Source organism: Physcomitrium patens, chromosome 11, assembly GCF_059467195.1.
Source record: "Physcomitrium patens ecotype Gransden chromosome 11, ASM5946719v1, whole genome shotgun sequence".
NCBI classification, from domain to species: domain Eukaryota; kingdom Viridiplantae; phylum Streptophyta; class Bryopsida; order Funariales; family Funariaceae; genus Physcomitrium; species Physcomitrium patens.
In genome coordinates this window covers 10447391-10519479 of record NC_143420.1, presented here as the reverse complement: position 1 = coordinate 10519479, position 72089 = coordinate 10447391, and the positions used below count along the sequence as shown (strand labels likewise).

General features: G+C 31.6%; 4 protein-coding genes across 6 annotated transcripts; 2 read left to right on the top strand and 2 right to left on the bottom strand.

Moving 5' to 3' along the window:
* Positions 1 to 19492: 19492 nt before the first annotated feature.
* Positions 19493 to 24670, top strand: LOC112288717 (hyperosmolality-gated Ca2+ permeable channel 3.1). Of its 2 annotated transcripts, XM_090254290.1 has the most exons (10): positions 19734 to 20442; positions 20568 to 20861; positions 21013 to 21443; positions 21686 to 21834; positions 21931 to 22206; positions 22347 to 22640; positions 22756 to 23019; positions 23127 to 23434; positions 23634 to 23889; positions 23996 to 24670. In XM_090254290.1, exons 3-10 carry the CDS (start codon positions 21173 to 21175, stop codon positions 24431 to 24433), a joined length of 2256 nt encoding a protein of 751 aa, XP_090110416.1. In that variant the 5' UTR covers positions 19734 to 20442; positions 20568 to 20861; positions 21013 to 21172; the 3' UTR covers positions 24434 to 24670. The 2 variants fall into 2 exon arrangements, with proteins under 2 accessions (XP_024388983.1, XP_090110416.1); XM_024533215.3 differs by having other exon boundaries at positions 19493 to 20861.
* Positions 24671 to 24677: 7 nt separating this feature from the next.
* Positions 24678 to 25780, bottom strand: LOC112288718 (uncharacterized). Its single transcript, XM_024533217.3, has 2 exons — positions 25587 to 25780; positions 24678 to 25459 (listed from the first exon to the last, which is right to left on the bottom strand). The coding sequence occupies exons 1-2, from the start codon at positions 25689 to 25691 to the stop codon at positions 24857 to 24859; spliced, it is 708 nt and encodes a 235-aa protein (XP_024388985.1). The 5' UTR covers positions 25692 to 25780; the 3' UTR covers positions 24678 to 24856.
* Positions 25781 to 40687: 14907 nt separating this feature from the next.
* Positions 40688 to 43180, bottom strand: LOC112288162 (uncharacterized). The gene is made up of 2 exons (XM_024532052.3): positions 42540 to 43180; positions 40688 to 42394 (listed from the first exon to the last, which is right to left on the bottom strand). Exons 1-2 carry the CDS (start codon positions 42566 to 42568, stop codon positions 41128 to 41130), a joined length of 1296 nt encoding a protein of 431 aa, XP_024387820.1. The 5' UTR covers positions 42569 to 43180; the 3' UTR covers positions 40688 to 41127.
* Positions 43181 to 63002: 19822 nt separating this feature from the next.
* LOC112288205 (uncharacterized) lies at positions 63003 to 66470 on the top strand. Of its 2 annotated transcripts, XM_024532170.3 has the most exons (3): positions 63007 to 63842; positions 64133 to 65278; positions 65386 to 66470. In XM_024532170.3, the coding sequence occupies exons 2-3, from the start codon at positions 64153 to 64155 to the stop codon at positions 66138 to 66140; spliced, it is 1881 nt and encodes a 626-aa protein (XP_024387938.1). In that variant the 5' UTR covers positions 63007 to 63842; positions 64133 to 64152; the 3' UTR covers positions 66141 to 66470. The 2 variants fall into 2 exon arrangements, with proteins under 2 accessions (XP_024387939.1, XP_024387938.1); XM_024532171.3 differs by having other exon boundaries at positions 63003 to 65278; positions 65440 to 66470.
* The last annotated feature ends 5619 nt before the right edge of the window (positions 66471 to 72089 follow it).

Here is a 72089-nt window from a genome sequence, read left to right as displayed (position 1 = left end):
TACGTGTGGGCTACATAGTTAGCTTGATCTTCAAGCTAACAACATGTGTGGCACATGGCCAACTTGTTGACCACGTTTCTAATCCAAAAAGTCAATTAAAGACACCTATGAAGTCAAAGCAGCGTCTAGGAAGTTTTTAAGAAACTTCTATATTAAATATTATAGAATTAACTTACTTTTATCTACTTTTACTTACTTCTACCTATTTCTATATGTAATTATTAGCTTATATGATTATGGTCGCGACACATACTCCACCGAGCTTGACATTGATTTAGAACTCGTGTCGATATGAAATACTCCAAATTCTTGTAATCTGTGTATACGGTCACCGGTTGTGCAGCTCCATGAAGAAAATGATGCCATTCTTGGAAAGAATCCACTATAGTAAGAAGTTCCTTATCGTGGATCTCATAATTGATTTCAACAGCAAAGAACTTTCGAGAATAGAATGCAACTGGATGGAGCTTCTTGTCTTCTCCTATTTGTGAAAGTACAGCTCCCAAAGCAAAATCCGAAGCATCAGTTTCTAAATAAAAGGCCTTTATAAAGTCTGGATGTACCAAGATTGGAGCTGTAGTAAATGCGGTCTTTAGGTCTTGAAACGCCTTCTTTGCTAGAGGTCCCTATTCCAGCTTATCCTTGCATGTCAACCGAGTGAGAGGAGAAGCAACTTGAGAGTAATTCTTGATGAAGATCTGATAGAAGTTGACAAAGCCAAGAAAGCATTGTATGTCTCTAACTATCTTTGGAACCTCCTAGGACATGATTGCTTCCACCTTCTTAGCATCCATCTTCAAGCCTTCTGTAGTCGCAATGAACCTCAGAAACTCCATCTCTATTTGGTGAAATAAACACTTCTCCAACTTGGCATATAGTCCTCGCTCGCCTAATTTCTCCAAGACCAAATGAACGTGCTTTTTATGCTCTTCCTCATTTTGGAGAATATCAGAATATCATCCAAATAGATGACAACAAAATCGTCAAGGTACTCTCGAAAAATATCATTCATCATATGTTGAAAGACCGCTAGAGCATTGGTAAGACCAAAGGACATGACATAATACTCAAAATGGCCATACCTTGTACAGAACGTTGTCTTCCACTCATCTCCTTCTTTGATTCGTATGAGGTTGTAAGCTCCTCTTAGATCAATTTTAGTAAAGATCTTTGCACGTCCAAGTTGTTCTAAGAGACCAGAAATCAAGGGTAACGGGTAACGATTCTTCTTTGTTACCTTGTTGAGGCCTCGATAGTCCATGCACATCTGCAACGAGCCATCTTTCTTCGTCACAAATAAGATGGGTGCTCCAGCTGACGATTTTGAATGATGGATGAAGTTCTTGGCTAGATTCTCATCGATGTACTTCCGCAAGTCCGCCAACTCCATCTACGATAGATTGTAGATTAGGCCAAAAGGTGGTTGTGCTCCTTCTTGTAAGTCTATGGCGCAATCATATGGTCTGTGTTCCAGTAGCATGTCGGCATTCTTCTTTTGAAACACGTCTTTAAAATCCTTATATTGGTCTGGTATACTTGCTGTCGAGATCTTCTCTCCGATAGTTGGAGCCGCATAAATGACAAACGGTGTACTTTTCTTGGACGATCTTATAAACGCTCTTGCTCCAATAAATATGGATTTTTCTATTTGGGATTTTCTATTAGGCTTGCTCTTGGGTGGTTTTGTGGGAAAGATCATCTTTCGCAACTTCCAATCTATTAATGGGTTATACTTTTCCAACCAGGAAAGACCAAGAATAACAGAATTTGATAGGATTCTAATAATATTGAAAATAATATAACTATTGTGGCCCTTAAACGTCACTTCTATAGGTTTTGATTCATGGGTGACACTACCAGACAATAAAGGTTGCCCATCTATGACATCAACGTGAACAGGTTTGGATTTTTGTACTAAAGGGATCTTATAATGCTTCGTAAATTCTTTGTCTAAGAAACAAGCAGATGCTCTTGAATCTAATAATGCTAAGGTTCTCAATTTCTGAGGGCCAATAAGCAAAGGGATTGTAAAGCAAAGGGCAGGTTGAGCGGAAAGAAAGGAACCTGGTTGTTGTTGCGATATTTTATTGTCCAGTCGCACGGTTCCTATTATGGCTGGGCATCCTCGTTTTCCTAAATAAACACACTCCTAGTCTTGACAATACGTCAATTTTGCTTCTTGGGGCAGTTTCCAACTTTGTGGCCTTCTTCACCTCAATACAAGCATAGACCTTCCTCCATATGCCGCTTTTTTTTCTTCTAGAGTAAGAGATTTGACACATACCACATCAATTTGCTTGTCTTCTACCTCTGAATGTGAATTCTCACTGCTTGCCGACATAGTTGGGGCGTGGCGAACCATATGTTGTCTTGAACATTGGTCTTAGAGGCATTGAAATAGGCAGATATCGCACTTCATAGCTTGGCTAAAAGCTTCATTGAGCATTTGTGGATCAGGAAGAGTTAACAGCAAATCCTTCATATCATCCCTTAAACCCCAATAGAGTTGACTCATCAACGCTTCTTCATCCCAATTGATGTCGCATACTAATTGCCTGAAGTCCGATGCATAGACTGATGTAGAGCGCATCCCTTGTCGTACTGACCGGATCTTTATTGTAGCCCATCGAACCTTGTTGTGTTCACCAAATGCTTCTGCAAATGCCTCTAAAAAGGTTTCAAAGTTATTTAGTATGGACGATCGTTTCTCAAATAAAGGAGCAAACCATGATAGAGCTTGTCCTGTAAGTAATGTTCCAACAAGCCCAACACGTGATTCCTCCGTTGGATAGCATTCGGGCTGTAAAACTGTTATCAACTTGATTTAGTTGACGAATCCTCGAAACTTGGAATACGTACCATCGAACTTATCCGGAAGGCTAACTCGGGGCTCCTTATATTGTAGAACCAATGGTGCTTGTCGAACCTGAGGCAAAGTTGCTTCTCCAAGTGCAGAAGTTTGAGGCTGGTGCAACCTAGATTGTGCCATCTCAGATACTCCATCATTATGAAGCCTTGCCACGACTCCTTCAATCTCTGCAGTTCTTTGCGATAACGTAGCGAGGGCATTCATGATAGCATCTAACTTGGACTCCAAACTTTCCGTCATACTAATGTCTTGGCCCCCGGCCATTCTAAGAGAAGGACAGAAATGATTCTACAAGAAGACAATATTGGTTTAGATGAGGGTACTCCGCAACCTCTAAAATGCCTTAAGAGCTTCAAGAAAAGGGGTAATCCACTCTCTCCAAGAAGAATAAGACTCGAATATTGTAACAAAAGAAGTATCAGTTTAGAGGAGGGTAATCCACAACCTCTGAAATGCTAGTACACTTTCCAGCAGAGGGGTAATCCACACTCTAATAAAGAAGAAACTAGCTCTGATATCTGAAGTGAGTGAAGTCTCGACAAACTGTCATGGATACAGGAATACATGCTCGAGATCTAACAAGAAGTTCAAGAAGAACTAGTAAGAACTAGATTAATCAGATGAAAATAATACTAGAGAGGTGAGCTAGAGCTCCAAGAGATGTGTTGTCGAGATTGAAGAACTCTTCAGCCTCGATTCCAATATATACTCCTATTTAGGAAGCTTCTTAACCAACTTCTATCAACTAAGAAGCTTCTAGAAGGTTCCAGAGATTTGCTTCTAGAAGGTTCTAGAAACTCATCTCTAGAAGGTTCTAAGGACTATGTCCCTAACATCTTCTACCAACTAAGAAGCTTCTAGAAGGTTCCAGAGACTTGCTTCGAGAAGGTTCTAGAAACTTGTCTCTAGAAGGTTCTAAGGATTATGTCCCTAATATAGGATCTTCAAAACATGTTGACTTTGTAAGACATGTATCTTAACTTCCAAAGCAAGTTTTCTATATGTGTGCCACATAGTTAGCTTATCGTACAAGCTATCAACATGTGGTTAACTTATTGACTAAGTTCTAACCAACTAATCAGCTATAAATATATGTAAAGTCAAAGCAGCATTTATGAAGCTTCTAGAAAGCTACTCTAGAAGGTATTATGAAATTAACCTACTTTTATTTATTTTTACCTATTCCTATCTAATCAAATAGATATTTATTATCATACCTATGTATATCTATGACATTACCTCCCCTTTAAGGAATAAGTTTTACAAGGAGCAATCTTCATATGTTGAAAAAATCTAAGATGCAACAAATTATATTTGCTACATACTCTAATCTTTATTCTTTTATGAAGATGATTGATAGGTCCTCTCAACCATTGATAGTATCTCATATCAAGGTGAGAAGACTACCATGTTATTTGATTGTTGTTGAAGCCTTTACAACTTCCTTCAAATAAAATATTTGTACCACTATTAGGAATTCTTCTTACCTCTAATAAAATTATCAGATATTAGAAATCTCTTCTAAAGTTATGATACCTAACATTTTGTATCTCACCATCTATTTGAAGAAAGACATGTTGTTCTTAAAGATCTTTATCTCCATATCATCGTCTTGAAGGTTGTCATAATCGCAATGTCTCATCTAATAAGTCCACAAATAAAAGCTCTTGAGTTAAATCTATTGATTGTTGGTTATCCATCTCCTTAGCATTACAAATATATAAAAGCTACAAAAAAAGATAAAAAGTAGAATGTTATCTTCCTTTGATCTTATTTCTTTTATAACAAAGATTTGTCATTCTTCAACTTGGTTTTAATGGATGTTTTCAATGAAAAACTTCAACTCTCTTTTTTGCATTTACAAGATTCTTTGCTTGCTCCCATGTGTGTTCACTAATATCATATCTATACCAATGAACAAGATATTTTAACCTATTTTGACACCACTTTAAATCTAAGACTTCTTCTACCTCAAATTCTTGATTATTATTGAATTCTATAGAAAAGAGTAGCATTTATCTTCTTCTCGAGATATTCACTGTGTTATATGGCTCAAGAAGAGATATGTGAAATATAGGGTGGATCTTCATAAACTCCAGTGTCGTAATACGTGTTGTCTTGCTTGAGAATGCACCAAGCACCTAGTTGTGGAAGGTGAGGTTGTATTTCATAAACATCCAAGAAATCCTAATAAATTGCACTCATATGAGAAGAATATAATTCAAATTTTAATTCAAAAGTGCTAAAAAATACTCTTCTTAGGTTCCTCAATTACCTTATTACTTTCATATTTAAGCAATTTAGATTTTTCTTGTAAGCTCCAACTCTAATTAGTGAGCTTTGACAAATTTTAACTTCTAATTTTATTCTCCACTTGATGTGAAATTTTGCATGTAATTTTCAATGTAAGTCTTCTATTCGCTTAAGAATTTTCAGTCCAATCTAACTTACAAATTGTGAAAAAACCTCCAAAAACTACACTAATATCACTCAACCACCAACTTGAAAGGTGAAGCAAAAATTCCAGCAGTGATTTTTCTTTTTTCAACAATTAACTTTGACTCAAAATTGATATGTAACTTGATCTTCAAGTCCTCAATACCATGCTAAATTTCACCTTGATCTGATTACTAGATCTCTAGATATCACAAAAATCCTAGTCAACACCAAACTACCAACTTTTGATATATTTTTGTACCAAAACCTTGATATCTTTTAATTTTACTATTAGAATATTACAAAATTTTACATACACTTAGAAAATCTAATTATCTAAAAATTGTAAAAATTTGAATTGTCAATGTGACACCAATTTTATAAACTAGGAGATAGTGTTAGCTCTAATTTCATTTCATAAATTCCAAGTTGCCAACACAAATCTTGACTTCCAACAACAATTGTTAACTCTCTCCAAATCCTATTAAAACCAACCTTACGTCTTTAAAATAAGCTCTACCCTAGCTCTCAAATTCTAATCTTTAATATTTGAATGAAATACTATTTTGCCCTAGGCAATCATTTTAGTAGCCAAAGGTTTGATTTCGTCTCTGTCCCACAAACGGTCAATCCCCAAGTATCAATCTAATCTATCCTAAGGATTTTTTAGTCCAACTCTATCTTCAACTTAACCCTAGTATCAACTATACCAATTATTTACCTCTTCTAATGTGATTTTATCAATTTATGGTCTTTCTAAGGTAGTAAAAGAATCTCTATAGCTAGAAGGTAAAATTACTAATTAACTTTCAACCTACTAACTATTAAGATAAAAAAATAACCTAAGAGGCTTTTATAAAAGCCATATTTAGATACCTTGAATTATTATTAAACCAAGATAATTAGATATTAATTAAAAATTTAATTTTGATTATACTTTCACTATTATATCACGATACCAATAGATGTAATCATTAAACAACAAGATTGACTTATTCACAAATAAGAAAAGTCTTAGTCTACAATAGTCCAACTTATCACAAAAATGAATAATCTTGATATTGAAATGAGATAACTATACTTTGTTACCTACATTGAATTGTAGTTGCTCCTTGTAATAGGCATCTGTATTGATCTTTTGTCATTCTTAAGCTTCCTTTAATTGTATCTTGATTGTTATATGTAGCTCTAACAAATGATTTACTAAACCTTTTGCCATAGTATTATCAACTTTTGAAAAGTTAAAAGTATCGAGTCATAGATGATAACCATAATTAGCAAAAAAAAGGTGTTTATTGAGTAATAGAATGTACCAAATTATTTTATACAAACTTTGCCAATGGAAAAAGAGTTGTCCAATCATCTTGATGATAGTTGATGAAACACCTCAAATACTACTCCAGAACTTGATTTATCTATTTCAGTTGCCCATTAGTTTGATGATGAAAAGCCAAAGGGAGTTTTATATCCACTTTTAAAATCTTGAATAGGATTCTCTAAAATCTTAATACAAATTGAGTCCTCCTATTTAATATAATATGCTTTGACAATCCATGATAGCAATAGATATTATCGATGGAAAGCTTAATTGTTTCTTCACCTAAAATCAATTTTGTATATGCTAAAAAATATGTCATTTTGGTGAAGTGATTTACAATTACAAATATAGAATCATATGAACTTGAACTTGAAAGATCTATAATAAAATCCATAAAAATGGAAGACCATGATTGTTTGGATATAGGCAATGGTTAGAAAAGTCCATAGAATCAATGATAAGAAGTTTTTTATCTTAAATAAATGTCACATCATTGGACAAAGTCTTTTACCGCCTTCTACATTTGCAACCACCAAAAATTTCTAAATATAATCTCTAAAATCTTATTGTATCCAAAATGTCCTACTATTAGAAAGTTGTGACGTGCATAAAGAACACGTAAATGTACTTCTCTTTTTGGAACATATAGGCATTCTTTGAAATAGAATAGGTTGTTTTTGAACTCAAACTTTGAAACATCATGAGATTTAGAAGAAAGATTCTTGACATCATCAATAAGAAGATCAGAGAATATATTTGATTGAATTTGTTTGACAAAGGTCAAATCAATAGTCAATATTGATTTCATTTCTTGAAGATGAAAATGCTTTGGCTTCAAGAGGATTGTTCTTTGTTAATCAAAAGATACGTCTCTTTTTTTTGGTACAAAATAAGAGTATTTAGAAAGAGGATCTAATAAACCTTATTATTTTTCAAGTCAATATGTGATCTTAAAATCAAATCTTTATAATGACATGCTTCAACGAGCTTAGCAACAATTTAAAACATGTACCAATATAAAATACTCAAGGTTCTTATAATCTGTATATACTGTGACTAAACTTGAAGTACCTTCTGAATAATGATGCTATTCTTGAAATGAATCTATAATTGTAAGAAGTTCTTTGTTGTAGATGTCATATGTAATCTCGACTACTTAAAATAAAAAGTTAATAGATGGAATTTGTCATTTTTTCCCATTTGTGACAATATTACATCTAAGGCAAAGTTTGATGCATGTATTTCTATAAAGAATACCTTAGAAAAATTGACATGATATAAAGTTGGTGCAGAAGTAAATTCCTTCTTCAAAACAACAAACAATGCTTTGGCTACTTTATTCCACTCAAGTTTGTCTTCATAAGTCAAAGGTGTAAGTGGAGCTACAACTTCAAAAAGTTCTTAATAAAGACTTGGTAATAATTGGCAAAGTCCAAAAAACATTGCATATTTCTTATTGTTTTTAAAATCTTCCAATCTATGATAATTTGGACCTTCTTTGGATCCATCATAAGGCCTTTATTGGAAATGATGTACTCCAGGTTTTCAACTTGAGTAGTATGGAATATACACTTTTCCATCTTCATGTATAATCATATATTTCTTAGTTTTTGTAATATACAATGAACCTGAACTTTATACTCTTTTATGTTCTTAGAATAGATTAAAATATCATTTAAATAATAGATAATAAAATCATCAAGAAACTCATAAAAGACATCATTCATTAGATGCTAAAAAGCAACTGGTGCATTTGTGAGTCCAAAAGGCATGACATTATATTCAAAATATCCATACCTAGTTTGAAAAGTAATCTTCCGTTCATCTCCTTTTTTGATGTGGATCAGATTATATACTCTTAATAGATCTATTTTTATATAGATCTTTGCTTGATTTAGTTAATCAAGAAGTCTTGAAATCAAAAGTAGATGATACTTATTATTGATGGTGATATTATTAAGTCATCGATAATCCACATACATCCACAATGATTTATCTTTTTTCTTCACAAATTAGATAGGAGCACCTACTAGAGATTTATAATTGCATATAAAGTTCTTAGCCAAGTTTTTATCAATATATTCTTTAAGTACAACCAACTCATTTTTTAATAGGTTGTAGATTAGTTCAAATGGTGGTTGAGTTCTTTCTTGAAGATTGATGGAAAAATTATAAAAATAATACTTCAAAAGAATATTTCCATTCTTCTTTTCAAAAATGATCTGAAAATCTTGATACTGGCTAGAAATACCACTTAACATTTTCTCACTATCAGTAATGGGTATGGCATATATAACAAAAGATGGCTCTTCATTTGAGGCATGCATGAAAGCTCTCGCACCTATCAATAGGGATTTGGATGTACTAGACTTACATGTTTTTACTTGCCTAATAAGACCTTCAGCTAAACTATGGAAAAAATAAAGATTGCAAGAAAACTGATCTATTTGAGGGTTATATCTTTCTAACTATAATAATTCTAAAATAATTGGGTTAAAAAGAGATTTGATCACATTAAATATTACTAAATTATTGTGACCACTACTTCTTACTTCTATATGAATAGTTTCATGTGTAACATCCCTAAAAGACAATGAACGTCCCTCTATTACTTTTATATGCATAAGTTTGATTTTCTTAACTAAAAATATATCTTATTTTTTGACAAAGTCTTCATTTATAAAAGAAGGATAAGACTTTGTGATTTTTTGGTCCTAAACAAACTTCTATTGTGAAACAAGGTAAGGGATCTGAGGAGAGAATAGGACCTTTATTAAATGTTCTACATGATTTCAATATTACGATTCCTATTATAGCTGGAGCAACTTGTTTTCAAACATATTATTTTCTTTGGTAATTGTGCTTCTCATTTTGTAATTGCGTTGTTTCTTTGGACAATGTTGAGTAGTATATTTAGTTTTTCTATAATATAAGCATGAGCTCTTTTCATGTCGTCAACTCTTTTTCTATTATGTGAGAGATTTAAAACATATTGTATTAATTTGTATTGGTTTTGGCCTTGATAAATAAGTTTTTGAAAACTTAAGAGCTCTCATTATTATTTGATTTGTTCTTCTTAATCCATATCTTTGTTCTTGATGTCTTCTAAATAATCAATTGTTATATGCAATGGCTTGAGCAATAAATTTTTCCAAAGGTTTTGTCTTTGGCATTGTTAGTAAGTAGTCTTTGATATTATCTTTCAATCCATATTAAAATTGATTGATAAGGGCTTTATCATTCCAATCCACATCGCAAGCAAAATTTTGTTAGGAACATAGTCTTTAGAACCATCTAGAGATAAGTTTCTAGAACCTTCTAGACACAAGTTTCTAGAATCTTCTAGAAGCAAGTCTCTGGAACCTTCTAGAAGCTTCTTAGTTAGTAGAAGATGTTAGGGACATAGTCCTTAGAACCTTCTAGAGATAAGTTTCTACAACCTCTAGAAGCAAGTCTCTGGAACCTTCTAGAAGCTTCTTAGTTGATAGAAGTTGCTTAAGAAGCTTCCTAAATAGGAGTATATATAAGAATCGAGGCTGAAGAGTTCTTCAGTCTTGACAACACATCTCTTGGAGCTCTAGCTCACCTCTCTGGTGTTGTTCATGTATTCATCTGATTAATTTAGTTCTTGTTAGTTCTTCTTGAACTTCTTGTTAGATCTCGAGTCTGTATTTTGGTGTCCGTAACGATTTGTCGAGACTTCACTCAACTCAGATATCAGAGTTAGTTTCTTCCTCGTTAGAGTGCGGATTACTCCTCTGCTGGGAAGTGTACTAGCATTTCAGAGGTTGCGGATTACCCTCCTCTAAACTGATACTTCTTTTGTTATAATATTCGAGTCTTATTCTTCTTGGAGAGAGTGGATTACCTCTTTTCTTGAAGCTCTTAAGGCATTTTAGAGGTTGCGGAGTACCCTCCTCTAAACTAATATTGTCTTCTTGTAGAATTATTTCTGTCCTTCTCTTAGAATGGCCGGAGGCCAAGACATTAGTATGATGAAAAGTTCGGAGTCCAAGTTGGATGCTTTCATGAATGCCCTCGCTACGTTATCGCAAAGAACTGCAGAGATTGAAGGAGTCGTGGCAAGGCTTCATAATGATGGAGTATCTGAGATGGCACAATCTAGGTTGCACCAGCCTCAAACTTCTGCACTTGGAGAAGCAACTTTGTCTCAGGTTCGACAAACACCACTGGTTCTACAACATAAGGAGCCCCAAGTTATCCTTCCGGACAAGTTCGATGGTATGCGTTCCAAGTTTCGAGGATTCGTCAACCAAATCAAGTTGATAACAGTTTTACAGCCCGAACGCTATCCAACGGAGGAGTCACGTGTTGGGCTTATTGGAACCTTACTTACAGGACAAGCTCTATCATGGTTTCCTCCTTTATTTGAGAAACGATTGTCCATACTAAACAACTTTGAAACCTTTTTGGATGCGTTTGCGAAAGCATTTGGTGAATACAACAAGGTTCGATGGGCTGCAACAAAGATCCGGTGACTACGACAAGGGATGCGCTCTACATCAGTCTATGCATCAGACTTCAGGCAATTAGCATGCAACATCAATTGGGATGAAGAAGCATTGATGAGTCAAGTCTATTGGGATTTAAGGGATCATGTGAAGGATTTGCTGTTAACTCTTCCTAATCCACAAATGCTCAATGAAGCTATTAGCCAAGCTGTGAAGTGCAATAATCACCTATTCCAACGCCGCCAAGACCAACGTTCAAGATAACATATGGTTCGCCATGCCCCAATTATATCGGCAAGCAGCTTGAATTCACATTCAGAGGTAGAAGACATGCAAATTGATGTGGTACGTGTCAAATCCCTTACCCTAGAAGAAAAAAAGTGGCATATGGAGGAAGGTCTATACTTATATTGTGGTGAAGAAGGCCACAAAGTTGGAAACTGCCCCAAGAAGCAAAATCGACGTATTGTCATGACTGTAGATGCGTTTGTTCAGGAAAATGAGGATGTCCAACCACAATAGGAACCATGCGACTAGACAATGAAATATCGCAACAACAACCAGGTTCTTTTCTTTCCACTCAACCTGCCCTTTGCTTTACAATCCCTTTGCTTATTGGCCCTCAGAAATTGAGAACCTTAGCATTATTAGATTCAGGAGCATCTGCTTGTTTCTTAGACGAAGAATTTGTAAAGCATCATAAGATCCCTTTAGTACAAAAATCCAAACTTGTTCACGTTGAGGTCATAGATGGGCAACCTTTATTGTCTGGTAGTGTCATCCATGAATCAAAACCTATAGAAGTAACGTTTAAGGGCCATAGTAGTCATATTATTTTCAATATTATTAGAATCCCATCAAATCCTGTTATTCTTGGTCTTTCCTGGTTGAAAAAGCATAATCCATCCATAGATTGGAGGTTGCGGAAGATGACCTTTCCCACAAAACCACCCAAGAGCAAGCTTAGTAGAAAACCCCGAATAGAGAAATCCTTTTTCATTGAAGCAAGAGCGTTTATAAGATCGTCCAAAGAAGGTACATCGTTTGTCATTTATGCGGCTCCAACTACCGGGGAGAAGATCTCGACAGCAAGTATACCGGACCAATATAAGGATTTTAAAGACGTGTTTCAAAAGAAGAATGCCGACATGCTACCGGAATACCGACCATATGATTGCGCTATAGACTTGCAGGAAGGAACACAACCACCTTTTGGCCCAATCTACAATCTATCGCAGATGGAATTGGCGGACTTGCGGAAGTACATCGATGAGAATCTAGCCAAGAACTTCATCCGTCATTTAAAATCGTCAATTAGAGCACCCATCTTATTTGTGAAGAAGAAAGATGGCTCGTTGCGGATGTGTGTGGACTATCGAGGCCTCAACAAGGTAACAAAGAAGAATCGTTACCCATTACCCTTGTTTTCTGGTCTCTTAGAACAACTTGGATGTGCAAGGATCTTTACTAAAATTGATCTAAGAGGAGCTTATAACCTCGTACGAATCAAAGAAGGAGATGAGTGGAAGACAACGTTCTGTACAAGGTATGGCCATTTTGAGTATTATGTCATGTCCTTTGGTCTTACCAATGCTCTAGCGGTCTTTCAACATATGATGAATGATATTTTTCGAGAGTACCTTGACGATTTTGTTGTCATCTATTTGGATGATATTCTGATATTCTCCAAAATGAGGAAGAGCATAAAAAGCACGTTCATTTAGTCTTGGAGAAATTAGGCGAGCGAGGACTATATGCCAAGTTGGAGAAGTATTTATTTCACCAAATAGAGATGGAGTTTCTGGGGTTCATTGCGACTACAGAAGGCTTGAAGATGGAGGCTAAGAAGGTGGAAGCAATCATGTCCTAGGAGGTTCCAAAGATGGTTAGAGACATACAATGCTTTCTTGGCTTTGTCAACTTCTATCAGATCTTCATCAAGAATTACTCTCAAGTTGCTTCTCCTCTCACTCGGTTGACATGCAAGGATAAGCTGGAATAGGGACCTCTAGCAAAGAAGGCGTTTCAAGACCTAAAGACCGCATTTACTACGGCTCCAATCTTGGTACATCCAGACTTTATAAAGGCCTTTTATTTAGAAACTGATGCTTCGGATTTTGCTTTGGGAGCTGTACTTTCACAAATGGGAGAAGACAAGAAGCTCCATCCAGTTGCATTCTATTCTCGAAAGTTCTTTGCTGTTGAAATCAATTATGAGATCCACGATAAGGAACTTCTTACTATAGTGGATTCTTTCCAAGAATGGCATCATTTTCTTCATGGAGCTGCACAACCGGTGACCGTATATACAGATTATAAGAATTTGGAGTATTTCATATCGACTCGAGTTCTAAATCGACGTCAAGCTCGATGGAATATGTTGCTATCTAGGTTCAATTTTGTTATTACTTATCGACCTCAAAAGTAGCAAGGACTATCTGATGCCTTATCGAGGAGATCGTATCTTCTGCCAAAGGCTAGAGAAGGAGCCTTTGCTCAACAATGTACAACATTGCTGAAGCTAGAGCAATTTCAGCTTTGCGCTACTATTGTGCCAATTGATGCTAACTTCCTGAATCAGATACGTGTCCTGACCATTGAAGATTCAGTAGCCATTGATATTAAGCAGCGTGCCAATGACGACAAGTTCAAGGTGGAGGGAGATCTTTTATACTTTGAGGAGCGGTTATATATCCCAAAAGGACCAGCACGACTCCGAGTTCTTCAATCTTGCCACGATTTTCCAGCTGCTGGACATTTTGGATTCAATAAGACCTTGGAGCTTATTTCTTGAGATTTTTGGTGGCCCCAAATGTGGAAGCATGTGAAAGATTTTGTCCTCTCCTACGACATTTGTTCAAGATCCAAGAATCCTCGATATCGCCCTTATGGACTCCTACAACCATTGCCGATTCCACGTCGACCCTGGTCTTCAATTTCCATGGACTTCATCATAGACCTACCATCATTGAACTCATTTGCCAGCATCTTTGTTGTAGTAGATCGGCTTACAAAGATGGCACACTTTGTCCCTTGCAAGAAGACATCGTCCAGTGAAGTCACAGCAAGCTTCTTTCTCGATAATGTGTATTGATATCATAGACTTCCAAATGATATCATATCAGATCGATGAACCCAGTTCGTATCAAAGTTTTCGAGATCTCTCTTTGAGATACTGAAGGTGGATATCAAGCTTTCTTCGGCTTTTCATCCTCAAACTGATGGCCAAACGGAACGGATGAACCAAGTCTTGGAACAATACTTACGATGCAGCATCAACTATCAGCAAGACGATTGGACCATATATCTACCACCAGCCGAGTTTGCATATAACAACACCTTTCATGCATCGACTCAATACACACCATTCTTTTTCAACTATGGGTATCATCCAAAGCTTGATTTATTGAGTCCGTCAACAAATAACAATCCAGCAGTTGAAGGATTTGCGAAACAACTATCAGAGCTTCAAAATATGTTGAAGCTTCAATTATAATCCGCTCAAGAATCCTACAAGGCATCTGCAGATAGATTTCGAAATCAAGTACCTACTTTCAAAATTGGAGATAAAACATGGCTTCTTCAACGGAACATCAAGACCAAGCGACCATGTGATAAGTTGGACTATCGAAGATTGGAACCATTTATCATCCAAAAGCAAATCAATCCAATGGCATACCATCTGGAATTACCGGCTTCTATGAAGGTACATCCAGTCTTTCATGTTTCTCTATTGGAGCCTTATCGAGAGTCGTCTTTTTCTGGAAGTGTGCAATGTCTGCCACCTAGTATTGAGATCGAGAATCATGAGGAATACGAGGTTGAAAAGATACTGGATTCACGGCGAAGGTGGGACAAGTTGGAGTATCTTGTTCATTGGTGCGGCTACGACATTAATGAGCGAACGTGGGAGCTAGCTAAAAATCTCGCCAATGCGCCGCAAAAGGTACAGGAGTTTCATCAACAACATCCTCATAAACCTAAGCTGGTTCGACGATAGCTTCCTTCTGAAGTTTGCTCATCCAAGAATATAAAAAAAGGAGAGAGCACCACCAAAATTCGTAGTTGATGTAGTTATTTTCTCCAAGATAAAATAGAATTTTTTCAGTAGCCATAGTTTGGTCTTCTGATATGGATAGCCAAGAGATAGATACTATGCCAGTTAGATTATCTCAACCGACTAGCTCACAAAGGCGACCCCGAGATGAAGAACCACCTACACCATGATGATGACGAAAGATACCGAGTAACCGATCACTAGTGATTGTATTTGAGTCTGAGCCTACTTACGATGGTCAGCCAAAAGGCGTGTTTGCAGGACAATTTCACAATGAGGACACGGAAGTTCATGCTTGGTCAGAAGTTGAAGGAGTGGGCCACTACCGTTGGCTTTAAGGGCCGATGAACCACTTACCTCGTGAACAACAGTTGGAGTTCATAGCAGACGTTATGCGACAGATCTTCATTTTCTTGTGTTGGTACTGATTAACAACAACATTGCTTCTCAGAGACCTCGAAGCTAAAGGAGGAGGTGATATTAGGGACATAGTCCTTAGAACCTTCTAGAGACAAGTTTCTAGAACCTTCTAGAAGCAAGTCTCCGGAACCTTCTAGAAGCTTCTTAGTTGGTAGAAGATGTTAGGGACATAGTCCTTAGAACCTTCTAGAGATAAGTTTCTAGAACCTTATAGAAGCAAGTCTCTGAAACCTTCTAGAAGCTTCTTAGTTGATAGAAGTTGCTTGAAAAGCTTCCTAAATAGGAGTATATATTAGAATCGAGGCTGAAGAGTTCTTCAGTCTCGACAACACATCTCTTGGAGCTCTAGCTCACCTCTCTGGTGTTGTTCTTGTATTCATTTGATTAATCTAGTTCTTGCTAGTTCTTCTTGAACTTCTTGTTAGATCTCGAGTCTGTATTTTGGTGTCTATGACAGGTTTTAGAATTCAACAACATATATGATAGTTGACTATGATCTTTGCTATAAAGATAAGAACTTGGTCTCTGCTACTCTTTCTTAATTATTTTTTCCAAATGTGGTCGTAAATACTTTTGAGAATGAATTCAAATCATAAAAGAGTCACAATTCTTTTTTCCTTAAAGGTACAAATTAAGAGAGAGCACTTCTTGAAGAGGGATAATCCACTCTCTTTGAAGAAAAAATCAATGTTAGAAAATAAGATTTTTTGTTTAAAGGTGAGTAGTCCACAACCTTCAAAATACAACAATAGAAGTGAGATAATCCACGTACTTCTAAAATAAGATAGAAACAATAGGTTAGCATTCTTACCTAATTGTCAAGGATATGAATCTCAAAGAAAGAAAATCCTCAATATACTCTTATGTCACTAAAGAGAACTAGAAAGTCATTCAAAGATGATAATATATTAATCTAAAATGGCTATTGCCAAAAACAAGACTAGAAAGTCTTGAAACAAGACTAAGGACTAAAAAGACATTGATAAGAGTGAAAAAGGCTTCTTTCTTGCCTCCATATATATTCTTAATTAAGAGCTATGTGGCAATGTTCTATAGGACCTCCAAAACGTATTGACTTTGCAAGACATGTATCTTAACTTGCAAAGCAAGTTTTCTATATTTACGCCACATAATTAGCTTGTTGTACAAGCTACCAATATGTAGTTAACTTGTTGATCAAGTTTCTAACCAACCAATCAACTACAAACATATGTATAGTCAAAGTATCGTCTATGAAGCTTTTAAGAAGCTTCTTTAGAAGGTGTAATGAAATTAACCTACTTTTATCTAGTTTTATCTACTCCTACCTAATCATATAGGTATTTATTAGAATACCTATATATGTCCATGTCAAAAATTTATTTAGGGTTTTCAAGGTTGCTAAAAGATGTTTCTAAACACCTTATATATTATTTTGGATTGTAAATCAAACTTCAAGGTAAGTTCAAATTCTTCTACAACCAAATGACTAAAGCATTCTCAATTTTTATTTTCACATAACACAACAATGTATCAAATCAAGCATTTACATATATTCTTAGATAAATAAACATTAAATTTTGAGGTTTTAAAAATAGATAAATATAAAGATTTTTTATTGTAATTATGAAAGTTTATTCAAAACTATTTACTTGTTAGTTGGAAGTTTGTAGTGAGTGGAGTAAGTCTTATTTATGTAAAAAAACATTAAGGTAATTTTGTACATACTTGTCTTGAAAGATTTAAAGATTATTATTATTATTATTATTATTATTATAATTATTTATTATATGATCTCTTTAAGATATAGATTATAGACCTAGTTGAAATTATATAATGTACAAGGCATACTTTAATAACTTATAATATATGTAATTTATTTCTAAAATTAATTGGAATTAATAGATTAAATAATAAATAAACTAAAATATAGATAAATTTCAATGATTTAAAAAAATTGATAAAAAAAGAGAATTTCCTTTAATGATAATAATAATGGATTTTATAGTATTGCAAAATGTAGAAATAAGTTATCAAGGTTGTATTACATATTGAGAAATTTTTATTGTATTGTAAAGAAAATAAATTAAATAGAATAGATAAATTTAAAGGATTTTTAAAGAATATAGATGTTACATGTATTAATAAATAGTAAAGTATAGATTTAAAAATAATATATATGAAATCATTGAAAATAATAAAAATATATAGTTACCAAAAGGTTTTTTTGAATAATAGTAAGAACATTTCTTTTAAAATGCAATCTACATTGTATGATTTTGCTATATTTTTATTTCACACCTAAATATAATAACCAATGGAAAAAATTGTGTTATATATATTTATTGTTTCATAATTTCCACCATATTAAAAATTAAATTATATTAATTTCATTAAACTATAAAATATTGAATTTTTAAAATTTACTTATTTCATTGCAATGTAAAATGTAATAGAAAACAATTTGAAGACTTTCTGCACAATGTTTTGATTTCTTATCTTCAATGTTAAAAAATACATAAAGCTATAGAATATGCTTGACTTGTTATTCTTAAATATATCCAAGTTGGAATATTAAAACATAATATCAGAAAATTATAAAATAGAATAAAAAATTGTGAGAAAATTTAGAAAATTAATTTGATAGTTATTGGAAATATAAATGAAAATGAAAAATAAAAAATTGTAGTTCATTATTGTAATTTCTTGATTTTAGATTTTTAAAAATATCTATTAACTGTTTTTATACAAAAACATAATGTAATAAAAAATCAAAAAATAAATAAAAAAATCTGATTTGGTCTTGTAAAATCTGCTATATACAAAATATAACATTGAATTGTTGAAAGAATTCACATGTTAAATTGTCAAAATTTAGATACAATCTACACTTTATTTCTCCAAAAAAACAAAATATATGTACATATATAATTTTAAAATTCCGTAATATGTTTTTATTTTTAAAAGTGACAATAACTCAACAATAAATATCAAGATTTAGGTTACTATTACTAAATCTATATAATATTTAAATTTTAATAATTTCATATATTATTAGTACTTTATGTGTGAATATATATATATATATTCATAAATATATATATATATATATATATTCATAAATATATAACAAAACTATGCATAGAATTTTTTAAAGTAGAATTTTTTAAAGTAGCATTACATAAATACTGCTTTTGTATCAATTATTTTTAAAATATGTATACAAATAATTTTTATTTTTTTATTTTATCTTTAAAAAATAAAAGGTCCAGCAACTTATTTGTATAAAATCAATAATTATCATACATATTAGTATTGTGTGATTTAGAAATTTATTTTTTAGAGTATTTATTTATTAAGACTTCAAAATTTTATAACATTTCAAACAAAATTTATGAAATTCTAAGTAAACTAAACATAGCTCCTTAATAAATGTCTTGATTAAATTTTAATGCTAGGTGGTATTTGTGTAATTTCTGACTGTTAAAACCCTAAAATAATTGAATCCATCTACTACCCACTAAAACATCAAAAAGGAGGAGAAGAAAGAAATTCATTATATTAATATAAAATTGAAGTATTAGATCGACTTTGAAATTAGTAAGACCATACATAGAATACACATGGTGAAAGTAAACCATACATGCACAATGTGAATTTGTTAAAGTTTCAAGACAACATACAAACCAACAACAAGTCCAATTTGGATGAACTTTGATCACATACATAGAAAAAACTTCACAACAATAAACCATTAAACCAAAATTAGGAAAAAAACAAGAGAAATATCGCACTAGTTGGGGGTGAAAGTCACTAAACCCCGTTGAAGAAGGGAAAGGGGCGTCCCCTCCAAGAGATGCCATATGGCTTATGCCGAGATGGAGCGGCGGAGGCAGATATGAAGCTATGGCTAACCGGCCCAGCCCGCGCCTGCCCCCGCATGGGCACTGCCAGAGTGTTCAAATGGGGCTCACCACAAGCCTGCCTTTTTCTGCCATCTTGTGCCTTTTTAATGTCGAATTTCGGAATGAGACTTGCTATTCACTTTCGTTGAAGAATCTCCGAGAAGATTCGGTCGCGGGGATTGGATCGAGGCTGATGACTGAGAATAACTTTACATGGGTGGGTGTGTAGATTGACACAAAATGGTGTGGGAAGTAAATACATTGCGTGGCGACAAGCGGAGAATGTAGACATCCCTGACAATTACACCGACTCAGGCCAACGCCGCCCGAGACAACGTCGCACTGTGTGTGTTTATATGTGGGTCAGTGCTTGCGAGTGTACGTCGATCAATCGCGTTTCCACCTGGCAATTGTTGAAGTCAACTTGGTTTCCGCTTCTTCTTGTCGCTGGAAAGGAGCTGCAAGTGTGATGGGAGGTCAGGAGGAACTCATGCGTCGCTTATTAGGGGCGACAGATGTGCCGACGATGTTGGGGCGGCAGTGGCGTCGCGTGAATCAGCAACCTCTGCTTGATCCGCATCCCTCTCCTTCTCTTGCGCGACTTGAAGGGTCATTGGTATGTGACTGATCTCGTTCTCCTCCTCTCTCTAGCACTTCTTGGGTGTCGAGCAAGAGCCAGGGAATGACAGTAAATGGTATCCGCCAGAAAGGATCGTTTGGCTTGTGGGTGGTTTTGCTCCTCCGGATTTTGCGATCCGAACCCTGTAGACCCTGTCCTGCGGTGGGTGTGTTGGCCAATGTTTGGAGTCATCCCTCTCCGGGATGAATATGTGCATGTTGCCTCTTACGGACGGCCATCCTGGTCCGCTTCGGCAAGTGTAGCTTGCATTCCTCCCAGTTGAGTTTAGAATGGTGCGTGGCTTGCGTGCCGCTACAGAGTTCTGATTCGGTAGAACAGAAACAACTACAGTTCTTCGGAACCTGAGGTGCACTGGCGAAACTCAAACTGCATCATTGTTATTTGGAGAATAACTGGTGATTGCAGAGGGCTGGGGTTGGACTAAACGCTCGCGCCTGGTCTTGTTGTTGGTTTGGTGGAAGCTGATCACAGGCCGTGAATACCCAGTATATGTGAGCAGCTTCGACGGGCAGAACGTATCCGCTCTAGTGCTGCTGTGTGAATCAGAGTTGCAAAGTGTCTGGGATTAAACCGTCGTCCTCAAATTTGAGTTTCGGATTCCAGGTGAGACACTGGCTAGGTGCGCGCAAGGTCGTAATGAAGGCGACGCATCACCGCATTTCTGGTGCAGAGAGCGTCAAGTCGAAGCCAAAATGTTCCCATCGTGTTCGGAAACCGATGCATTCGTTTTTAGTGGAGGCAGCAGCCGGTATTCTTAAGTTTTGGGTATGCATTTATTCTAGAATTGAGTCCAAAAGCATTTTGATTTCATTCAGATTGTGGATATAGATGTTATCTGAAGGTTTTTAGAATTCTTCATTATTTTTATACTCCTGTGTATTCCCCTTCTAATTCTCCATTCTTCCTGTTTTGTTAGTGACTCGGGTAATTGTGTAACGCCGAAGGGGCTGGAGCTACAATGAGTGGTTTCGGGAGAGATGAAGGCGTGGAGCCGTAGAAAGAATTTCATGTTCGAAGTTTGAGCCACTCCTAGGATCCTTGACAACTGAGCAGAAGTAGATAAAGAAGCGAGCAACATGACGGCCACTTCGGCGTTCATCACATCTCTCCTGACCTCGTTCGGTATTTTCTGTGGTCTGGTGTTTGCGTTCAGTATTTTGTCAAAATGGAAAGTAAACCACAATATCTACTATTCGTCGCGAATAATATCTGGTGAGGGGCCGACAGCAGCTGCAAGTACGCGGAATCCGTTCACGTGGTTGTATGAGGCGATTTTTACGTCCGATGCGGAGCTCGTTCGGGTGGCTGGCTTAGACGCTGCCATATACCTCAACTTCTTCGTATGCAGTGAGTTCCTCACAAGTGCTAAGAATTTTTCGAATTGTTGCCGCTGTGTTGTTTTTGAGCGTTAAGAGGAATGATGGCCGAGGGCTAGCTTCGGTGCGGCCGAAATTCCATCCTGAAAGAAAAATCGTTAGAACGATTATGCATTCCATTTCAGGGATTCGAATCAGCTATTATCGACATAAACTGAGACTCTTATGCACTGATTTGCGCTGCTCTTGGGATGTTAACAATGTGACGAACAGTTCTGGAGATCTTTGGATATTCGTCACTCTTTTGTATCCCGGTGCTCATTCCCATCGCAGCGAAAAGCAAGTCTAATGCAGACGCTTTCCAGCTGGATCCTAATATGACTTACGATGGGTTCGACAATCTCGCTATGGGCAATGTTGAGGTCAGTGTGTCCCTTACTACATCTTTGTGAGTTTCGGTTCAGAACTTCGTGCGCCTCGGATCGTAATGATTCGACATTGTGGTTTTGGTTACACAGGAAGGAACTAAGAAGCTCTGGGCATTTCTTGTCGGCACCTACTGGGTATCAATTATGACATACTGTGTTCTGGTTAAGCATTACAAGAAGATGATTCACTTGCGGGGAAAAGAGCAAGCGCATGAGAAACCTGCACCTCAGCAATTTTCTTGTCTGGTTCGTGACATCCCCCCTAAGCCGAAGGGCATGTCAAGACGGGAGCAAGTCAACGCCTTCTTCAGAAAAATCCACCCGGACACTTACGAGAATTGCCTAATCGTTTGTAACCTCAAGAAGGTAGAAGGAAAATTTTCCAGGTTCAGGATTTTTAGCTTGAATATCGTGTTTTGCAATTTCTTAGACGATCACATTAGGCTTGGTCTACGGATTGCGGTTGACAAATTTCTTTACTGAGGATTCGTTTCTGTCGGAAACAGCTGACGAAGATGTGGACGAAGTATCAAGCGGCGAAGAGGAATTTGGAGCATGCCGAAGCGGTACATGAGGAGTCGAAGGTGACGGCAAAGCCTGAAGGGATTCGCCCAATGCACAGACTATATTTCCTGGGACTATTTGGTCCGAAGGTAGACTCTATCAACTTTTACGAGGAGCAAGTGAGAGAAATTGGGCGCGCAGTGGAGGCTGAGCAGCAAAGGACTCTCAAGGAGGAGCAGCTCCCTGCAGCTTTTGTATTCTTTAACAACCGGCGAGCTGCTGCAGAAGCTGCACAGGTACTCGTTGCAGGCGTACTCTCATATCTGAGATCATGGTGCCCTGGTAGACGATGTTGTTTGCCTCATCGTCCGTCATTCTTGTATGTAACCTAACTTCATTCACATTCTTCAGGCTGTGCATGCGCCATACGCCATGCAGTGGCAAGTTTACCCAGCGCCGGAGCCCCGTGAGGTTGTCTGGAAAAACCTGCACAAGTCCGTCTATGAACGACTGATTCGCCAAGGTCTTGTCTACTTCGCAGTTTTCATGACAGTCTTGTTTTACATGATTCCTATTGCACTGATTTCTTCCTTCACCACTCTCGACAATCTCGTCAAGTTCCTCCCCTTCCTCAAGGTCATCGTCGAATATCCTCCCATCAACACGGTTCTGCAGGTGAGCCCTAAATCTTAATTGAAGCAGGTTTGTGTGAAATTGCCTCTTTTGGGATGATGGAAGGCTTGGACGGAAATTTATCGTGGACTTTCTTGCGTTGGTTGTAGGCTTTTTTACCTCAGATTGCCCTTATCATTTTCCTGAGCCTGCTGCCATCTCTCTTGATGGCATTATCAAGAATGGAAGGCATACCCTCTCAAAGCCATGTGGTTCGAGGAGCGTCTGGGAAGTATTTCTATTTCATCGTCTTCAACGTGTTCCTTGGAGTCACACTTTTTGGGACGGTCTTCTCCTCTCTCGCTGGATTCCAAACGCTATTCAACTCCAAGAACTTCTCCGTTAGCAGCGTTGTGTCCCTGTTTGGGAGCAAGCTGCCCCCTGTCGCGGCATACTTCATCACTTTCGTTGCCCTTCAGTAAGCCCTTGCATCAACATTTCCTACTCTAGAGCAATCTATCTACTTTTTTAATTTTTAATTTTTTTAGTTTTTAGTTCTTTTTAGTTCTTTTATTTTATTTTAACGGCGAGCTATCTTCCCATTCCTCTCTATTGCAAATCTCATGTTCCTCTTATTTTTCATTCGTTTATCTATGTAACAAAAAATCTCTTGGCAGGTTCTTTGTTGGCTACGGGTTGGAACTATCGCGTGTTGTGCCGCTGGCCGTCTATCACCTAAAGAAAACATTTTTCTGCAAGACTCAGAAGGAGCTGGAGGAGGCATGGGAGCCTGGACCATTCGAATACCATAATTTAGTGCCCAATGACATTCTCATTTTGATGATCTCCATGGCCTACGCCGTAATCGCGCCCATGATTCTCCTGTTCGCTCTCCTATACTTCGCCATCGGCTACGTTGTCCTCCGCAATCAGGTCAGTATCAACAGGCATTGAAATTTAGTTGTGGACACAAAATATTGAAAATCCATTTTTTTGTAAGAGACCAGGTTTTTATCTGTCTATTTCAAATCTCCTGTAGGCTTTGAAGGTGTATGTCCCGGCGTTTGAGAGCGGCGGGCGCATGTGGCCACACATCCACTCGCGAATTGTCGCAGCGTTGTTTATCGGACAGGTCACGATGATGGGATACATGGGAATTAAGAAGTTTCCATACGCAGTGCTAGTGATCATCCTTCCGCTCTTCACAATCTTCTTCGCCTCTATGTGTAAGATGAACTACTACCCTTCCTTCAATGTCATCTCTCTCGCCATCGCCAGTGAGGATGTTAAAGAGTCTCCACCTATGCGCAAAATTATTGAAGCTTACACACCCGAGTGCCTTCTCACTGAAGAACGAGCCTTGGAAGAGAGCGCGCATTACGAAGATGCGCTAGAGTCCAGCGTTAGTTCAAGGCCGATGGGTGTTTCTAGATCCAATTCTGTTCATGAGAGCACGGAGAATCTATATGCACTGTAATGGCGCTAAAGGTTTGTTCAATTGCCACTGTCAATATAGCCAGCTCTATCACTCCACACTGCCTTGGAGGTAGTGTTTTTCTTGAAAATTATTTTGACAAATGTTTATGAGATTTAGAACAGTACCAACTACGAAGAATGTAAATGGTTACGAAATGTATACTCCGTAAATGAAGCAATAATGAAATTGCTACACAAACTGTTGTATTTGGAGTCTAAATACCATGGTACATGTTGCATACGAGTTGTCAAAACTTACAGTGTGTTTTATTGAAGATGGACAATACATACAGGACATTGAATTTTTACATCCATGCCCCAGGGCATCTGCATTGCCAAGAGTTTTTTTTCGCAACAGGTTTTGACGATAGTCTAAGCACCTTTTTCTCACAATGACACGCACGTCACCCTAGCTGCTTGTTGATTAATCATCATATCCATTTCGTCCGCATGTAATGGGGTCTTGAGGAGTTAAGATGAACTCATTATTTGGCTCAAAAACTATGCCTAGGTCGCGCACAAAATTCAAAAGCCTTGACAGGGTTTCATCGTCATCGTCATAGTCGTCGTCGTCATCGTCCTCGTCGTCAAGCTCCGGCTCGCGGGACAGGATAAACAGCGACTGGGATCCGCCTGGAACACTCTCATCGCAACTATACACAATCGCTACATTGTACTTATCCTCAGCTTTACCTGACAAGTAAATAATGCGGTAGTCACCTCCAGGGGCACCGGGGAAGAATTTCACCTCCAGTCGGCCAGGGCTGACAACCGTGGCAGTCCCGATAGCATGCGCGAACTCACCAGTTCTGATGTTGTATCCTTCGTTACGCACCCGGATAGAGCCAGCGAGGTCGCCGTCTGGGATCACCGAGTACCGCGCGGTTGCGCAAATCAAGTCGCGCTCGATTCTTGCCTTCACAAGTGCGGTGCTTCCAATCTCATACCAGACGCCCGAGTAGGCCTCCAGGCTGACGTTGGAGACAGTGGGTGGATTAGAACACACTCCCTGCGATGGGCTAGGAGCCTGCACACGACCAAACGCGACTCTTATCACCAGCATTGTCAACCCTACGACAGAAACACCCATAGAAAGGAGGAATGCATTCTAGGCGAGAGCATTTGATAAAGGTGTCTACGAACTAAATACCCACCTCGGTGTGCAGAATCCGCTTAGCACGCGCGCCTTCTCCGGTCAAGACCACCATCGCCAACAGCAGGATACAGTGCCATACACTGGAAGCTCCAACACTCGCCATGTCTGGAGCAGACACTGGTGGTTTCAACTACACAAGCTTCAGTAGGTTCCGTAGACGGACTCTAACATTGAGAACTCACTCAGATTGCTACAAGCTACCAAGAGCTTCTAGGTCGCAACATACACATCTATATATTATGTGGTAGGAGAGGATATGGCAGTGGTGACATGGAGCCAGGGAGCTTTGTCCAGTTTAAACTACCATGTGGCTTCGAGTGAGAAATGTTCGGGGTCCTTTAGCTGCATTAAAGTTCACAAGCTGCTGTCCGAGTGGGGGGTTTTGCTATGACGCGAGCTTGACTAGACTGGGGGACCTTCGACAATGGGTTGTGTGTGCTATGAGGCGGTAGGTAGCTGTGGCTCACAAAGCCTGATCTCAACGTTGGCCATAATGCTTCCGCAGACTCCAGCCTGCGTGGAATATCCACATCTTCTCACGGAATATCCATTTGATGATGCGTTTAATTAGCCTACCGCAACCAGTTGCATTCTGAACATTATGCAAGCCTTGCGAATGGTTTTGGGATATACATACACACACTCTTTGATTGAGTCCACAAACCATACTAAAAAAACATACAGTTTTATACAAATCTTCTAAAAAAACAAGACACAATTTTTTTATGTTGTCAAATAGATGTATGATTGTACAAGAAACATTGCAAAAAATTACATAATAATTTTTGCTTATTTCTTCTCTACTGCATTTGTGAATATACTACTTTGCTTGGATTTAAAGATGAAGCATATTAATAGTATGTATATGTATATATATATATATACATATATATATATATCTTCTACCATTTGCATAACCAATTTTAATGCAATTTAGATTTGTATAATATAATAAATTTATATACAGTTAAAGATCAATTAAAGACCATGAATAAATAAAGATCAATGCCTACCTTTTATAATCATTGACCTCAAACTCGTTATGTACTAAATTTTCAATAGAAATTGCTACTATTGAAATTTAAAAAATATATTTAGAAAATATATCTATGGTCTTCTATTAGTAATTTTGCTTTAACAACATGATTTTTTAACCTTGTGACAACCAAATAAGAACTTGTAACATATTAAAATTAAACATTGTATTGGAATAATATTGAACTTTGTCAATCAATTTTTTTATGAATTATTATAATATGTGAAGAAAGTTTTTCTCAAATTACTTAACTCTCAATTATTAGACTGAAATTCTTTGATTCAAGTCTCTTAAAACACAAGAAAAAATTCTATGTTAACAAAAAAGACTACCTAAGTTATAGAGATCCGTAAAATATTATCTAATATTGTTCAAAAAGAAGTTTTTTTAAAAGAAAAATAATTTTTTAAAAAAAAGAAAATATATTTAAAAAAATGTATAATAATAAAATATAGATGTTAAGAAAATAAATTTAGAAAAATTTAAAAAAGATAAATAACTTGTGTGCCACTTAAAAAGAGACAAAATAAGCTATGAAGAAATAAATATAAGATAGAAAAGAATTAGAATAACTATTAAATTAGTATTTGAATACAACAAAGACATTAATAAGACTAAATATGATAAATTTATTCTTTGTTTTTCATATATTAGCTACTAAGAAGGTCTTGTAGAAGCTTACTATGGATCATAAGGCTTATGGCCTCAATACCAAATTATAAGTTACTTCTATCATGGTTCTCTAAAAGTAAGAAACTTATAGAATATGTTTCAACAAAGAATTAAATCTTCATATAAGTATAATCGTTAGAAAAATTCTAAAGAAATATAAGAAATATTAAGATGCATTTGAAAAAAAATACTAATATTTTGCTTTAAATTTTTTCTCATAACTAGACATTAACTTCAAAAACAAATATCAAACACTATTAGGAAAAATTTATAATGTGTTGTAAAAATATTAATTTTCTTCAAGAAATATATTAACAAAAATATTATATGGAATTTTATTTGATATTCAATTTTTTCTATATCTATATCAAATTTTATGAAAGAATAATATAAATTTTTATACATATGAGTAGGATATTGTAGATTAAATAAATTTATTTTAGATATTCATTATCTTTTTAATTTAATATTAAGACGTTATAAAAACTTATGTAAAGTTATAATTTGCATAAAAGTTAATTTATAAAGAACCTATAATCTAGTAAATAGCAAAAACATATGTAAAATAAGTTGGATTTTAAATAAGGTATGACCATTTAAAATATAATTCTATAATTTTTAGAATCATAAATGCTATACTTGCAATTTAAAATGTAACACATAATATACTTAATATTATTTTATAAAATTATATTATACTTATATAAATAATATTCTTGTTTATTTTATAAATATAAAAGACATAAAATTATATATGCTTTGTGTTAAAAGACTAAGAGATGTAAGATTTTATATTAGGATAAAAAAATTATATTTTATACACTTCAAGTATAGATTTTGTAATATATTATTTCAAATTTAAAAAAAAATTATAGATGGATTTTAAGAAAATAAAAACCATCATAAAGAAAAAAATTCTAAAAATTACATGTGATATTTAATTTCTAATTTTGATTTTATAAAGTATTTTTAGATACCTATGAAAAAATCTTTTAAGTTATTGCTCTCTTCATATAATGAACTTACAAAGAAAAAACTAAAATTAAATAAAGATGTAGAAAAAGGATTCTAAGATTTAAGATGAATTTTTTAAAGCTTCTATTTTGTATTATTTAGAATTTTTAAAGAATTTTTTTATAGTGATTTATGCACCATTATTTGTATCAAGTTTAATTTTATTATGTCTTTGTTATAATTTATATTTGTTATCACATGTTGTCTTAAAAAACCACAAGAATATTTAGTTTTGTTTAAATACTCTTATTATACAACATAAGAAAAAAATATTGCTTATAATTAAGAATAAATACTATTTTTTGAAATAAAATAAATCAAATCTTTGAGTTATAAAATAAAAAATTCTCATTTATTTTTTATTTTTGATAATTTTCTTTGAGCATTTAAAAAACTTTTCTTTTAGTTTCAATAATTATTTTTTTGATATTTTTAATTTATTTTAATCTCACTATATTAATCTTGTATATATAAATATATATATATTTCAATAAGTTTTATAAATATTTCTTAATAAATATTTAATATTACTTTTTAAATTTTAAAATATGTTGCACATTCTATACTATACTCAAAGTTGTTGAATCTATAATAGTTTGTATATACTTAGAATATATTTACAAGCTATCATTTGAGATGATACATTCCAAAAACTCCATTTGAATTGTGTGAAATACATTTATTTTCATCTTAATATATAGTCTTCTATGTCTAAGTTCTTGTAATATAACATTATTATGTTTTTTATGTTTTTTATATTTATAAAAGATATGAGAATATAATCTTAATAAATTACTAAAATATTATCTAAAATTTATAAAATGCATCTTTTATTAAATTTTAGGAAGTAGTTGGAGCATTAGTACAAGACTTAATATTGTATTTAAATGGCCATAGTTAGTTTTAAGTATAATCTTCTAAAAATATTTTATTTATTTTTAATAAGAGTAAAAATTAAAGGCTTTTATAGATATTTTTAAATATAGATCCTACTTTAAAACAATTGGTCAAAAATTTCTAATATCAAAGACAAAAGATAAAAATTCTTAATGATTAATTTGTAGAGATGGCAATAATCTTTAAATATTTATAAGATCCATCTATTTTACTTACAAAAAAAAATTAGTACACTTGCAAGAGGTTTTTAATGATACAAATTATCCTTAGTAAGATTTTTGAAGAAAAAAGTTTGTTATACAAGTTGTAAATTGCAATAGATACTTAAAATTTTTCTTAAAGATGAACTATGCAATCATAAGGTCAATATTTTAGAAGTGTGTTATCATTTTTTTTCACAAATATATCTTAATATTCTTTTATATTACTCAAATATTCTATTGTAACCACTTTTTGAATGAATATTTATAAATATTTCTATTTAAGAATTATCTTTTTTGAACCACAATAATTCTAAAATAACAAGATGTTTTGAAGATTTTATAACATTAGATACTATCAAAATTTTATGACATTTAATAAGTTTTTATATTAATAGAATTTATAGATGACTTTAATAGAGGATAAAAATCATCTATTTATAACTTCTTTGTGTAAATTTTTGACTTTTATACTAATAATTCTTTATGATACTTAGCAATTTTTTCATGAAGAAATAAAGTAGAGGTATTAAATCAATTAAAAAAATATAGAAATTTAAGGCTTTTTTATCATAAATAAAACTATACTAAAAAAATAAGCAAAAATGGTTCAAAAGAAATATGCTTTTTTATTAGATGGTATAGTATAAAAGTCCAATGAGATAGTTTAAAATATTGCTTAGCAAACTTGTTTTTCAATACATTATCTTTTTTAAAAATTTTATTTTCTATCTTGGAATTTTTCTACTTCTTAATAAAATATTAAGTAGTATATTTTAATTCTCTATATTATAGGCATAATCTTTTTTGCCTTGTCAAAAATTTGGCATATAAAGCATCAATCTATAGATTTTGTATATTTATTTATACATTCTAATTACTAGAATTATTTGCAATATAATTATAGAAGCATGAAAGTATCATAATAAAACTTTTTGATTAAAATTTAAAGATTTGATTATTACATTTGGCAAAAAAATAAATTACTAGGCTCAAATTTTGAAAATTAAGAAAGTTGAATAAAAACTTCTTTATATCATATTATAGTTTTCTAAAAATAATTATTAATAAGTAAAATACCTTTTTACTTTAAATCAATTTTTAATTGTCAAAATAGTCATGAATATATTAATATAGATTAATATTTTGTTATATATCTAAAATTTTATTGATTGATATATTATTTATGTCAAAGATTTTATATTTAAATCAAAATTTTATAAAGAATGTATCTAAGATGTCTAATATTAGATCTAATGATACTAAAAATAATAAAATTTTAAAAAATATATCTATTGAATAAGTTTCTATAAATTTTAACAAAGATGCTTAGATTAGATAACTAAGAGATTAAATTTAAAGAAAAATTTGTATTTAGTTGATGAATCTTAAAGATTTGGATTTAATACTATTAAACTTATCCAAAAAAACAAATTTTTATTTTCTAGTTGATATAATTGCATTAATATGAGATATTTGACATGATGAAATTGTTAAAAAAGTTTATTTTGTATCTATGCCTTCTTAATTGATTATTGTAGATGTTGGTTGAACTAGTAGATGAAGCACATCTATAAGAAGTATCAAATCTTTTGTTTCTTTTTGTATTATTTCTATGGCATTTTTTGTTTCTATTAATATATTATTTATTAAAAATGATTCAAATCTAATATTTTATATAAAAGTATATTAAACTATTAAGGATATAAATTTAAAAAATAATCTAAATTTAATTTTATTTTTATTTTTTAAAAAATGATACATCAAAAAAAGAGAAATAAATATCAAATTAATTAAACTTATCTAAAAAAACTATGATGAATATTAAAAAATTAGAGAGTCTTAAATCAAGATTAAAATATTAAAAATAAATAAATAAATAAATCTAAGATTGGCAATAGCCTTATTCTTGCTTTCACATATAATAATCATCAAGAAAATCTTGTTGAAACTTTCTATAAAATTACAAGGTTCTTGGCCTAAGTATTAAATTTTAGGTTGCTTTAAATGTTATTTTTTAAAAATAATAATTTTATATGAAATTTTTTAATAGTTATGAAATATATATATATATATATATATATATATATATGGAAAAAGAAAGAAAAAGAAAGAGAAATAATGTTAAAATGACTTCTTCATTCCAACCCCCTATTCCTATTCCTTTGTTCTTAGCTCTTATCTCAACCCCCTATATTCTCATTCATTTTTCACAACAAGATTATAATAGGGTGGATCAATTTAGTAAATATCTGGATCATTTTAATATATATATATATATATAAAGATTTGATTTGCATCTAAAACAAAATTCTAAAATTTCATTAGAAAGATATTATCTACCGAACATGTCTCTACTTACTTCAACTTACTTCTATCTATTTAAATAATTAAAGAATCTATTACAACTCTATTATATTATAAAAAGTAACTGAATTTGTGATAAATTAGATTATTAATGGCTTAGATTCTTCATTATTACAAAACATAACAATTAAAGCACATATTCATAATTACTACCAAATTCAATTAAAATATTTATGTTTTTTCATATATATCTATTTCTTGTAATATGGTTAACATGTTAGAAAAGAAGAAATCACGATTATTTTTGTTTAGTGTTTATAAGAGTTTTAATTTTTAGAAATAATTTTTGATTAAAAATAGTATCAAAACAAAGTAAAAAATCTTATATACATACTAGATGTAATAATAATAAGTACATGTAGAAGTAATTAGAAAATCATACAATAATATTAAAATTAATTTTCATTTATGTATTGAAAATATAAATATAAATTATGAAAAAATTATTATAAAAAAATATTTTTTAAAATTTAATTTTAAAATTTAATTTAAAATATTTTCTTTAACAAAATAGAAAAATTAAAGTGCTTTCATTTATTTTAAGAAATATAATTTAAAAATTTTAAGACGAATTATTTAAATTATTTAAAATTTTATAATATTTAGATTAAAATAAAGATCCTTAAGAAAGTCATGTCTCTTTTTAAATAGATAATGAGATATAATACATGTAGTACCTTAAAATATAACCTTAAAAGAGAAATAAGGTTATATTTTAAGGTCATATAATTATATCTTTTAAGGTTATATTTTAAGGTCATAAATTTAATATCACCTTCTTATTATTTAGCACCTATGGAATTAAGATTGATATCATTATTAGTTTTTTCAACATCTATCTTGTAATCAAGTCTTAATTTAACTTCTACTTTCTTTGTATTTTATGATAGGCTATCTCATTTGATTATATATACACATACATACATACATACATATTATTATTTTTTTTAATAACACTTGAATATACTATCCTTTTAAAAGTATATAAAAACTTATATCCTTGATAGAACTATTATAAAGAGTAATACTCCAAAATAATTTTATAAGACATACACCATTGCATTCTGATTTTGATGAAGGTGTCTCATTAGATTTTAAGATTTTATGATATTCTATTATTTATTTAGAATAATAAAATTAAATAGATGTGGCCAAATAAAAGAATTTCAATAAGTATATTAGAAAGATTTAAATACAATATATATACATTAATAAACTTAAATATTTTTCTATTTTTACTTCATATAAAAGTGAAATATTTTAGAAATGATAAAAAAATCTAACTATTTATATTTAAGCAAGGCTTTTATTTCCTTTTATCTCTACTTAAAATAAAGATTTAAGAAGCCAGATTAAAGACAAATCAATTAATTTGGTTGATAATATTATAAGTTTCTATTTAAGGTAAAAAAAGATTTAACTATTTTTAAAAGTCACTAAAATATGTTTATTATGTGAATTTAGTTAATTAGTTAATTATTTAGTTTTCTTTTTTCTTTTTGAATTGAATTGATAGCATATTTGACTTAGAAAATGTACCTAAAGTGTCTACCTATGTAAGAGAGATGATAATTTGAATCAAAACTATAAGATATTTGGCATAATTTAAGCATGAATATAAAGTAAAAAATATATATCTATGTATATATATATATATATATATATATATATGTAATATTATTGCTTTGGCATAAAAATTGATAAAATACACAATAAAAATATCAATATAATTTTTTTCTACAAATAAAAATTCAACATTAGTAAGGAATAAACTTTGCAAAAAATTAACATTAAAAGATACTTTACAATCTTATGTCTGCAAGTTAAAACTTTCATTGACAATCTAATGCTAAGCAATTCATATCAATACATCAATTGAATGCTAAAAAGATAAGTTTAAAATGGTGGTGAAAAAGAAAGAGATTTGAGGAGCACTATTTTTCATTATGAGAATTCACATGACTAAATTAAGGTTAAAAAATAAATATATCTTTGAATTAATAAATAAAAATATTGATTTATTTTATTACACTAATTCATCCTTTATTGCAAAAGTATCTTTCATAATTAAAATCTAAGCATTGGAACTCAGTTCCATTGCCACTTAAAATGAAAGAGTATCTAAACAAAAAAACTTTTCATAGCAAGTAAGAGGGAGAGACTAAAAGAGAGAAGATATATGAATCAATATATTTTAATTTTACCACCAAACATCTACTTCCTTTACTAAAAAAAGAATCAAAATTTGAAATAAATGAACTAATTTGCAACTATAATACTTTCTATAAATAAATAAATAAATCATATATACATATATATGCACATATGTATGCACATACTAGCAAAGAGCCTAGCTCTCTATTGAAAGCATAATGATAAAACCACAATGCAAGAAAGTCTTTACTTAAGTTTTAAGATTTGCACTAGCTTGTTTTTTTTGGCCTAGATGCTTGTAACAACTAAATACCTATTTTTTTGTCCTTGTTAGTTCCATCTTATTTTGCCATGCATCTTGTTAAACGGATTTTAAAAAGGCTCTTGTAGGAAGTCACAATAATGAATCCATCAGATTTGCAATTTATGTGATTATATTCAAGAAATGTCGGAATATTGTTGAAGATGAAGTTGGTATTGCCTTTGATGTAGCAAACTTGAAAATACTACCAAAGTATTTTGTATCATGCCAAGCAAAGAAGCAACACTAATAGATGTGCACAATTTTTGGATGTACTATTTATTGACTTGGTTTTGCAAAAGACTTCAAGTGTTACATTCTTAAAAAAAAAAATGTAAGCAATAAAATCTCATCTTTTTCAAAGTTTAGGTACTAGATCAATTGTCTTTTCATTGAGCAATTATCAATTCCAGCCAAAGAGGGAAGTGCATCTAAAAATTGAATGTAACAAGAGTCATAGGAGTATTGAAGATCATTTTTGTTTTCTTGATCATCTAATGTTGATTGTTACATTATATGTAGCTTGAGTTTCTTTGTTCTTTTACAATCAATCTTGTAGCTAGATTGCACTTTGAACATGGAACTTTATCACAAATTCCAAAAAAAATCTTATCAATCTTGGAGATGGACAATACCTCTTAGTCTATCTAAGACATCATCGTCATCATTGCATCCTCCTCTTGATCCACCAAAGACTTTGTCATTGTCATCTTCATCTTCTTTTTGATCTATCTAAGACTTTGTCATCATCTTTCTCTTCTTTCGGGTCTGCATTAGATTCCATCATTATAGATATTTTGTAGCCAACATTCCTCTATTTCCTATTACTCATCTTTTCTTGTCCACCACTATCCTTGGCTTTTGCTTCTATTTTGTTTTCATGCATTGTTGCTCTTGTTGCCTATCATTATCCAATGCCATTGCAACAACACCTTATGTAATTTGCTCTCTTACAAAGTTTTGCTTTAATGGTATGGTTTTGTTCACTCTCTGATATCCATGCTTTTGACTTTTGCTTCTTTTTTTTGTTGTTGTTGCTGTTGTTGTCAATTTTGGCATTTCTATTGTGTTAAGTTGTCATCTATGAGATATGACTTGTATGATTATTGAAGTTGAAAAAAAATATAAAATTACACAAATTTGGAATATGAATATATAATCAATTTACAAATTATCAAATTAGATGTTATATATTATTTTTATTTAAATGAAATTTACAAGTTTAACTATTATAAAAATAATAAATATTAAAAATTGAAATATACCATTTTTGAGATTAATTAGATTATGTTGTATCATGTATATTTTTTTTTGGATAATTATGTTTTTAAAAAATATTATATATATATATATATATATATATATATATATATATCTTATTTTTTAAAAATATGATAATTTGATTGTTTAAATGGTGTTGTTTAATAGTTAAAAATTATTTTATAGTAATAAAAATAAAAATATACTTAATAAAGTTAAAAACACTTTTTTTCTTCTATTCAATTTTTGAGCTATGACATTAATATTAAAAAAAAAAAAAAAAAAAAAACTAGTAATTTTAATGAGTTATTTAGCACTTTCATTATAATGATAAAATAATATTATAAATTTAAATATCTTTAATTGAACATATCAAATTCAAGATATTTATATAAAAAATTATTATTCAAAAAAATATTAAATATATTAGATAAAAAAGAGATTTGGATAAATTGCAAAATCTAAAATATCTTGCAATTAAAAATTTATGATTTTTCAAAAAAATTCTAAAGTCTATTTATAAAATTATAATATCATTGGACCTTGGTACATAAGGATGTATAAACTTGCTTACATTATCAAATAAAATGCAAAATATGTCATCATTAATAAATCTCAATATTAAAAAATGTTCAAATTTGAAAAAATTATCAAAATTGTTACAAAGAATTACTAATTTAATATAATTAAATATACATGATTGTTTTAGCTTGAAATCATTATTAAATAAATTAGATAATCTTACATCTTTGACTACACTTTATCATAATGTCTAAGCTTGATATTATTGCTAAATGCATTAAGAAAATTTACATCTTTGACTATAATTAAAATATCTAAGAATTTAAGCTTGACATCAATGCTAAATAAACTAGGCAATCTTACAACTTTAACTACAATTAATATATTTGAATGCTGAAGCTGGATATCATTACTAAATGAATTAGACAACTTTATATCATTAACTATACTTCTTATATCTAATTGCTCAAGATTAATATCATTGCCAAATAAAATAGGAAACCTTACATTTTTTACACTTTATATATTTTTTATACATCTTCATGCTTAAGCTTGACATCATTGCTTAAATGAAATAGACAATCTTATGTCTTTTACTACACTTGATGTATTTAAGTGCTCAAACTTCACATCATTGCCAAATAATCCAAGCAACCTTACATCTTTGACTATATTTAATATAAGTAAGTGCTCAAGCTTGACATCATTGCCAAATAAAATAGGCAGCCTTATATCTTTGACCATACTTGATATATTTTCTTTCTTAAGTTTGACATCATTGCGAAATAAAATAGGCAATTTATATCTTTGACTACATTTAAAATAATTCAACATTCAAACTTGACATCATTGAAAAATTAACTAAACAATCTTATATCTTTGACTACACTTAATATGTTTGAGTGCTCAAGCTTAATATTATTAACAAATGAACTAAATAATCTTATATCATTGATTACACTTTTTATTTTTAAGTGCTTAAGATTAACATTATTGTCAAATAAAATAGGAAAATTAACATTTTTAAATATACTTGATATTTTTTTGAGTTCAACTTGATATCATTTCAAAATGAACTAAGTACTCTTTTATCTTTAATTACACTTAAAATATCTTTTTGCTCAAATTTGATATCATTGCTAAATGAACTAGACAACCTTATATCTTTGACTATATTTGATATACTATGGTACTCAAGCTTGATATTAATGTCAAATGAACTAAGTAACCTTATATCTTTGTTAACATTTGATGTATTTAATTGCTCGAGCAATTAAATATTATGTCATATAATTGATATTTTCTTCAAGAAACATCTAAAAAACTTCTTAATTTCAAACTAATCCTATAGATGCTTGCATACATAACATGTGGTTTAAAAAGCTTCTTTTTGAAGTTTGTTACTATTATAAAAGTAATATAGAAGCTCTATAATGAAAAAGATTCATTTTGGAAAAATATAAGATTTTTAGCTGCAATTAAAATACTTTGAAAAAACAAGTAAAATTAATGAATCTAGGTGTATAAGTACAATAATCAAATATTTTGTTACAAAATAGTTACAAAATTATATTAAAAATCATAAATTTAATGCACCAAAATTTTTGTTCAACTTATATTAGAACATCTTTAATTATTTCACATCCACACTATATACATACAAGGTTGTATTTGCTACTTATTATATATATATATATATATATATATATATATATATATAGCTTGGTAAATATATATATATATATATATATAGTTATTTAATAAAAATATATTATAATATTTTTAAAGTTTTTTATTACTATCTTTTTATTTTGGGATTTTATTTTATTTCAATTTTATGCTTTAAATTTAAACAGATATATTCAATGAGTTGCTTGTAAGTCATTTTATTACAAACAAAATTATTGATCTATGTTGGTTGGAATAAGTCCTAAAAATTGTATATAACTTAGAATACAGTTCATCTAATAATTGAAGTAAGAACTTAAGTAAAAAAAATCATGTATAAAAAAATAAAAAATAAAAAACAAAATTATTTAAGAAAAAATAAGTAAAGCAAATGAAAGAAATTAATAGTAGTAAAGTAGAAATTGAAATGGTTATAAATATATTATATATTTAGTGTATTAAATTTATATGATGAAGACAATTTTTAGAATAATATAAAGTTGGTATGAAAGAAAAAACAATGCTTTAAATTTGAAGATTATAGAAATAATAAATGGTTAATTTGTAGAACAATGACTAAATTAGTAGAAAAATCAGACATAATAAAAGAAAAAATCAACATAGATTATTTTTAATAAAAAAATAATAGATAAAATATTGAATAGAAGTTAATTAAAATAGTTAATAGAAAGAATTAAAAATAGATATATATATATATATATTAATAGTAATTTTTTTAATAAAATTGAGTAATTTAAAAAAGCCTTCATGATTTTATTTTCTTCTCTTTTTAACTTAAGATTTTTGTCATAGTCCTCTATTTTCTTTTTTAGCTAGGATTAGAAAATAATTGCTACCTAAGAAAATATAATATTGTGAAGTCAATGGATAATAGACTAAAGACTTGTAAACCTTGGATAAAAACTAATAATGATTGCTAGTGATATACAACTTTAAAATCTATATTATACAATTTTTATGTATATTTCATCCTTAGAACCTTTAAATAGCATGTCATATAAAATATTTGGAAGTGTATTATATTTGTAATAAAATAACAAAGCTAAAGTTATATTATAGATGCTTGAATTATTAGAGGCTACTAAATCTAAGATACTTAAGTCAAGTAAATCCAACACCTATGGCTTTTAATTTTTTTTATACATATAGTTTTTAGATTTCTAATATCGTGCAATATAAGAAATTTAAAGTTGAATTAAATTTTTCCTATTTAATATTGACATATTTAATTCAAAAAGTTCTTAAATTTGTCATATTTAATATTTCAAGTTGAATTAAATTTGAATATGAGCACAATTTAACTTGACATACTTGAATTAAATTCTCAAGTCAAAAGTATATTAGGAATATCTTTAATTATTATACACCGTTGGAATTTAATTCAGAAATATTAAGAGAATATCAAGAGTATATCAACACTTATGTTTTGAAATTTCTATTAATTTTTTATTATATTTATTTTAAATTATTTAATTCAAGTATGTCAAGTTAAATTGTGCTCATATTCTATATCAAAATCAAATATGACATATACATGAATGTATACATGTGGATCACATTTCTTTTTGTACAAAAAATTAAAAAAAGAAAAGAAAGAAAGGAGCTAAAAGAAATACATTCTATAGCACTAAGCCAAAAGAAATAAAGGAGACATAAAAACACGGGGCAGGAAAAAGAAAAGAGCGGGGATTGGAAGGACAAGAGAAAAGGGGTTGGGAACAAAAACATCTCGGGCATGAAAAAAGTAAAAAGCTGTGACGCCAACACCTCAGCGAAATCCCCAAAAGGTTTGGGAACTTAAAGACAGCACCTGAGATGGTAACATCACGGTTGCCTTATTCATCTTCTCCTCCAATGATACATGTGCTGGGAGCTGTCAGGTACCTCGCTCCCTTTGTAACACAATCCACAGCTGCCGCTGCTGCTCACCTCCATGGCAGCGCTGCCGATGCTGCTCCATGGTCTTGGCATTGTCTTTGTGGGTCTAATTCCTGAGCTTCAGCTATGGCATGTGCTGCTGCTGCACCTACCTCCATGGCAGCGCAATTCGCCTCCATGTCTGTCTGCTCAGCCACCACCCCCACCTCTGATGTCAAGCTCTCATCCTGTCATGGAGGAGGAGGAAGTGGAGCAAGAGGGGAGGATGAGACGAGACGACACACACTCCCACTTCCTCCACTTCCACACTCCATTCATTTAATCATGCCTCACAATTATCTTTCTTTCCTTCCTGAAAATAAAAAACTCTTTATCCAAAAAAATTATAATTCGTTGCCGAAGAGGGTTGTTGCAACGCGGGAGTATGTTTCCAGATGAATGGAACTGAAGTGAATTCTTCCATCTCATGCGATTATAACAGACACATCGGTACTGATAATAACATCCTGAAGAAGCTATACTTTCTTCAAGTATAGTCCATTAGAATATAGTACCCAGATAGAGAATTTTCACTGAAGGTAATGTTGATTCGAGGACTCGCTGAGTCGAAGCCCACGTCTTTTCAATAGGATTGTTGCGAATGAATCCATCCGAAGAGGGATTTTATATCCGTTCTGGTGGAACTCTAAACCTGGCCATGCCCGTTTCACCATTCTGATCTGCAGCAGCGTTGACGTGTCATTTGCATCGCAGAACTGTCAAGTGTGTAAGTGATCTGCTTCATTTCAAGTTCCATCAGATAAAGGGTGGCTGGTGCGGGCTTCAATCTCACTCTAAAAGAAAGTGATTAAGATGTTTATATTTCAATGAGAGGTTGGACCATCATGTGATGATAGTTGATTGTCAACTAAAATCTGATCGCAGAGAAGTTGGTGGGAACCAAAAACATCGCCACCATCCAACAACCAATATGGTATATCGTTCAATCAGACAAGTACTTCGACAAAGGTCGATTTTGTTCTAAATTCTATTGAAAGAGGGTTGGGTTGACGAGATTGAACGGCATACTGGTCAAGACAGGAAACATATACAAGTCGAGACACATTGCGTACAAAGAATCGGGGGGTGTCTTACATGTAAAACTTGGGTTGGGATTCTCGAAGCCATTCAGGAAGAGAGCTCTCTGAAGTGGAAGTAGCTAGATCTGATCCCAAAGGCGAGCACATGATGTGTCATTCATGCCGCAGGTCAGGAATGAGTACAAACGACATTGCATACGGAAATTTTGGAGCTACTAACCATGCTCTGTTCATTATCAGCATGCAGTACTGCGCTTCACTTCAATATTTTCTACTAGGATCATTGCGCCTTTTCCAAGCTTAGACGGAGAATCGAATTCTGAGGTTGCAGTTGTGCTGATCTTTTACGCTCAAATTTGATTGTTTTGCAAGGGACGGCATTGCCTATCATGACACATGATTGGAGACGAAATCGAAGTTGCTGAGGAGAGTTTGAGTCCGTTTAGTCCGGTACAGATCGAATTGAGATGTCAGCCAATGTGGGGCAAAGAGCTCGAAAGGTGGCTTTGGAAGCTGAATCCGCTCGCGTGCCAGTTTTTGACGGTGGCAACCACGGCGAGCGAGTAGGCCGCGACATTCACCACAGAACAGAGAGCGACGATGGAGATGGAACAAAACTTCGTGCGTAGCATGCTTGGAATGCGGACAGACTTGCCGAACATGAGAAGCGCAATGATCATCTGTAGAAAGAGGCCGATGGCGAAGAAGAAACTCGGCAGGGAGTCGAAAAACGTCACCTGAATGATGTGCCAAATCGCAACAATGGAAAGGCTGAGAAGAAGGGCGAACACAAGCTCTGTGCACAGGAGAGTCTTGAGCTCCACAATTAGTTCGTCACGTTCGTCATACTTGGTGTCTTTGCAGGCCTCGAGGACGCTCTCTTCGTGCTCGGGTGGAACATGCAGAAGCAGCGGGTGGTGACAGCTGCTGGCGATTGTGTACAAGCCAGCTTTCACTAAAACAATGAAGCTCAACGCCATGCAAATTCTCTCGATGGGGGTCACATTCAAAGCTTGACTAGCGCGAGAAATGACCCCAAAAATGTAGCCTGTGGCTTGGGCGGCTGAGACAGCGATGGCGAGCCCGCTGTAACCTTGCAAGAAGCGCAACTGCTCATATTTTGGCAGAACATTGGATCGCAGAAGGGCCTCCTTGCCGCGGTCATTGAGCAAGACCAATGCCTCACTCTCACGCCGATTGCCGACCTCAAGCGGAGTTAACAAAACGTCGATGGTGTAGTTTTGTTCCGTGTGCATCAAGGGAAACCTTGTTGCAGCGTCTTCACTCATACCTAAAAGCACATCGCATTGTGCGATGATGTTCGCAGAATTGCTCTTGGCAACTGTTAGTGTGGATCTCCCAAGTTTACTTGTCAATGTCATACCTACGAAAGCTTTACCAAGCACTTCAATTAAGCTCCACACAGGCATGATCGGCCCCGCGACGAAAACGAGAAGTAGCCGCCAGGCAAACTCCGAAGATGATGCAAATCCCCAAGCATCAGTCGTCAAACTCACGAGCGTCACGATCAGGCCCCACATGTTGGGCGCAATCTGCCGCGTTTGGTAGCAATTGTGTACCCCAGTGTCACATGCTGTCAGTTTTTGAGACTGGTCGTAGGAGTTACCGGCAACCAGCTGCACAACACTCCCTATCATGACTACACCCATCAAAAGCCTCTCTACGCGCTCCCGCCGCGCCACTGGCGCAGTTGCCGTCACCGCAACTCTCCTCGGTCTGTAGCACACAATTAGGAGGGATCATTTGGTCATTTCTTGCGGAAAACACCAGCTTTCACTAAAGGTTTGGCGAATGATCCTTTTGCCTGGATTCAAACAATGACCGCTGAGGGGTGAACTTCAAGACAGGGATGGCTACATACCTCAGGCTTCTCATTAGTTTGTCCATCATTTTGATGCTTTCCTCAGCAGGAACTGCTTCAGTTAAACCCCACAAGATACTGACTATTGCTGTCAAAACGTCAAGTATGCAGCAGTTTGACAAGGACCACCACTTCAGTATTAGACGATGAACACGGGTCTAGGTGAAGGAGTAATACGTAGCTCAGATCCGTTCCATTGCCTCACGTTCAAGTCCTTCGCATTCATGTGCTTCTTCTTTAGCATTGCCTCTGAATGCAAAGCCCTAATCCTAGGTAAACATGTCGATTGTTGCAAAGCCCCAGAAACTGCGCATGGGACCAGGATAGTTCGATCGGGGAAAGACAAACCATTCGAACACAATGCTACACCTCAATATGAGGCGCTCTTGCTCGGATTCGCATCCTTGAAGCACTCCCCCCGCAGAAAGAGGTTTGCGCTTCCGCAAGATTTAGGAAGCGAAAATTTCAACAAACAACACTCAGACCAGAAGCTGGTTGAAACTTTACTATCCACGTTTCATGGCAGTGCACCCAAACCATATAATCAATGTGATTCTTGCTCGACACCCGTCGATCCCGCCACTACAGAATCTACACTACAGACTCTCCATGTGCCAAAAGTGTTTGGCTCAGGCCCCAGCATCCATCACTCTCCCTTAGGTTCCCAGAGGAGAAGATTTAATGCGGCAAACGCCATTGGCTAGTCGAGGGCTTGGAGGCGGAGGCTAAAATTGACCAGCTCAAGAATAGACGCTTCGAATCATCGGGCCCACTAGGAGAGCATTCCGTCCGTGATTGGCACCCCTCAAGGACCGCCGAGCCGACTGTTGGAGCTCGGGTAGAAGATACTTGAGCATCATCTAAGACTCTACGGGGACCTACAATAGCTTCTCGCATCCTGTCTGACATCTCCCCCATGAAATAGAGACACTTTGCATATCAAACAAGTTGTTTTGGTTATTTATGTCGCCCGGGCTGCTTTGTCAGTCTCTATCATAGGTTCTGCCAACTTGTCGTCGCCGGTGATCATCGCAATCTTACGACCTTGATTCTTCCGCTCTTTCAGGTCAGTGATGCTTGGCAGTCCGCTCGATTTAGTTGCAGCGGCCACCATACCAAGGGCACTCAATCCGGCCGTAAGTGATCCGTAACTCTCAAAGATTCTGCTGGCTTTGCCCTCCGGAACGCAAGTTCCAGAGCTGGCGCAAGACTAAGATTCTCATGAGCTACCTACTCAGTGAGCCAGGGGAAAAATCCACCCTCACGCGCACTAGCGGTTGAATATAGGCCAGGAACCATGCAAGGCGTCGAGGGATCTCGCTCATTCCTTACAGTAACAGCAAGTTCGATCCCAAATTTCTTCAACATCAAATGTTGATCACACAGCGAATGTCCTCATATGAAGCTGCACACACACACACAGTGAAGAGAATCGGGGAGAATGGGGGTTCCAATCCAATTAACGGAGAAGCAAGTTGTCCAGAGGGGGGAAGGCTGCTGCCATCATTGTCCTCGTCTTTTATTATTACTATTATTATTATTATTATTCTCTCTCTGTCTCTCTGTCACTCTTGGCGGACGAGGACAAGACTAACTCCACCTGGGACATGTCTGTCCGAAGGAACCCAACACTACGTCACTTGGCTGCCTCATTAAAGCCATAACTCGCTTGGTTGCTTGTTTGCTTGCTTGCTTGCTAGTGCACCCCCACCCCCTTTTCTTCTTCTTCTCTTCGTTTTACTTGCTTATGCCGCATCTGTTGTGTTGAAAAATGAGGTGTTATTTGAGATTGAATTGGAAAAGAGTGGTTTGGGGAACTAAAGATGGAATATATATTGTGACAAAAATCACCTAACTTATAGAATGTAATGTTTTAAATTGCTATAATTGAAAAAATCAACGGACACATTGAAATGCATCTTCTTTTGAGTGATTACTCAACAAAACTTAGAACCACAAATGGTTTATGATACATGTGAATTTACAGTTGTTCTTTAGGATTAGATTTTTTTTTAATTTCATTGAAATTGTTAAAATCAAAATTGTAACATTTATTAAATATATGTATATTGTCTAGCAATAAAAAATGACATTGAGTTGAATTGTTCAATAATATTTTTTTGTATAAAATATTAGTAGTTATGTGTCTTGAGATTTAATTAATTGATGTCTTTAAATTAATTTAAAATTAGAAATTTCATGAAAATTATAATTACAAATTATTTTATTTTTTATGCTATTTTGGCCAAAATCAAAGATGGTATAAATCTATTATCAATTATTATATGTCTTTTGGTATTAGATTTAATCTAAAATTTGTAACATATTATATATGTATATGTATACATATAAATAAATAAATAAATATATATATATATATATATATATATATATATATACATCAAAAAAATGATCAATATAATTATTATCAAACAAAAAAATATATTTGAAATATTAGCATCTATACTTCTAACATATTACATATGTATGTATGTATATATATATATTCATTCATTTGAAACCAACTTCACTTAAAAGTTGTCAAAACTATCAACAAATGGTTGAAGCATTCATTTTATAATATAAGTGATTTAGTTTATTAAAGAATAAAAAATAAGTATAAGTTTAATTTAAGTGTCTTTACTTTAAAAACCTTAACACACTATATTATGATAAAAAAACATCGTTCATTACAAAAAATCCTATTTATTGTTAAATATATTTATCTTATTAGTATATTATATATTATTATTATTATTATTAAAAAATTAAATTAAATAAAGTACTAATCTCCAATGACCACAAGAATATTTTTATCAACAAAATTATCTAAATTATAAATTTATGGAACAAAAAATTGACATAAAAACTTAGTATCTTCTATCTAAATTCTATTATTTTATCAATAATTCCACAATTTGAATTTTAATACTTTGAACGTAAGTTGGTCTACAATTTGATAATTCAAAAGTTCAACCAAAACTATATTACAAGTTAAAGAGGCTTATTTAACACTTTTATTTATTGTATCTTTTTATAAATGTTGATTTGCAACCTTTTAAATTTAAGAAAAATTCTTTGTGAAAAAGTTGATTAGTTATAGATAAAATCTATGTTAAGAAGATTTATATAAATTTTACTACTTTAAATATGATTGAATAAATATCAACTTTAATGATAATAATAAAAACTATATAAATAAAATAAAAATTAAGGCTTAGGTAAGTTAAATATTAATTAAGACACTCTATTTGTAAAATTAATTCTAAAAGAATTCTTCATCAAATAGTATAAAAATAACAAAAAAAAATTTGCAGATAATAACAACTTTGCTACATACTTATATTACTACTAAAATTCATAGTAGCTATTTGAATTTCTGTTAGTAGCTATTTATTGTCTTGACCCTATTAAGTTTGGATCAAGTTCATATACAACTACAACTATTTATAATTTTTTAATTTTTGTTTAAAAAAATTCCAATTATATTACAATATTTTAAGATTAAAAATTAAATAAATTTTATCAACACATATAATGCAACAACTTAAAAAAATTGAACTTAATATTATTTTCTAAAATAAATATTAATATAATTTACAATTTATAAAAATAATTTTATAAATATATTTAAAAAATATATAAATGAAGATAAATTTAGAAAAATAAATAATTATATAATTATATAATTATACTTATAATTATACCATTTACTTTAAATAATATTATGTCTACTTAATAAAAGTAATCGCTAAGATAATAAAATAAACTAAAGCTATATATATATATATATATATATATATATATATATCCTAATCTAAATATAATTTAATTAATTTTATATGAAATTTTTTTATAATTTTTCCTTATAAATACAAATATATTTTTGATCAATTTTGGATTGATCTAAGACTATGTTAAATATAAAGAATATATGTTTATGAACACTAAGAAAGATAATTCAAATAGCACAAGTAAAGCTATTTGGTCTAAAACGTGTGTAGTGTTATTTGTATTTTGAACTATAATTAGAGTTATATATTTCTTTAAATTTACTAAAAAAAAAAAATTTAATTTTTATCTTTAATATAAATAAAACATGTCCTTTTAAACTATTCTATCATTGCATTAAAGAATACGAATAAAGAAATGTACTAACTATTTAATTTTAAACTTAAATAATTTGTATAGCAAAATATACATATTACTAAATAAAAAATAATGTATTTGATTATTAAAAAAAAAGAATGTACTATATCATAGACATAAGTAATCTATATTTTTTTATATATCCATATTATCATAAAAAAATCAAAAAAAAGAAATTGATTGAATATATTTTTAGAAAATACATACTTTGATAAGTATTCATCATTAAATTTTTTAAATACAATTTTTTCTTTTAAAAATGCTGCATTAAAAATAATTTGCATAAAATAAAAACTCTTAAAATATATAATTAATATTATTTTTTTTATTTTTATAAATTAAAAACAATAAATATTTAAAAATATTTTTTATTTATTTTAAAATATGTTAAATAAACCTATATAATTTTTTTAATATTTTATAAAGGTATAATAATGCATAAGAAATGAATATTGGTAATTTTATGATAAATTTTATGATAGTCTAAATAGTGTAATTATATAACCATATTAATGATTGCATAAAAGTACAAGATTGTTGGTATATGTATGTATGTAAATGTATATATATGATCTTCTTTTGTTAGTTGATATCATACGATGCAAAAATTTTAAAAATAAATAAATAAATAAATAAATAAATAATCATCAAAATTGTATTGAAGGTAGAACATAAATCATCCTTCCTAGGAATGTACAATCTAAATTGCTTTCTTCTGCCATAGCAACCACATGGCCTAGCCTTATCCAATGATGTATAGCCACATAGCATATATTAATTAAATTTATTAATTAATAAAAAAAATTTAAAAATTGATTGAAATTAGAGGTTCTTAATTAGGCACTATAAAATAAAATTGGTTTCTCAATTTTTGATAAATTTTCGAGATTATCAGAATTTTTCAAAAGTTAAAATATTTAGAGTTATTATTATAATATATATATATATATATATATATATATATATATTATAATTAATTTAACAAAAATTGAAAAGAATGAATAAAAGAAATAAAATTAAACAAAGTAGAAAATCTTATTTTTAAAAATATATATGAATAAATATTAAATATAAGTTTTTGATATCAAATTTTTTTTAAAATTTTATATTATTATGATATTATAAAAATTTACAATACTACTTATTTTATAATATTTTATGATTAATAAACATTAAGTAATACTTAATTTTTTAAAAAAACTATTATTTATTAGATGTTTTTTTTAAAAATGACTAATCTTGATAAAATCAAAATGCTAAAATTCATCCAATGGTCTTGTAGTATTTACTTATTTTTAAATCAAGTTAATGCAAAGTATTTACTTATTGTTAAATCAAGTTAATGCAATTTATATTTTTTTATAAATTATCCAATAAAGGATTTATACTTTGTGTAAAAAATAAAAGTATAAATCCTTTATTGGATAATTTATAAAAAAATATAATTTGAAACAAAAACTGGTCTCAATTGATAATCAGAAGTTTTAGGATTTTATCAATTATCAATTCCATTGTACACCAATAATATTAAAATTTCAACAAAAAAAAAATGTAATGAAGTAGGCATTGTAGTAAATATATAATAATTAAGTATAGATAAAATTTCTATTTTTTGTGTCTATAAATTTATTGGATTGTAAAAAATAAAAAATAGAATGAAAATTGATATTTATAAATAAGTAAATCAAATTAGATATATATATATAGATATATATATATATATATATATATATTATTTAGTCATTTTTTGATATAGAATTATATTATTTAGAACAATAGATTAAAGCTAGGACAACATTCATATATACAAATTAAATATGATATATAGTTGCAAAGTCCAATAGCATAAAGATTTGTTAATTAAAACGTTGTGAGAAGACTAGTCATTTCAAAGATATATACAAAGATCTAAAGCAAACAAAAATCAATGGTTGTATTCAAAAAAAATTAAAAGAAAATAACTGCATCCAACCAAATTTAAAACTTTAGATTTTTATAAATATGCCATAAGACTATTTAAATTTATTATTATTTTAAATTAATAATCTACATATTTATTCTATTTATAGAAAATATGAATATAGAAATTTCTCATTTTTACATCAACACCTAAATAATTTTTAGTGTCTTATGTGTGCCACATATTGAAACTATGTATTAATGAAGGTAAATGCAAAAAAAAAATCTGATTCTCAAAATGGTGGATATTAATTTATTAATGGATTTGTTTTTGATAAAAATGGAACAATTCTTTAAAAAAATCTATCAAATACTGGTAGATTTTGTAGAAATTTATTTTATGTTTATTATAAGGAATTTGTGCCTTTTGAACAATATTCATTTTTGAAATTTACAGCAAGTTAAGCCACACATTTGCAAAGGATTCATTAAGAACTTATAACTCAAGAATGTTATTCTCTTTTGAAATATAATATCTTTATTAGCATATATTTAGAATTATATATTTTTTAATTTAAAATATACATATCTTCAATCAAATTTAAAACAATTTCATAAATGCCAATAATAACCGGTCTTCCTTGATCATAGCTGACTTGAGTTAGAGTTATTTTATTGAAGCATAGTCTATTATTTATAAGAAAGAGAAAATAAAATTATTTAGAAAGAAAAAAGTAAGACAAAATATTTATTTTTAATATATTTTTTAAAAATATATTTCTTAAAAAACTTTTTAAAAAACTTTTTGCATTTACCTTCATTAATACATATTAAACTTAACAAAGAACTAAGATAATACATATTTTAATTGGAAAAAGGAAAAGTAAAAGTAAAAGTAAAAGGTCAAAAGGAAAAGAAAATGAAAAAGAAAAAGATCATAGTCTTTACTTACATTAAAACAACTGGTACTATATATATAAATATATATATTGAAATTATATGATTAGAATAATTTTATTTATTGCAAGATAATTATATTATACTTTTAAATAAAAATATTTAAAAAAAAGAAAATAAATTATTTTTTTATTAAATTTCTATAATATTAAGAATAAAATTGAAACATATTTTTAGATGTTTTTTAAATAACTAATCTTAGTATTTTTAAAACTATCATATTATATCAATATTTTATTATATAACATTGTATTATATAATATTATAATATAATATGAGAAATATCTTATTATATTGATTTAATTTTATATGAGAAGATAGAAAGATTATAAGCCATATTCAAGGATAAATTTTAGTTTTATTTATTCAAACAACTAATTATTATATTAGAATTACATATTTTGATAAAATTCTTAAGAAAAATTGAAGCCTATTATTTGGATATTTGTAGGATAGCAATCAATTATTAGTTTTGACCAAAGTAGCATTTTTTTTCTTTATATTGAATAAAATAAAATAATATAAAATACTAAGATTAGTTATTTTTTAAAAAAAATCTACATTTGTCTTACTAATTAAATAGACAATTTTTTTTTTTAGCCATATAAATCTTAAATCTAAAATCTCATCAAATATAGACACAAGATAGTAAAATCAATGGTTTCTGAAAAATATTGGCCTGATTTAAATAATAACATTTATTCTAATTCTATGACAAGTTATTGAAGATGATCAATTTGTTTTGTATCTTGATATAAAATTCTTGCAAAATAAGCATATTTTAAGTTAGAAGACAAAAAAATAAATTATATTGGAACAAATATATTTTAATAATATTGAATAAATCTAATAACAAAATTATAATATTTTTAAAATATTTAGATTATTTTTTAAGAAATGTATATTTTAAATAGTTTTAATTCAAAGTATTTTTTTTTATCTTTTATGTAGAACTTTGAAACAACAAATGTAGAAGGCAACTCATCTAAAAAAAACTACAAAACCTTGAATAGATATTAAAAATAAAAATACTAGAAATATTATTAAAAAATATTCAAAATAAATATCACATTTTCCTTGAAAAATAGAATAGTTTTTAGTTAAGTGACAAAAATTTAAATATTATACATAGAATAAAAATAAATTAGTTGACATCTAACCAAGTGCTTTTCTTTAAAGTATTATTCCATGACTTTGACTTGCTCCAAAGAATATATGAAGTTTATAGATTTAGATGTTTTTGTTTGTATTGATTATTTATTTATTTAATTATTTTGAAACAAGTGGGATTTGCCAATCATATTGATAATTTGTATAGATTAAATTAACCAATGGACCTAGTTTATGATATATACATATATATGTATATATATATATATATATATATATTGGGAATGTTAAATAGATCTAGATTTTTTTGGCCTATACATGATGAAGAATATGGTAATCATGATGAATGTGATTAGTTTTTATTGGTTTAAGATCCAATAGTGAAAAAGTGAATCTAGATGTAATGATAGGTGGATAAATTTAATAAATGGATAAATTTAGTAAAGGCCTGGGTCTATTTAACATTCCCCATATAAATATTCATATTCTTATTGTTATTAATTTGCACACACGTAGGGAGTCTTTTCGATGGAGGAGCATGAAATGGGAGTTTTAAGATCTGAGCTGGGTGCCACTGGAAAGAGCCTGTTGCGACGAATCCTGACGATTGTGATGATCAATGACGAGTCCGACGTCGCAAGCAAAATCACATCGACGACAGCAACCAAGCCAATCTCAGCCTGGCTTGTTCGAGGACGTCACGATCTAGTATATTGATATGGTGTGCTAAATTAGTGATTCTTACTACAAGTGGCACTTGCTGAATTGTAAAGTGGTTTCTAGATTCATTGCTTAGAAACGGTTTGAGAGTTCGAACCACTGCTGCTCATTCCACGGCACAGATACAGGAGGTTTGAAACCGATCCAACTTTGGCTTGAGAATCTCATCACCAGCCTGGCGTTTCCTTTGCACGAACAACAATAATTCATCACTGCGACAAACATGACGCGAACCGAACTTAACCTTCCATTCATACAAGAGTCAATCGAGCTTCATTCCATCACGAATTCTGTACAGATGGTCGTGTCGATCACGACAGCGGGGGACGACGTTGTGGTCGCAATTCATGTTTGTGCAAGAATAAGTTGTTTACTCCTACTTTGAAAGCAGCACAATGTACATATAACAATATACATGTAAAAACATACATATATATATATATATATATACACTTACATACACATAACACTTCGAGTGCTTGGGATCTTCAGGAAAAAGGTGCCTGAGTATACACGCAGAGGCTGTTTCTTAAAAGGAATGAAACTGAGTTACTACTGTGCCATCAAAATTTCTAGCATCAAGCGTGAATATTGAAGAGTAAAACTTCGAGGTCGGAAAATGGTCCAAAAACTGGAGTGCTGTTAAGGCTTCCACTTTCGGCAGTTCTTCCTGGATTTCAGTGCTTGCATGTATCATACAAGAATGTGTCACACAATGAAAGAGGTGCGTCGACGATGATATATCTATAAACTTGAAGGAGATCTAGATTGCGTATCCTCCCAACTCATGCCCCAAGTTGTATGCGAAGTGAGAAGCATGAAGACACTGCTTCAGTCTTGTCCCAAACTCTCACGATTGAGGACCAACGAAACACTTAGAGTTTACGAAGCAGCTAGGCGATTGATTTCATCACGTAACATAACAATCGGATTGTAGATATAAGAACCTTAACCTCTTTGACCTGCAAGTGTCTGAAACTCTTCAAAGTTTTTAATCAGTTTTGTTTAATGGAAGCATGTTGAAATGTATAATTTAGTGCAAGCATCGACACTATGTATTCCAGTACCCATTACGATGGTAAGACTGGTTTCACATCTGACACGTATTGGTGGTCTTCAAATCGCGCAGTCTATGCCGTGAGAGGATGAAGCTGATTCGAAAGCTATACTCGAACAAGGAATGAATCATATTGTCAGTGACGAGCATCTAAATTCGTGAAATCCACATCTGAAGGCCACTTATTCTCATCCTAAGACTAAGTGCCAGTAAATTAGTAACGAGGTGCTCGAGCACATCATTGCAACCATACAGGCAATAAACCAAACTGCTTGTGTCACTCGTAATTGTGAACTCGTCATGAGGTCCTGTGTATAATGAGGAACTTGAACATTGGTAGCATCATACATGTGAGAATTTATCTTAAATTTGTAAGATTCTCGAGACGAGATCAGACATCAATCTGTTTGTAGTTGAGCTCAACTGTCGAGATAAAGTTGTGCATTTCTGATGAGACTCCCTAAGCCATAACCGACAGACTATATCGTAGCACGATTTTTGATGATGGTTTTTTGACTGCCACTCTGCAGGCGTCATTGACTCTAGGCATGACATGAATGCTTCGATTCTGATCAGCGTTTTAATATTATGTTATGGCGTAATTAATAAGGAAGATTGGGTTGCAAACTAAATTTCCTGAAAATTAGCGTTTCCTGTCACTTTAGAATGATTTAAGTTGATTTTTATACTTACAACGTTGAATTGAGGTACTATTAGCTTAGCGAATGGCAAAGGCTGGGAGCTGGGAAAAGTGGAGGCATTTTTCCCTTCTTTTCTGATTGGGTCTTGTTCCCGCAAGTTGGAAGATTTCGATGAGATCGTCTCTAAACTGAGCGGAAGATTCCTCGATTACCGTGTGATGGTAACCTTCAACAACGTTATCTATCCTCCAGTTCTGGATTGCTCCGAAGCATGAAACAGAATCATGGAATTCCAGCCGGAGGAATGAGCTCCTCAAATTTTGCGGGGGGGGGGGGGGGGGGGGTTTGAGATGCGCTTCAGCATGACGCGGTGCTGATTTTGCAAGGATGAGAGAACAAGATTGCTTGAGGGTGTGCTTTAAATTATAATTTTTTTTTGGATAGGTTGGGAATGTAGAAAAATTAAAAATCAAAAAAACTTAGAGTTAGGGAAGGGAGTCTGCAATGGGAAAATATACATATGTGTTTTCAAGTAGGAAGTATCAGGAGTAGATAGATTCAACACAACATTGGTTACAAAGGAGAGAACTTAAGGACAAATTTTTATCACATCAATAAAGAAGATTGTCCACAGTTCTAGTGGCATACGATTGGTAGGGGAGGTTACATTCTACAAAAGAAAAGATTTTTCTAGAAAGATACATTGTAATTGTATATTATTATATTTTTCCTCTACTCCAAACCTCTTAGTTTCTTTATCGATCTCATTTGGTAATCAAGACTCAAGGCGTGTCAATTGTGCACTTAAATGATGTTTGTTTGAATCTGGTTGTTTTTTTCTGAATTATATATTTACAGAAAGCATTAAATGTGATACAGGGTGATGGTGTGGAGATTGTGATCGTTAACAAGGAAGGGATTAGAAGGGAAACTATTGCATTCAAGCGCCACTAGGTTTCATGTACAAAATTTCAGTTCTTCCCTGGTTGGATTAGTTTCAGCGGGAAGTGTGAATCCTGGTAATAAAGAATGGACAAACCCAAAAAAGAACTGACAAATTCGAAGGTTTTAGGCCATTTTCTTGGTGTAGATAATATTTGGAAATAACACCCAATGTGCATAATCCGTCACACGTACAACACTGTTAAATTACGATGTTAACAAGAGGAGTCTTCTCAGTGTCACATATTGGGGTTTTCGATTTTGCCTTTACTTGTCTGGCTCATTTCTGTTCAACAGTCTGAGTTCCGATTAATTAGTTGTAAGACTGGTTGGGTTGAACTGTAAGGTCCAGGATCTGTAGTGATAGTCATTCAGTTCACTAATGCAAAATGAGTAAATGAATTAAATATTGCTTCATTTACACGTACTTCCAAAACCGTATTTTGTTTCGAACATTGTACGGATGCAGTGTGAGTAAGATGAATATTCCAATGGTTATTACAAAACGGAGACGGGATTTGAGCGAAGTAGATGACAAGCTGTAGTACACTGCTACAATGACGGTGTGTCACTACGTTTCTGCTGCGAAACCGAGACCAAAATCAAGAATTAAAAACGGCAGCAGAATACAAAAATCTTGAAGTGTTGCTCAACAGCCTAACAAATTAGGAGTTCTAACTAGAAATGAGGAGGGAGATCAAGAAGGTGGGATGCCAACGCTGTGCCACCGTGGGTGCAGAGATTTGATAGCTGTGTGCCCTAGCTTAGTTGGTACATTGCAAGGCTCTTAACCTTGTGGTCTAGGATTTAATTGCCTGGGGTGGTGGATAATCGGCTTCAACGCCCCTCTGTTTTGTTGCACTCACCGCTGTCTGTTCTCTCATCTCTTTTGTTGCCCAATGCTTTGTACGTGGTCGATGTTACGATCCTTGTTCCTAGAGGTAACCTCACGATCGTTTATTTAGTACAGAGCCCAGGCAATGCGGAAAAGTGCCGCTCCGAGCTTAGTTCAAACTAACCAAATTAGATAGGTTATCACTACAAAGGGCATTTTTAGAATTATCACTAAAGCAGGGGAAGCTTTGCTATTATGAAGAATTGAGGGGTATTCTTGATATTTCGGGAAATTTCAAGGGCATGTGTGATATTTTTCCTTCATTTTTATATCAAATTATTTATGACTTTTGTGCATTTTAGTAACAAGATGCATTATTTAATATAAAGAAAGTTTAAAATCTATACTTAGTTCATGAAATTAGAATATTAGAGATCCCTACATGGATTAGTCTTTAAAAAATTGTAAACAAGTTTAAAAGAGTTGTTTTATAGGTAGCTGCCAACTTGTGAAAATTTCTATAAATCAATAATGATTGGTTTTATAATAGTGATTGTATTGCATTACTACCTAAGACAAAATTGAAGTTAGAAAATTTGTTAAAAATCTAATTACATTAAAATTTAAATGATTCTTTTTTGTTAACAATAATCTATAAATTAAATGGCAATTATATCTTGTTACAAATCCTTAGAACAAATGTTTTAAAGTATTGTTGATTTTAAAACAAAGACATTCAAATTTACATAAGGATATATTATCTATGAATAAAAATAATATAAGAAAAATTCAAAGAGTACAAGTATAGTATTAAACTGAAAAAATCTAAAGACTTAGAATAACATCAATATTATATGAGACAATGATGATATAGATAGGTTTACATTAATTATATATTTATAGAATAGGAATAAAATAAAATAAAATAAAATAACTAATGTATATGACATATAGAAAGATGTCATAGATAAAATATTAAGGAAAATATATTAGTTCATACAATAATCATAAATCGATGTTTTTAGAAAAAAGTATCTTACTACAAAAATTTCTAACTACAAAAGAATATTTAAAACTATACTAATCAAAATGATCTTGAGATAATAACACAAAGAATTAAAAATTAGAACCATAGCAATCTGAAAAAAAATTAGAGAAGTTTTAATATTATACTAAGATCTATTATTTATAAAGATACTTGTATAATTAAAGAGAATCTATTATTAAAAATAAAACACAAATAAGTAGAACATTATATTGTTTTGTTGTAAGACATCTATTTGATAAAAATGATTTATAATAATATTTCTAAAAAAAATATTTTATCATTCTTGATTGATGAAGATTGAAGGTACATAAAGAAAATTTACATAGAATTTTATTGATTTTTTCTATGTCGTAGTAGCTAATAGATCAAGTTTATTAACATAGTTTTATTTTAGATTGTGTTGTGTAATAAGAAAAATCTTTGATTACTTTGATAAGGATCATGATTTGGTCAAAATAAGATTCAGTAGGTAACAAAGTTAATATAGTTGACTCTAGGTTAAAGTTTAGGTTAGATTTATACAAGATAAATTATAAAAATGATAGATTTGATATTTAAGAGAAAGTTTTTTATTAAAAATAAGATTGAAATTTTATCTTGAAGGACTAAAACATCCATCTAAGACAAACAATATATACAGGAGTCTATATATATATATATATATATATATCTTTCTCTCTCTTTCTCTCTCTCTCTCTATATATATATAGATATTAAAAATAGGATTAAATAGTTAGTTTTAAGAATATTATAAAAAGTATGGTTTTTTTAGTCATAGCTTTAGAAAGATGTCTAGAACAAAAAAATAAGCTAAATTTTTTTTAGAGACAATTATTTTGAAGGCAATAAAAGTATAATAGAAATTTTATTTCATATATATTAAGGCAACTTGTGGAACTCATGCAACACCTATGTAATAAACTAAATGAGGCTACAATTCAACATTAACCTTTTTTTATATATATCTTAAGGCAAGGGTTTAAGACATATAAATTTTTTATAAATATTATAAACAAAGATGTAATATAAGCTTTAAGATCAATAGTATATATTCCAAATTTATAATTTTATTTAAATAAAAGAGACTAATAGAGTTCTATCTTAAAAAATAAAAATAAAAAAATAGACAAAGAATTTAATATGAGCTCAAAATTTTAATATCTCAAACAATTGTTAAAGCCTCTTTAAGTTATTTGTAAGATCATATGAATAACTATCAAATAAAGAAAAATAATATCATTAATACAAGTTATGGCTCAATAAACTAACAAAAATTGAATGTATTAATGTCCAAAATAATAATAATAAACCAAAAAAAAAAAAAAAAAAAAAAAACTCTCATTTGCTAAGGTGAGCATATAAGATTTAGTAATTTCCACCAAATATAATTTATTTTATTTCAAAAAGGTTTTAAAATTGAAAGTAATTATAGCAATATAAATTATAAGGACTTGGCCTTGAAAAAAATAGTAAAATTAGAAAGATATGTGAGAAAAAAATTATTATTTCTTAATATGTAATTATTTCTTTTAAATTTTTGTTTGATTCATCAAAAATAAAGTGGAAAGAATAAGACATTGTTCATATTTTAGCTAATATATAATATAATCTCTTAAGAAGACAAAGAAATAATAAAAAAAGAAGCAAATTAATACTCTTGTACTATGATCTATACCTTTCTAATAGTAGATTAAAAACATAAATGATATTTAGTTTTTTTAAAAGACTTTAGAATACCATGATTGTTTTCTTTTATTTTCATAAAACTCAAATAAAATTTTAATCTAAAAGAAATATATATATATATCTATATATATATATATATATATATATATATATATCTATATATATATATATATATATATATATATATTATTTGTATAAATAATATACAAATAAAAGTTGATCATAGATTGTTTAATTATTTGTAAATACATGTATCTAATAACATATATTATAATACCAAATTATAATTTAATAATATATTTTCTAATAGAAAAAGACATTTGAAAGACTGTTTGTTTGACCAAATTGCAAAGAAATTGATTTAAAATGAAGAGTCTTAAAAATGTTTCTACATCTTAGTAATTGTTATCATTTTTTTTTAATGTTTTTTTTAAATAGATATCTACCTTATCTATTCACCTCATAAGTAACATTTACAAACTAAATTTTGTGTTAAGTTTTAATTAAAAAATAATAATCTTGTAACTCAAACACCTTAACTTTTTATTTCGATACTTATTTTTAATATTGTTCTTTAAAAAAGAAATTTAATTCTTTTAATAGAAGAAACTATTAAAAATACATTGGTCAATGAAATCTTACTTCCAAATTATGTGAGAAGAAATATATAATATTGATTTATTACAAATCAAAATAATCAAGTAACAACTATTTTGTATCAATTCATGTTTAGTCTATTATTTTCTTTCAATTTGTTTTCATAATTGATATTATTATATGTCTATTTATAGCAACATATTACAAAAAAACCTTGTCGGAATACACTTTTTTCCAATTTTTTTGACATTGCGTCTAAATATAAGAAAAAAACTGCTAATTATAAATAATTCCATCATCATTGTCCCTATCTTCATGACAATAGTTATTACAATAGCATTGTTGCCCAAAGTGATTAGGAAAGTGATTTTATTCAGCACTTATTGTGATCCATTATCACCATTGTATTAGTCTATGGCAATCCTCATTGTGAAATGTGATTGGCTTGTAACATCTGCGAGTCCAAGGTTCAGATATATGCATGCTCACAACAGTGACACCATTCGCAGTTGCTTTATAAATCTTGCAATTGAGCATGTCTCCTATTCAGTGGCAACAAAAAAATAAACATATAAACCTACAAACCACACGTCCCGCTTTCGGTTTCCATGAATGTTCTTGTATGATCTAATTTAATACTTTTTTACAACTCCCGCAACTGAGCCACATCAGTTTCCCTGTAAAGTATCATTTTCGCCCGAATAAGCCTGAGCCTGTTTAGATAATCTCCTGAAAATTTCATTGGTTTAGAAGCAAGCCATTACTGCCAAAAGAACAACATCTCAACTGATAATTATTCCAAGCTGAACTGAAAGTATGAACTATTACAGATTGTTATCCCGGCAACAGACATCCCAGATATCCATGAGAAAAATCCCTTTTCCGATATAATTGGAAAAAAAAAAAAAAAAAAAAAAATGATTGAATGATGGTTCCTGCAAATCTGCATGTTTAACACTAATCACGGCTCTCCTTAATTCACTTCGGCGCAGATTATCCACTAAACTGGAGTGTCAACTTGTGGGGCATTATCGCAGCAGCATCATGCACGTTAATTTAGACGCTCTCGGAGTCAAATTCGATGCAAGGCATATAAGGAAAGTTCCAAGGCTTTTTCTGGTGCCACCGTTTCTGACACTGCTAAGGAATGGAGAATAATACAAAGATAGCGAAGCGGGGTTTTACTCGCACTTGGCAGTTTTATAGTGAGGTCGTATGTTCCTGAGTGTTGGAATGTGACTGTGGGATGCGCATATCTGTAAAGGTTCCAGATTCGAGAGCAGGGGAGAGATGGCAGTATTTGCATGCAGGCTTTTTATTATTATTAGGAGGGGTTGGCGAAAGGCTTGGCTTGCAGCCAGAATCGAGTTTGGCAACAAAGCACGCATCTCAAGACATGGGTCCATCTCCGGATGGAACCAAAGCTCCCCCGCCCCCCTCGCTTCAATTCTCTTCCAAAATTCCCACCCATGGAAAACTTTGTTGTTGTTGGCGAAAAACACCAACCTATGTACATTCTTTCTATAAAAATAAACACGATGCTCTGAAACTCTCTTCAAACACGTCAAACATCATAAATAGAAGTAAAGAATTTATTGATTGTAACATTTTTGAATTCTAGAATATTGGTTGCAGTTCAATTGGTTCGTCTTTTGTTTTTTGATGTGAGTGCAACTATTTCTCATATACTATATTCTTTATTAGAACCATTTCTTCTTCTTCTTCTTCACTCACTACCACACACCAATCATATAGAATCAGGATCATTCAACTTAGAAGTAACAAATTTACTAAAGTTCAAGCATATACTTGTCAACCATCCAATGTGAATTAGGATATATATTTTTCTCAATAGAAATATAAAAAATAAAATAAAGATCAATATTATCAATTTCTTTCAATAAAATATGTTGCTTTTAATAATAAATCAAATAGTAGTAAGATACTGATGTATTTTTGAATAAAATAAATAATTAAACATGCAAAATTCAAAGAAAAAAAAGTTTTTGGGTACAAATAAAATTTGCATATTGTCTATTAGGTTATATGTTAAATAAGAAACTACTTAATTGGTGCTAATGTCATTTTTTGTGCATATTTAGCAAATGTGATAGTCTATTGTTATATAAAACCAACATCTATATTTTTAAAACACAGCTATGATAAAAATAAATAAATAAATAAAATAATAATATTAAAACCATTTGAATATTGCTTCATGCTTAACTTTGATTAACTTCTTCATTGAGTAATTAAGAAAGAAGAAGAAATTAAATAGATCTAAAAATAAGAAAACCACAACTTTTTTCCAATTAAAGCATTAGTCATAAATAATACAAGGTTTAAAATTAAAAAATTCATACTAAATGAACTAAATATTTGTAGTAAATATAAATTAGTAGTTTACTTATCTTTAACAATACAAATTTGTAATTATTTGCTAACAAGTTAGTTGTATGTATCTCAATGTGCATAATGCTTTTAAATTAGTAAGGTAAGAGACATTTATCAACTTTGACTGAAATTTTTGTGAAGTGTGTGTACATGAACATGTATTTGTTTCTAGACTCAAAATACAAAACAACATATAATGACATTAGACAAATGAACAAATAACTAAATAACCAATCACAATATTGAAATGTATATGTTTATCCTTGTCAATCAATTCATTGGAAACTCTTGAAAGGCACTGTTAACTTGGGACCTTTTCCGGTATAATGGGATTTTATTAGCTCAGAGCATGACACATTAAATGTACTCAATCTACAAATATTTAATGAATCTAGTTAGTGATATAATCGAACTACAAATTATTATCCATGTGACATTGACCAATCCAGAAGTTTATAATTACTTTCTTGCCAAAGAAATGATTAGTACATCATCATTTTTTCCCCTTAAATTGGGTTAAATTAATAGTGACTAAGCCAGACCTACCAGTTTAAAACGTTTCACTCTCAATTAATGCAATGACTCCCAAAGAAAAGAAGAAAAAAAGCACCGGCAGCATTATTTTGCAAAAGATAATATGACATAAAATTGCCCAAAAATAAACATTAGTTCCTACACTTAGATTTGGAAGGCACAAAAAAGCTTCAGGTCAAAAATCCAGGTGCAGCCAACGCCGAGAGCTTATCTAAAGTGGGCTCGATTGTCCTGACTCTAAGAACTCTAGGAATGGATGGGCCCGAATGTGGCTTGTTTCAGAGATTGACCCAAGTAAAATAAAGACATTTCTTATATATTTTTGTCTCCTACCATATTTTCACAATCAACGTAAACCGACCTTTTTAGGTATTATTTTTGTATTCATTCAATGGTGTAAGTCTTACAGCAATGTTGTGCATTCTGCAGCAAAAAAAGAAAAAGAAAAACACTTAGAGGGAAGATTTAAAACAACTATGTTTTCAAGTGTGTACTCTACCTACTTTAGTTTTCAAATTGATAATGAAATCCTGCCCCACTTGGCAACACGTGCATAAAGCAGATGAGTGAGCGATCTAAAGAAAGCAAGACAAGGAACAAGAAAGTGAAAATGAAATATATAGAGGGAGATGGTGTGAACCTATAATTACACTGGACAATAGTGTAACGTCATGGATTTGCGTTTTCAATAGCAATTCCAAATCAAAAAAATTGGTTCTTGAATCCACACTAATCAATGCATTGGATATACCCCGGCTATGTCAATGAAACAAACAAACAAATGAACAAAACTGATCAAGGGAGTATTTCAATGGTGATTTGTGGAACAGAAGTTATGAACCGCGAGCATTTCGACATAATTGAGCATATGGTAAGACATTATACTGGGCTCACCAGGCGAAGATGAAACATTGTTAAAAAAAAATAAATCAGTCGACATTCCCAATAATACAATGGGAATGTGCCATGTGGTTGGTGACATTCTACAGCTAGAGTTCCTATATTCCATTAGGCCATTCAACAATTTCATTTATGGTCAGGTTGATAACATCAAGACATTGTAACATCGACGTGATTTCGACCGTAAATTACTGGTATGTAGACTCCGAAGTCAAATTTAGTGACCTGCCACACCAAAGCACATGTGTTTCACTTGTATTGGCTAGATCGGAGACTGACATCGAGATTGCGCGCAAGTGTTTGATCTGTAGCTTTGAAGTTGTTTTCAGCTTGTTGTAGATTCAACCGACGATCCTTGATGTAGATTTCTTCACGGCATTGTGATTTTCGTTTGCGTACGGCTACCTTTTTTCATGAGAATCTGGTGCTTTGGTGGCGCCGGCCAGAGAGAGTGTGATATTGCGGAGCGATACTTTGTGGCGAAGAGCAATTGTAGACTCCGCTTGAGGTGATGAATGAATCATTTTCAGGCGAGAAGTGAGCGTCATTACTGTGTTGGATGGACATGTCGCCTTGAGTTTATGTGAAAAGGCACGGGTAAATGTTTTCTTCCTGCTGAAACAAATTGGTGGTTGACTTTCACCGCTCCAATCCAATTAGCACAACCGTTTAATTGCAAGAAGGAAACATCGGAGCTGATGTGCAGCGATTCTTGTTATTCATCTGTGTAGTGAGTATACTATCCTACATAAACAGACTAATTCGTGGGAAAACATTTGCGACGGTGGAGTGGGACAGACTTATATCTATCCGAGTTCAAGAAATTTCAGAGCAATGCACCCAGAATAGCGATCTAGTCACGGATGCCCAGGACTGCCTGACATGGTACGCATACCGAAATAAATCGTATCCTTTTAAAGACAGAAACAAGACAAGAAGGCGGAATACGGGAAGAGTCCTGAAAGAGGTTCAGGGGTTCGGGAAGGCGAGGACCCATCCCCCAGAAATTGAAGCCAAAATACTCAGTCACAACATGCAAGGCAACCTCAACAACCCAATTGCTGCTGTTGCATTTGTGCTTCCGTAGCTGTCAACGCGGTTGGAAGCAACTGATCCCGGATTTCATCTCTGCCAATCGTCCGCTTATTTGGGAGCGAGGAGGTTTTCAGACTTGTCATCCATCTTCTTCCATATATATATATATATATACATATTTTGTTCTTTTCCCCCCTGCCTTACAAACATTGTCTCCGTACCATTTCGGAAGGGAAGGCTGCTCGAAATAGTTGCAAGAAAATTGTACTAAAGGCTTCCGCAGCATTTACCTCTTGGATTCTCCTTGTAGAAGACAAGATTTCACCTTCCGGCGCAGGTGCTCTATCGCCGAGATAGGAAAATGTGCTTCATTCTGTTTCTGATTTTGTGTGAACAGAGAAGCAGGCAACTGATGCAAGCCTGGCAAAGTCGTGGTTCAGTTGTGAGAAGTAGACGGGAGTGTTGTTAGAGTTTAGAGGTGAATTTCAATCACTCTGCAGCTTCTTGCTTTGAGTTCAAGTTTTCGTCGATCGTTATCCACTTGAAGCCTAGCGAACCGTGACGAAATTCCCATCTCTCATATATTAACTCTAGGCTATGATACGTTTTAGAAGAGTGCACTCTATCCGTGTTTAATATGGATTTGTATTTGTGAAAGATGTAGTTGGCTGTCTTCGTTCCGCGATTTTGCGACTAACTTCCATCCCAGGCTAGACGTTGAAGATAAGAATCAGTCTCTTTTATGAAGCACAATCAAAGCGTCTCCAGTCGATTATATAGGGGAGCGTTCACATTTAAGGTGAGATCGTGAGCGCTGCAGAATGACTTCGCTTCGATTGTCGTCGACGCTCTACACATCGTGGTACACATTGTTAGGCCAGCACTTGAAAATTTTGTCGGCAAGAGTAGTCACCAACTTGCAGTAAATGACACATCTTCTAGGTGAATCTTTAAAATGATTTTTCTCTCGCGTTTGAGTTTGTGAGTGCCATTGGCGAGAAGCTGACTGAGTCGAAAATCTTGCTCAAGTCATCTGGAGGTCTCGAATCAATACGTAATTCTTATTCTGGGAGCGTCACCATCTGCAAGTCTCCGGACTTGTGGTGGTCATGTCGATTTTACAGTCGCCAACTGAATGGGGACCGGTTGGAGCGGTGGCCAAAGTGGAGCAGCTACCTCCTGCAAATTCGAGGAGCAGCGAAGCGAGTCGATCTGATGACGGTTCCTCTGCTGCTCACCCATCAAAATCGGGAACACCTAAAACCTCGACTGGTGTGATTATTGGTGGCATTTCGCTGACTGATGATGGCGCAACCAAAAAGAAGCGGGGTCCGAAGTTCCTCGTGAAGCAGTTCGGAATGATCACTAAACCTGCCAATGCAAGTCCCCGGCGAAACTTTAAACTTCTAGGTCAAGACTACGTAGTTCCGATTCCAGGATCTAGGGCTGTGGCCAGTACTAATGATTCGGTGTCTGTAGACGCAGATCTAAAGGTTGATAATCGGGATGGAAATGCTAATGCAGAGCCTTCCAATAACTCTGTGATTACACGCACAGAGCCAGTACTGGAACAGCAGGGGAATGTAACGGAAGAGCCGCCTATGGAGTTTGTAGGAGTATCTACGGACTTCAAAATAGATAAGCCCGGGGTTGTGAAGGAACAGCACCGGAATGTGGCAAGGCCGCCTATTGAGTTCGTAACTGTACCTGTAGATTTTAAACAGGAGAAGCGGGGAGTTGTTGATAGACCGCCTATCGAGTTCGTCACCATGCCCGTAGATTTTAAGAAAGGGAACCGCAGGGTTGTTCGAGAAGACCGACCTGTAGATTTTGTGCCGAGGTGCTCACCGCGAGTTGGACCGCATGTGAGACTCGATTCAATGTTACGGAATCACTCGTCAGAAGAAAGTTCGCCGTCAGTCTCAGGGAGATTATCCTACAGCCAAGTAGACAGTCCTCGTTCACAAAGGTCTGTCTTGTCAATTCCTGAGACAATCATGTCTAGCATCGAACATGAAGTGTACAGTGAAGATAATTTGAAGCCACACTCCAGGACTAGTCTTTCAAGCCTAGCCGAGTGGTCCAGCCATTCTCTTGAAAGACGAGGAGAACTGAGCATCGCTGGGTTGTCTATAGGGGAAGGAAGAAATATCGCTGGAATTTCTCGTCGCACAGATGTCACGAGTGCTCAATCGCCTAATCGGTCGGACACCCAAGCACTTGACTACGGTCCAGGTAACCTAATCTCTGATGTACTTGTTGTGTCTATCATCCGCCAATGGATTTCCTGTGATTTAAAAAAATTTGTTCTGCAATCAACCCGATGTATGAATTATTTCCAGATGACACGGATTCTGGTGTGGAAATGTATCACGAAACAACTTCGGCAAGCCCAGGGTCGTATGCATCACGGCGGTCGTCTTGTAGTCTATCAGAGGAATGGGCGTCAGAAGTTGAAGACTCGGATGGCTTGTCACACCACGAGCGTAGGACTAAACATCGGAATGCTGCGAGTTTGTCCAGCTACTCCTATTCCGGATCCCGGTATTCTGCTTCAACTTCTGATGGGAATAGAGGCAATGGAGGATACTATAATCGCAAACGAAATGATTCCAGCTTAACCAATTCCACTTTCTCAAGTCGTGGCGCGCCCAAAAAGCGCGATGGGAACTCCACATCTGGGTCTAAGCTGGCGGTGCAATTTGGAAAACACGGAAACAGGAAGGACCGAGTTGGGAGTCAAGGCCAATTCAGGACCAGCGACGACACGGCTATACCGCTGGATTCAATCTCGCCTCAGGAAGCCATTGCGGTGTTCCACGACGAGGTGGCCCAAATGATGTTTGAAGAAGGTCTAGATTGCTGTGAAGCGAATGACGTCGAGGAGTTTCTTGATGGATACATGCGGCTACGGTCGCCCTTTTATCTATCCATGGTAGACGATTTCTTTAGAGCTGTGTGCGTAGATTGTTATAAACGACCAGTGGATCTCCCTGTTGAAAGCACACCTCCCAGTCTTAACAGGTTGGGATCATCCATTACAAGCTCCAAATCTACGAGGTCGGAATCGCAAGCTCACAACCTCAACTTAGCCTAATCCGATTCTGAGTCTATCAGCAGCCATTGAGGTTGAACATCACAACCAGATCATTAGAAAATTTGTTTCCCGAATTTCGAGATTCAACAACAAACTGCCTGAGCACACCATTTCCTCGTCTTTCATGTCGACCGTTTCTGGATTTGATCCAGCTTTTGACCTTAAGGATTGTTGCGCCGTGCTTCACTGCGCAGTTCGGAGATCAGCGTGGCCTCGCAGGGTACGAAAACCGTTAGTAGTTTAGGGGAAGAGTTTCTATGCAGTTTTGATGTGGTCTGACTATTTGTTCTCCATTACTTGATCTATACAAAGATTTCATTATGAAGGTTATCTGTGTACTAAACTCCATGCAAGTTGCATTCTTGTTTACGGTGCCATTATGGCGGAGGCTCAGTGAGAAGCAAGTTGGGGACAGTCCTATTATCGACACATCCCATGTGCGGATGAACCTACTCCTGATGATCCTCTTTGACTGCACATAGAATCTTCTGCATGCTTATTCCTTGCGTGTAAAAGTTCCCCCTAGTGGGGACCTCCATTCTCTAAGGCACGATAATTGTCAGACTTTTCGATCACGTTCGGAAAGGCGCAGGCAAGCTGCGCATCCCACCACTTATGGTTCCTGAAATATGAATCTTCAATTTGCGGGGACAGCTTCTTCTTAATGGCCAGCATGATGCGCATCGTCCGTGTATTCTTCTCTATTTTAGATTCCTACACGAACGCCCAGAAAGATTTATATCGTCATTCTCGACGTTGTCTCAGATTAAAACTAAATGAAGATAAGCGTGCGGTACTTGTCATGGATGTTAATCGAGTTCTACAGATCTGCTGGGGCACTGAGCATCTAGAAGGAAGATGTTGGAATCCTCATGGCTAGTGAGGAGTTAATAGCACTGTCTTCTTTTTTTGAAACTGAAGAGGTGCACCCATTTGCTGATTGTTAATTTTTTGTTTTCTTTTGACAGAACTGGGATATACCCGTTGCATTAATGGAGGAAGTAGCAAATACAAGAACTGTAATATCTTTTGTGCAAGCCTAAGAGTGGTGTAATATTACCATGTTGTCTAGTTCTTGTCAATAGTGTGGATGATGAGATTGCTAGGAACTTTAGTGTTCCAATGGATTTGCATTCTTTCTCTAGTTTATAGTATATTTTTAGTTAGCCAAGTTCTATTCCATCTTTTTTTAATATGAGCTTAGTTTTTAACATTATTAATTTAATTTAATTTTTTGATTAATTTTTTACATCATGTATTTATATTCTTGGAGATTAGACTATTTTTTTGTTTTACTTTATTATTTTTCCTTACCTTCTTTTCAAATGTAAATGTGTGTCTTTGGGTCTATATTATGGAAAGACAAATTTTTCTTATAAATTTCCAAATAATTCTTCATGCATGTTATATAAGAAATCTTCAAGGCCAAGGATGCTTGTTTCTAAGTAAGGCTTTTCATATCTTATATTTTATTTGATGGGAGTTTATTATATAAAAGAGAGAGGTAGCTCAATCCTATATACAACAAGTTTAGTTGCATTTCCAAAATTTGTGTATGATAGTATTGTTTTTTTCTTAAAGAACAAAGAATATAATTGAGAAATTATTTTCTATTGGCTTAGTATCCCTATGTATTTACTACCATTTTTATGTGCCAAATGAATTATATTAGCATAGTTTTTTTTGTGACCCTAAGTTTAAACCATGCATTATTTTAATCAAATTGGAAGTTAGGTTTTAGTTAGTTATACCATTTACATGTTAAAAGATCTTATTAATATTTTTAAAAAAATTATTTACCAAATTTTGTTGGATAAATCAAAAAATTTGGTCTTAAGTCCTAATAATTGGATGTTTATTAGAAATGTAGTGACTACTTAGCTTTTGCTTATATAACAACATTTATTATTTTTTCTCTAGTGAGGTATTGCATATTAGATCAATGTGGATGTAAGATCTTTACTATCCAATTATTTAATAAAGAAGTCATGGCTCCTTTTAGATTAATTAGTTATAAACCTTCTTTTTATTTGGATTTATAACAAACATATTATGTTCTCTTGGTCTAAGAGAGGTATTGGATACTTCTTTATATAAAATTTCAAACCATTACTTTAAATTTTGAAATAGCTTTAAAAAAACTTACATATAAAAAGGTAAAAAAATATAAATAATATATATATATATATATATATATATATATATATATATATATATATATATATTAGTGATTATTTATTAATTAAAATATAATAAAGTTGATACCAACTTGGTTTTAGGATATTTTGTATAGAATATTTATCTTACAAGGAGATATATTATAAATGTGCTTGTATTTAAATAAAAAAATTTAAAATATTTTTTCTTATCCAAATTTAAAAATATTTTAATAGAATAATAAGTTTTTTAGATGTCTTCTTTGGATTAATTTTTATGTCTTATTTTAATAAGCTTAACCATAAATTAATAATCTATACCAAATTACTTTCTTAATAATTTTTTTATCCCAATAAATTTTCTTAAATATCGTATTATTATGTATGTGTGTGTGTGTGTGTGTGTGTGTGTGTGTTTTTTTTTTTTTTTTTTTTTTTTTTTTTTTTTTTCTCCATAAATGATTTAAAATCCTAAGTCTAAAATTAAATACTATATTAATTTTATATATTTGAAGTAATTAAGATCTTTATTAAAAAAACTTATTATAGATTGAGAATTTGTTATAGTCTAGTTTAGATTTATTATTTAATTATATATCAAAAGACCAATGTTCCCCACTTTTCTACTTTTTAAAGAAATAAGTATTCTTATAATACATATAAGTCAAATTTTATTGTTTTGAAGTTTTAAATTCTTCTACCATTCTTTTAGAAGGATAAAAAAGAATATTTACTTAGATCATATTATAATTGATATCTTCAACTGAGAATTAAATTTTAATGTTAATTTTTATATATTATCAATCTTTGAGTATTATTAAATCCCTAGACTACATTAGACCACTAAATAATGATAAAATTGGATAAAAGGTAAACTAAGTTCTATTTTTAGTATCTATTTTGAATTAAATTCTTACTAATTAAAATTTGGTGTATACTTGATTATTTTTTAATTCTTAGTATCCGTTTTGGACTACAATCTAATCTAAAAAATATATAATTTTTTAAATAGAAGAATATAATTTATTATAAACTAATAATAAATTAACTAAGTTATATTTTGATAAAAAAAATGTGAATTGATTTGATTAAGTAGATATAATAAAATAAGTTAAGTTTCTTTTTTATAAAAAATTTAAGGATTTTTTTTGTATTAAATTTATTAATGTAATTTAAATAAAATTTTAATTTTAATTCTTTTAAATTAAAATTTATAAGACCATCTATTTTTTTATAGAATATTTTTTTGTTCATAGAATATTTAATGAGTTGGAAGTAGTCATATTTTATATTATTCTAGAGAATTTTAATGAATAAAATACTAAATCTATTTGGACCTAAAGCCTTGTGCTTAGCTAAAGGTTTAATTAATTCATATGATTCTTATAATAATCAAATTTAATTGATTTTTTTTCTAATTATTTTATCCAACTTTCTAGGATAGAAAATATTTTTTGTATTAAAAATATTAATATATAAATGTGATCCCTTATTTTCTTTATATGCTTTAGAGAAGAATTAAAATTAAAAATTTTTCATCTAAAATTACTCTTATTATATAATACTATTGATGTTTTGAAGATTAGAAATTCTAGTTTGAGAACATTGTTTTATATTGCTAAAATAATTGTTTTAGATAAGCCTCTCTATTATGTGATCTATTTGATTTTTGGCCTAATCTTTATAATCTTTTTTTTTTTTTTTTTTTTTTTTTTTTTTTCTTTGAATTAGCAAGTATATATTATTGGTATTTTAAACCACTTTTTATTATAATATTTTATGTATTCAAGTAAATTGTGAAATAATATATATATATATATATATATATATATATATATATATATATATATACATAAGGATACTTTTTTTTTGGTACTTATTTATTTTTCATTCTTATATTTTCAGAATTTTATTAATGTATAATTCTACAAAAAACATTTGAAGAAAGAATTGAATTTATGCTTCTATATGTTATAAATAATGAGATTAATTTTATCCTTTTCTAAATATTTGGAATTTATTTTTTAATTGGTAAGAGGCCTAAGTAATAGAAAAAAAATAAAAAATAAAAATAAGGTAGTAAAGAAGATAGTATTTTATTTGATGTAATAATCTAAAATAAAAGATTGATAGAAAAATTAAAATGTGATATAAGACTTATTAGGACAAAGTAGAGTTCTATAATAATTTCTTTTATCATTCTAAACAAATAGAATAAAATTCAAAGTTGATATGAATCTTGTAAGTCCAAGTAAAATTTGAGGGCTTTTTTAAGAATTATTTTCTATTAAATATCAATTCATACTTCAAGAAGAAGTTTTATTCTATAAAAAAAATTATATGTGTGAGATAAGGATTAATGAGTATATACAACCTTCTTTTTGTTTGTTCCATCTATTTCATAGATGTATCCAAAAACAAATATATATATATATATATATATATATATATATATATATATATATATATATATATATATATATATTTTTTTTGGTTTAATAGAAAAAAAAAAAAAAAAAACAAACAAGAAGTATGATAGTAACAAGCTTGTGAAGGATCCCTAATTATTGATAATTGATGCAAGAAAAATAGTAAGTATAAATATTTGCACACATTTTTGGCCACTATTATTCAAGAATAAGATTTTTTTTGCAAAGTGATTTCTAAAAAAAATGATTTATTTAGAGGTTGTATAGAGAGCAAAGATTGTGGTACAGCATTTGGAGTCAAAAAGAACATTCAAAAGTATTTGATCTTTTCCAAGCTGGTAAAGGACACAATGTTATAATAAAAACAAAATTGCTTAATGTACAATGTGTTTTATTTATTTTAAGACTTCATAGATGAAAATATTCTAATACAAAAGTAATTAAAGATTGGATATAATGAATTAAATTTAGAAAAAATTAATTTATATACAAAAAATTATTATCCACATTGAATGAATATGAATTTTTAAAATAAATGTAGAAAAGAATATTAGCAAGACCATGATTTTTTTTAGATTTGTAAATGACATAGAAATCAAAATCTAATTAAATATTTTTTGAATAAGTCATTTATAAACTTGAAGTTTGTTATCCAAATACATTAATGCTATGTAGTCAGCAGAAAATAAAAATTATTTTTTCAATAAATAATAATAGAATTTTAGATAGCATTAACCATAGCTAAGGCTTTTCTTTTGATTGATGTATTTTTTTACAAATGATAGAAGACAAGAAGCATAAGCAATAAATTAATCATGATTTTTGATAGGATTTAGTCCAATATGATACTTAAGAAAATGTATCCTTGTGGACATTGAATTTGAGGTTGCAATAAAAATAGATGAATATTAAATAGTTTTAAAATTATTCTATAAAATCTTAATAAGATCTAAAGTTATTTATAATTAAAATCTAAAAATATTAATTAAATCTTAATTAAATTTTAATAAAATACTAAATATATTCTAAAATATTTTAGTTAAATTATAAAAAATTATAATAAAATATTAAAGTAATATTAAAAAAATCTAATAAAATTCCAATCAATTCTTAATCCACCTTAAGCAAATTCAATAATATATTACAAACCTTGTAACTTTTTAATAAACTATTGATTTTACTTCAAGCTTTGTATACCTTTTAAATTTTAATTTTTAACAAGTTAGAGAAGATTAAAAAAAATCAGATTTTAAATTGAGAGAAAATACAAAAATATTGATTAAATAAAAAGTAGTCTCTTTCTCCAATCTAAATAATAAATCTCTAGCTTCAAGATATCTTTTTTAAATTGTTAATTCTTTTCA

Bases quoted from the DNA above. Each gene is read 5' to 3' on its own strand.
- LOC112288205 (XM_024532170.3), top strand. From the start codon at position 64,153: ATGTCGATTTTACAGTCGCCAACTGAATGGGGACCGGTTGGAGCGGTG. The intron at 65,279-65,385 runs GTAACCTAATCT...AATTATTTCCAG, and splicing joins AGCACTTGACTACGGTCCAG to ATGACACGGATTCTGGTGTG.
- LOC112288718 (XM_024533217.3), bottom strand. From the start codon at position 25,691: ATGGCGAGTGTTGGAGCTTCCAGTGTATGGCACTGTATCCTGCTGTTG. The intron at 25,460-25,586 runs GTGGGTATTTAG...GGTCGTGTGCAG, and splicing joins AGCGGATTCTGCACACCGAG to GCTCCTAGCCCATCGCAGGG.
- LOC112288162 (XM_024532052.3), bottom strand. From the start codon at position 42,568: ATGATGGACAAACTAATGAGAAGCCTGAG. The intron at 42,395-42,539 runs GTATGTAGCCAT...TGTGTGCTACAG, and splicing joins AAACTAATGAGAAGCCTGAG to ACCGAGGAGAGTTGCGGTGA.
- LOC112288717 (XM_024533215.3), top strand. From the start codon at position 21,173: ATGACGGCCACTTCGGCGTTCATCACATCTCTCCTGACCTCGTTCGGT. The intron at 21,835-21,930 runs GTCAGTGTGTCC...TTGGTTACACAG, and splicing joins TCGCTATGGGCAATGTTGAG to GAAGGAACTAAGAAGCTCTG. The intron at 23,435-23,633 runs GTAAGCCCTTGC...ATCTCTTGGCAG, and splicing joins ATCACTTTCGTTGCCCTTCA to GTTCTTTGTTGGCTACGGGT.